Source organism: Juglans regia, chromosome 13 (assembly GCF_001411555.2).
Source record: "Juglans regia cultivar Chandler chromosome 13, Walnut 2.0, whole genome shotgun sequence".
NCBI lineage: Eukaryota > Viridiplantae > Streptophyta > Magnoliopsida > Fagales > Juglandaceae > Juglans > Juglans regia.
Genome location: NC_049913.1, coordinates 12398099 through 12453582, shown reverse-complemented (window position 1 = coordinate 12453582; position 55484 = coordinate 12398099). Strand labels below are relative to the sequence as shown.

General features: G+C 36.0%; 3 protein-coding genes across 3 annotated transcripts; all 3 read right to left on the bottom strand.

Moving 5' to 3' along the window:
- Window positions 1–7113: 7113 nt before the first annotated feature.
- LOC108988791 (sucrose transport protein SUC3) lies at window positions 7114–16016 on the bottom strand. Its single transcript, XM_018962151.2, has 14 exons — window positions 15483–16016; window positions 14552–14617; window positions 13430–13528; window positions 13281–13345; window positions 13111–13195; window positions 12964–12997; window positions 12721–12820; window positions 12371–12446; window positions 10749–11108; window positions 9132–9275; window positions 8735–8968; window positions 8552–8615; window positions 8424–8467; window positions 7114–7577 (listed from the first exon to the last, which is right to left on the bottom strand). Exons 1-14 carry the CDS (start codon window positions 15744–15746, stop codon window positions 7407–7409), a joined length of 1806 nt encoding a protein of 601 aa, XP_018817696.1. The 5' UTR covers window positions 15747–16016; the 3' UTR covers window positions 7114–7406.
- A 297-nt stretch (window positions 16017–16313) lies between these two features.
- On the bottom strand, window positions 16314–20298 carry LOC108988801 (binding partner of ACD11 1). Its single transcript, XM_018962167.2, has 5 exons — window positions 20168–20298; window positions 19802–19936; window positions 18282–18357; window positions 17083–17196; window positions 16314–16982 (listed from the first exon to the last, which is right to left on the bottom strand). The coding sequence occupies exons 2-5, from the start codon at window positions 19915–19917 to the stop codon at window positions 16569–16571; spliced, it is 720 nt and encodes a 239-aa protein (XP_018817712.1). The 5' UTR covers window positions 19918–19936; window positions 20168–20298; the 3' UTR covers window positions 16314–16568.
- Window positions 20299–24652: 4354 nt separating this feature from the next.
- Window positions 24653–25920, bottom strand: LOC109015019 (transcription factor PRE6-like). The gene is made up of 2 exons (XM_018997512.2): window positions 25332–25920; window positions 24653–25066 (listed from the first exon to the last, which is right to left on the bottom strand). The coding sequence occupies exons 1-2, from the start codon at window positions 25461–25463 to the stop codon at window positions 24914–24916; spliced, it is 285 nt and encodes a 94-aa protein (XP_018853057.1). The 5' UTR covers window positions 25464–25920; the 3' UTR covers window positions 24653–24913.
- Between the last annotated feature and the right edge of the window lie 29564 nt (window positions 25921–55484).

Below are 55484 nucleotides of genomic sequence, written 5' to 3'. Positions count from 1 at the left end.
CCCTTTTTTACAATGAAATTAGTTGAAATGTTGCTTTACTTTTCTAACAAAATTTGAGACAGAAAATTGTACGTTCAAGTTTGTTCGACGATCGAAACCTGAAAATAGTTTAATTATACGTACATAATGTCAAGCACTCAGAGAGAGAGAGAGAGAGAGAGAGAGAGAGAGAGAGAGAGAGAGAGAGAGAGAGAGAGAGAGAGAGAGATTCTCACTTTCTACTATGAGAACGTCATTTGTTGTCTAGAGTTCTTCAGTATCCTCTGATCAAAATTATCAGTACATCTTGTTTCGATTTCTTTGACCAACAAAAACTACAGCAACTTTCATAAAATTTAAAAAACAAATTACAAAAACTTTCTTTGAAACATATTTTTAATTCATAAATTAATGTAAGAGGATCCGAATCAGATAATATTAAGTTGTCAGATTACACGTTGATGGTACTGAAATACCTTGAGGTGACAGATGAGCGCAAAGATGGCAGGAAACCGAGATCTTTCTCTGACTGAGATAGTTTTGGGCACGTTTCGGTATTTTGGCCATAATTTCTGCTACAAGTATCAAAATTACGCATATGACTCTAATTCGAAAAATTCTTTTGGGCGCACACGTCTAGGTCACCCAGTCACGCTCGGTGTGCATCTTTTCCGTGGCCAAAATCCATTGTTTTTCCCTCCGAATTCTCATTTTTAGTTATTTTTTACCTTTTATAGTAATATTTCATTTATCGTTTAGAAAATGATTTTGAATTTTATTTGGGTTAGATTTTTGGTAGATTACATTTTTAATTATGTATTTATTTTTGATGTGATTATTGAGATTTTGCTATTTTTTATAAAATTGTAATATTGTCGATTTACAACTATTACAACCCGGCTTGTTAGTTGATTTCAACATTTTCTTGGATTTTGATAATTTTGAATTGAACATTAGATTCATTTTGTCTATGTTTTGTGCGATTCTCTTGTCTTCCTTCCTTATAAATTATCTGTTGAAACTAACCTATAAAATAATCTGTATTCCATCCGGTGTCATAAATTTTATATATACAAGAAAACAATTTTAGTTTTAAATATATTTTTAATAATTCCCTTCGTTTTCACGTATAAAAGTTCATCTTTAGAAATTTTCAAACAAAATAAATTAAATGACATCCCTATATATATATATACACATATACTAGTAAAGATTCCACGAGCATACATAAAGATTTCATGTACAAGTCACGTATGCCCGGTTGAAGATGGTGTAACCTAGCAATATGTCGGTCAAATCGATCTTACTCGATGATCTTTAGCAAGAATTATTTTCTTGTGATGCTCGAAATTTCTTAGCAGTGTGTTCGTCAAACTATATTTGCTCGATGAACCAAGGGTTAAATTCTTGCACTGTTCGGTATTATTGACCAGTGTGTCTCTCGGACTGGACTTGTTTGGTGATCCCAGAAATTGTTATTTTTAGGGGTGTAACCGGTCCAGTTCGGTCCGGTTTTGGATAAAATCTAGGACCGAACCGGTATGTACCGGTTTTGTATTTTTCAAAACCAATTACGCACTGGTTACCCTCCTAAACCGGTACTTCCGGTTTCCGGTCCGATCCGGTCCGATTTTCCGGTTTTTTTAAAATTTAAGTTTCACAATTTGTCATTAAAAATTTTTTTATAAAAAAAAAATTTTGATTTAAAAAAAACTGTTTTATACTTTTATTAATATATTAGACTATATAATAGTATTAATATTAGACTATTGGTATAGTTATAAGTTATATATTAGTATTAGTTATAAACTTTTAGTGATTTAGTATTAACATTTTATGTAATAATTTATAAATTATAATAAGATATTATTTCATATATGAATATATATATATTATATATTAAATTTCACATAAAAATTTATAATTATACATTATATATAAAACTTATATATATTAATATTTATAAAATATTTTGTATAAAACTTATATATGAAAATATTATTATTTTTTTTTTAATCAACCGGTCCGGTCCAGGCCAAAAAATTCCGGAACCGGAACCAACCGGTTTTTACATTTTAAAAACCGATTCCGGACCGGACCGATTCAAAACCGGTAAAACCGGTCCGGTTCGGTCCTGTCCGGACCGGTTTTCCGGTTTGAGTTTACACCCCTAATTGTTTTCTTGTGATACTCGAAAATGCCGTGAAATGTGTTGGTCAAAATAGCCAAGCAAGGTTTACTTTCTTGCAATATTCGAAATTACCAAACAATGTGTCTGTCTGACTGAACTTACTTGGTGAGGCCAAGCAAGGTTTATATTCTTGCAATGCTGCTCGAAATTTTCGATCAATGTGTCAGTATGGCTAGCCTTACTTGGTGATCACGAGCAATGGTTAAAGTTTTGCACAATGTGTTGGTCAGACTGTGCAAGCCACGTATGTCTAGGTGAAAGTGTTGCTGCGTTTTTTATATGAAAAAATATAATCTTTAAAACACATAAATTAGAACTAATCATTCAAACTGAGAATTATCGAGGAAAACTATAATTGTTAATATCATAATGAACAAAACAATGTGAAAGTATTTTAGAATTTTGTCAATTAAAAAAATAATTATTAAATTGCTAGTAGCAAACGTAGAAGGCCCAAGATAGATATGTGAATCAAAATATGGTTTTTTCGCAAGTTAAGTCAAGAGGCATATATACAACAATTGTAAAGTTAAGTGTTTGTTATCCGTAGGCATGTATTCATTTTGAGAACTAATATTTGCAGTCATAGAATATACAAGTGTCACGCACTCTTTTTGAAAAATGTGAGTAAATATAAGATCTACATAAAAAAAATTAAAATTTTTAATAGTCTACTCCATTATTTTTCAAAAAGAATACGCGACGCTTGCACAACTCATGACTATATCTAACATTACTCATTTGTTTTACACATGATCAGACTATCAAGAAGGTAGTTAACTTGTTTTACAGAGATGTAATTTGTTTTGTTTATAAAATTGATATTCTCAACTCATATATAGTTTTTTTACTGCAAGGCTCATGTATAGATTTACATTGTTTGTATATATGAAGATGAACTTAAAAGTTGAATGTTTTGAATTAAATTAATGAAAATGTAAAATAAAATGGAAAACAAATAGAATGTTGTTTGAAATTCTTTAGTACGCTATCCCTTATGATTAGATCACATTTTTGTAGATGCCAATGGACAGCAAAATTATTAGATGATCTTATTTCTAAATAACTCATACAATATAGTGTTATTCCTAAAAACAATCGCACATTAACCTAGTCGTAAGCGTGCCATAGCACAAGGGGATGACCAAATTAACCTCATATCTTTTCGAAAGAAATATCAGGGGTAAAAATGTAATTTTATTTTAGAGACAATAAAATTTAATTAAGGCAATAAGAAAAAAATGAAAAAAAAAAAAAAGCAAAAGTCACTAATAATCTAAATGAAAATCTTGATAATTTTGTGTGCCAAACAAAAAATATTTTAGAATCTTGTGAACAAAAAGGTAGCCCATCAGGTGTGGGTGTGGGGGTGATAGTGACTAGGGGTGGGCAGCGACCGCTACCCCACCCCCATCCGCCCCGCCCCGCCTGCCCTGCATGAAGGACCCATAGCGAGGGCGGGGGGGCAGGCTAACCCTAGTGGGGCCCCGCCCCGCACCCCGCTCCATACCCTCCCAAATATAATAAAAAAATTATTTTTTATATTTATATAAATAATTTATATAAGTATATATTATATATAAATATATACAATTTGTTAAAAACTTGAATTCAAGTTAATAGATTGCCTGTAAGTCTCACATTGTTTAAGAATGACTATTGTATTGTCTTGGTCTCCTATATAAAGATTGGCCTAGGAGGCAAAGGTAATTAAAAATATAATGCTAATGAGTTTATATTTTTTTAAATAAAAGTTATAATTATATTATATTATAATTTGAATCTAAAAAAAATTTAAACACAAAAAAAATTAGAAATCTAATTAATCACTGGGTTGAGCAGGGAGTGGGGCGGGGTGGGGTTGAAACCCAACCCCACCCCCCGCTACTAGGGCAGGGGACCCCGCCCCCGCCTCCCGAAGGTAGGGTGCAGGTTGAAACCACACCTCCCGCATGGTGCGGGGCTGGGGGTAGAGAGGGGATGCTCCCGCCCCGCATCATGCAGGTAGCACTCCTAATAATAACTGATGTATAGCAACAAATTAATAGAAAATGATAATATAGGAGTAGGAATTGTGGAAAAGTAAAAGGAGAGAAATAATTTGTACAAATTTTAAATAGGCAAGTTTAATATTAATTCTTTATAAAAGAATAAACCTTAATAATAAATAATATTTTTTTATATATATTTTTTAATATGATTCACTTTTTTATAGAATTTATCAATTTAAAATTTGTAGAAAATAAATTGGCGTTGGATGGGACAGCCTAGTGTCCCAAAAAAAGGCCACTTTAATATTGGCGAATGAAAAGGTCGTATCAGCTCTGCATCACATGACCTTACTAGTTGGAGGCTGAGGGGTGGCAAGTGGAATGGGATGGACATGTTCCCTCGACAATGCTTCCAATTTTTTCAACTAATAAAAATGATGTGGAGAAATAATAATAAAAAAATAAAAGAAAAACCAATAAAGAAAGAGATGAACCTTCTCCTCCACATGCTGTCATGTTTCCGGGGTGTTCAGTTAGTTCACTTCTGATTCCATGTGCATTCTTTGCTTGACGTCAGAGGCTCGATCTCTTTCTGTACTGATTTCTTTTCTTTTTATAAGAAAATAGTTTGGATCTCCTTTTGCCCATGGGATTTGTATTTTGATTCTCATGATTCCTCAACCAATGGTCGAGCTGGGAATATACAAAATTGATAAATACACCCTACTTTTCAGATATATATATATTTTTAAAAAAAATAATGATAATTTGTAAATATATTATTATTTTTACAAATAATAATTTTAGCATTGGGTAATATTATATTCATCACCAGTATTTTACAGACTTTCACGAATTAGTCCAATATCTTTGCATTGTTGTAAAACATCCAAACACAGAGCATTTCTATATAGTTTTACGTCTATATATTTTATATCGCATCACTAATAAAGCCATGCATGTTGTATTATTCCAAGCATTTTTTTTTTTTTTTGTATTAATCATTTAAATAAAAAGTTATTTAAAATATATTAGAGGAGCAATAGAGTAGTGGTATTTGCTCATTTTGTCTTTTATCTGATCTTGAAAACTACCAAAAAATTGCTTATAATTTTCAGAAATGAACATTTTGGTTCAACGATATTCCTTTGAGTAAGCTTTGGCAGGACCACACTCGAGTTATTAACCATCTAATTTAAGCCTAAATTCTCAAAGTTTTAATGCTCGCACAACAATATTTATTCAATGAAAAAAGAATTATTTCCATTTATTGCCTCAATACATCCAAGAGGAGGTCGGGGAGGCGAACGAAGGTTTGGGATGAAAGAATATTTATGGAGAGGCAAACGAATGGATATGGTGGTTGGCTCATCGGAAATACGACGAAGAGGCGAATGGTTAGTGGTGGGTGTACGTTGGAGGGCTGTTGTATATCGATGTATTGTTCTCTACAAAATCAAGATAATTGCTTTCCAATTGATAGCGATATTCATACCATCCTTTTACTTTCTAACTCCAACGCCTAATCAAATAACACCACCTATGCATGTCTATAAAAAGAGAAGGGACCCGTTTCCTTGGACTGATTGTACCGTATTGCTTAAATCTCCCAAAAAAGCTCAGAAGCTTTGACAATGAAAGATGGATGTCTTTACAGGTGAGGATGAACACAAACAAGTCATGGGTAATTGCGGAATAGCACAGTTCAACTAACATTCATTAGAGACTACGTATCCATCCATTCACTCCGTAGGAGTTTCTTTCTTTCTCTTTTGCCATTCTTTCTTTGTTCTCCAGCATTATACAGAATTAACGCCAGTCATTGTCATTCTGTAGTCTCTTTTATGAAGGAGGACAAGCAAAAGCAAAAGCAAAAGCAAAAGATGACTTGTTTATACTCTTTACGTTACATGAAATAACTTGGAACAAGGCAATTCCATGTGTTTCAACTTAATTTGTTGCATAAACCAGTGATTAATTTCTCCATCTTTTATGATCCTTCAGAATTGATCGGAGCAGGCTCTGTTACAGCTTCTAAACATTGCTGGCAATGGCTAGCTAGCTAGGTTGCGTTTGCTTCAGAAAATGTACAACCGTTCATGCAGACAAGCAGATAAAGGGAAGATTACGTAGGTTGACTTAGGATGTGCCATACGACTCACTGATTGGACCAAGATCTCTTGCAATTATCTGCAATAATGCAAAGAGATTAGAGACTTGAGTTTCTACGTTAAATATTATGAAGTCTACGTGTTATATCTATTTCTCTTCTAATTGTAAAATAAATAAATGTTTGGGACAATTAATTCTAGGCAATATGCATTCACTCTTAGGGCAGGTTTGGGACATAAAATAAAACACAAAATTCTCATCTCATCTCATCATTACACATTTTTCAAATCTTCATACAAAATATAATAAACAATTTAACTTTTTCAAATCCCAAAACAATAATAATATTAAAACTTAATATTTTAAACTTCAAAACAAAATACAAAATTCTCATCTCACCCCCCAAACCTACCCTTACTGTTTGAGGGAAAGGCTTACAGTTAATTGTAGGCTATACATCTACTCTTTGGGATTTTGATAGAATGAGAAAAATAAAAGTATATTATAAATTTTACAACATTTACTAAGCATTTAATGCGGACTGAGAAATTCATTGTGACAGATATAAATACTATAGGCCTTAAGTTCGGGTAGAGAATCTTAAAAGAGATTCAAATACATACAAGTAGCAGTTCGACACAGCATAGTTAACTAGAAGGAAAAGCAAGGTCTGCAGTGTTTAAGACTTAAGTAATCCCATAGTTTGGGCGGTCATGTTAAAAAGGCCCACTCAGGCCCATCCCAGACAAATAGACAGGCCATAAAATGGCCTAACCCAGACTAACAGCTAAAGAATAAGGGCATGCAGGAGAATGATAAATAGGGTTCTTAGAAAATAGATGAATCAAGCGACGATCTCCTACTACTGAGAACGGCATTATACTTTTCATTATATGTATGTATATCCTTTCTATATAAATGACGTATTACAGAAGGGTACAATTCCCACGGTGGGGAAAAAAATGAATGAATTCGATATGGAGCTTGTTCAACTTGTTCCCATAAGAATATGATATGTACGCAAATCGGTAGAGCCATCATCTCTCTGAAAGTTAACCCCTGAGGGCGTGTCCGCGCAGACGTCGATAATAATGTACAAAATGGTTGTCCCCATGACGAGGCTGCATCAGTCATTACCCGAAATGGAAACCAGTCGAACTGAAGGATCTGCTGGAAAGATCTGGCAGCCTGCGGATCGCAAAAACACCAGCTGCAAAGGCACTGACAGAAGCCAAGGCAAAGGCAGGAATGTTTCCTCCGCCAAATAAAGCATCCCATGGCCCAGCACCAAGCGACACGATCATCTAAACATAATAATAACACGGTTGATATAAACATGGACTGGATTAACAAACAAAATATGGGACAAAGCATAGAACTGTCTGTCACAAAGCAAACTAGAGAAAATATATATATATATATATATATCTAGATCATCAATAGGGCTACCATTATAAATAATATATTACAAGCTAGATTGGCTACATCTGAAGGAACAGGAGAAAAATATGAATAGAGGTGACTACAGCACATTGTCACTATAGACTTTTATGCATTGTCCTTTCAAAAAAAAAAAAAAACTTTTATGCATTGGAAATGAAGGTGGAACTTTCATTGGCATAGTAAGTGGAATCTGAAAATATACTGCAAGTAAACATGAAAAGGGACAAAAAGGTAAGGAGAAGATTAGGGGTTGTTTGGATTGAGAGAGCCTCTCAACTCATCTCACTTCATCTAATCATTACAACTTTCCCAAACTCCCACAAAATACAATAAACAATTCAACTTTTTCAAATCTTAAAACAAAAATAATATTAAAAAATAATATTCTAATAAAATTTTATTCAATTTTTAACTTTCATCTCATCTCAACTCATTATCCAAACCTCCCCTAATTGTGACAAAGAAATTAAAAAAAGAAACATGCATCTGAAAGTTTGAAAACAGAAGATCACAGAACGAATCCCCAACAGAGGCATATAGAATCATCAGGACAACATTATCATACTTAACTAGTTAACTGCAAACAAAATTAAAATTTAGATTGTTGTTCTAGGACTGCTCCAAGGAAACATGTAAACAAGCAACCGCTAACATACTAAAAAAATGTGGAAAATTGAAACAGAAAGTATTGAAGAATGTGTAATTACCTGTGGAACAACAATTGCAAGATTCAGAACTCCTATAGCCAGCCCTGCATGGTCATACACGAACTGGTCAGGCTCACAACCAGCTAAAGAACGTGACACAATGAAATGAACATGAAATTGCTACAAACCTTGGCCGCCACCAGAATCAGCAGTCAAATCAGCTGTGACCGAAAATGGAACACTGTATGTAATCTGTAACATGCGAACAGTCAATGCCAGAAAACATAAACATCTGAGGCAGAAATGGAAGCAAATCACGTATTACTTTTTGATAAGTAAATCACGTATTACTTAAAGGAAACTAAGCTTACAGCAAGAGGAAAGCCAAGAAGAGCAAATACAACCAAGGAAGCTATCCTGATTGCCGGACTCCCACCAATTACAATTTGAATCCCTTCAGAATATTCTTTGATGGATACCAAACTAATGATAGCAGTGCCTGCCATGCAGGCAAACACAATAAAATTGCTCATGGCCCATACTAGTCTTGCACCCATCCTCCGACACATTGGTTCAATAAGAAAAGAACTAATGCCAAGAACAACCTACATTAGAAAATAATAAAAAGTCTTCAATAATAAAAAGTCTTCAATAATTAGAAGATTCCATTACTGTCAGGTTGTGAAAACATTCTTACAATAATTTGAATAAGAAAAGATACGATTCAAGTAAAATTTAAAGTACTGATGCTCAATCTTGATTTCTTACTGAATTCAATAGCAAACCGAATGCACCTTCTCTGACACCTTGGTCATATTTCCGTACTTCAGAAAGATCTCCTTTTGGATCTCCATGATAAACTTCCCTCCCCATCCAATCAGTATCAAAAAGAAAGAAAGGAAACCAGGACAACTGCATGCAAAATTATGATTGCAAACAGCGTAAGGTTAATATGGAAGCTCAAAGAAGTCAACATCACATAAGCATACTAACTGAACAATACATGTTTATGTGGCAAAGCGGAAGCTTAAGCCATAATCATTTTGTCGAGAAAATCGAGCAAAATACAAAATTGGAACGTTATGCCATAATAACATTTTACTATACTTCGCCTTTTTCTTAAATCCCAATTGCTAGTTTTTGTTTAAAAGAGTCATTTTTTAAGCACATTAAGGCCTGATTTGTTTTCACAAACCTTTGAAACCATCTCATCTCATCTCAATATCCAAACACCATTCAAACACAAATATTTTTCAATTTCAAATTTTCAACTTTTTCATCTAATCATTATCTAATAATTACAACTTTCCTAAACTTTCAAATAAAACACAAAAAAACAATTCAACTTCTTCAAATCTCAAAATAAAAATTATATTAAAAAAATTCTAACTCTATTTTAACTTTATAATTTTTTTATTTAACTTTTTCTCTCTCCTTTCTCAAAACCCCATAAAAATCTTAACTAAAACCATTTCACTACTATTCACAAATTATCTCACTATTATTCATAGATTTCTCATCTCATCTGTGTAATCAAATGAGGACTAAATCTTCTTGTCTCATTTCTCTTCAAAACTTTGTATGTCAAACCTTCATTTTGCTCTTCTTTTTGTAACAACCCCCCCCCCCCCCCAAGAGGGCCCCCATTTGTGGATTCAGTTATAACAATATCTACAATTGATCATTGTGTGCCTTATTAACTATGATTGAACGTCATACACAACTATTCTGCAATCATACATTTCTAGAGGTTTTAAGGTTGATGTTGTATCTTTATTTGGTTTTTGTGCTGGAGTCATCATTCCCTTCCCCAACCTCTTGTAATTCTCAATATCCACCAGTATCATCCCCTTTCATATTTATACTCCAGTCTTTTAAACTTCAATCAATGTGTTCAACAACAAACAATTACATCATTCCTCATTAATTTTTAGTATATTGACTAGTCGTGTTGCATTTCATCCGAAGTAAACCTGTGTAGAATTGCATTTGTATAAACCATTTTTCAGTCCAGTCACTTGACGTTAAAAAACTCAGTCCAAAACTAAATTACTAATCCAAGGAATGTGAAGTTCCATTTCCTCTTGTATATGACCCGTGTACTTGGGCTTTTGCCTATTCCTACAATCAATAAAATCTTATTTACCGATCAAAAAAAAGGAAGGTGAAGTTCCATTTCCTGTAAACTAATTTCTTCAATTTTTGTGGATCTTTAAAAAAATGCAAATAATAACCAATCAGTGCATCGCTCCAGTTCAGAAGATAGTGACTTTACTCAAGTTCCAAAGATTGTGACGACCGGCTTAAGTGAACAGGAATTTGGGAATTTGACCAACAGAAAAATACATTAAAAGGAAACATTGATATTTTAACTGGACCACTTACCCAAGTAAGAGCCATAACAATAAGCACTGAATCCATTCCGGGTGGTAAATGCCTTAAACTGGTCAATAAATTGACGAACACAGCTCCAGGGCCATCACTAAAGCTTTCATTTTGCTGATCCTCAACTTTAGTGTTGACCTGTGATAGATTTATATCCCTTTCATAAGCACCTGCAGTGTTGTTACCTCTGCCATTATCAACAATTTCTATATCAGGCTTTGACTTTGAAAGTTGAAGGCCATTTTGTAGAGAATCATCCAATAAAGGCGCAGAATCAGATAGATGGTGGGGCTGATTCACACTAAGTGGAACCTCCTTTGCAAAATAAAGAGTCACAAGCAAGCAAAATGTCAGGAAAACCTGCACAAAGACCAAACAACATTCTTGGACTCAGCATCACAAAATAAGAAGACAGCAAAATACTTCAAGCAACAAATTCCTCTTTTAAAAATAAATAAATAAATAAAATCATTTGAAATTAAATGAAGTGAACTACGGAAAGGTAGATGTCTAAAAGAAAAAGGAAAGGCAGAAGTTATGTGGATATAGATGTTTTCTCCTACATCAACCAGCACGAATGATAGACCTTGATCAGGAACCATGAAGTTGGCAGAAATAATTCGAGTCTTTATAGAAAACTATCACATATTAAGTTATTAAAGTACAATGATAGATACCATGTTAAAGCCATGTGATTGACAGAAATGTGTGTATGTGTGTATTTTCTAATAAAAGTCAGAGACGTAAACAGTTACTTAACATAAAAAAAGACTCATGCGAGTAGGGCTGCAAATGAACAGAGCAACTCGGTAACAGCTCGAGCTCGGCTCGTGTATCAGTTCATTTAATAAACGAGATGTCCGTAAACACTAATATAGGTTTGAATATTAAATGAGCAACACTCGTATAAACTTGACTCGTAAACAAAACTCAAATAAGCTCAACTTGACTCGTTTGAACTCGTTTTGAAGTTGTAATGTGTTATATTTATTACGTTTTAGTTATATTTTATATACTTAATTATATATTATTAATTTATTTATAGTTTACGTTATTTTATCTATTTGTATGTTCCCAAAGTGTGTATAGGATAATTGGTATAATAATATATCATGCACCTAGAACTTTTGATTTATTATATTATTAATATATCTTAAATAGTGTAGTTTGTTACAATTATCTTATGTATTATTATTTTTTAATTATAACTATTAAGTTAATTTATTTTTATAAAAAGTTATATCATACAAATTTTTTAATCAAAACTATTTGGTTGAATAGTTAAACGAGAGTTTTTTGTTAAATTTAAAGTTTTTTTTATTAATCAAAAGATAAAAAGATTCAGAATTTTCAGAAAACAAAAAAATCAAGTTCGACTTCAAGTTCAAGCTACCCAAGCTCGAGTCGTTTGTTTATTTTTAGTCGAGCTTGAGCCGAATTTGAACAACATTAATGGTTAACAAGCCGAGTTCGAACAAGGATATTCGAGTTTTATTCGAGTTTGAGCTGAGTTCGAACGAGTAAACATGCTAATCGAGCTCGAGTACCCTTGTTCGAATTCGACTTGACTCGATTCGTTTGCAGCCCTACATGCAAGTAAACTAGTCTCCAAATTAACTCACCACTGCAATAATAAATGCTGCTTTGAGATTTCCGCAGGCTTCACAGCAGGCTCTACTAGTCAGAAATGGAAACCATCTGCTCAAATGAATTCCCAAAATGGAATAATCACCACAAAAATTAAGTGCTGAATTAGAAAATGGAGACAAGAAGTAAAATATCAACTGTAACAAGGGAGGATCTGGACCATGCAAGATTCAAAGCTTATTTTACATATACATGTTTGGCATTAAAAATGAAACACTTGGAATGAAACATGATATATAAGCAAATATGATGCAATGAATAGAATGAATAGGCACATAAAGACAAACTCAAGCTGAATCTGCTGAAGAAGTCAAGAGGGGGTCACCTGTGCCAATTTCCACTAGCACCAGAAGAGAATCCTAGGATGTTTCCGACAGCCATCCATGAGCAAAATACAGCATTTGCTGAATTGCGTTGCTCAGGGCCTAAAAAAGTTGTAACACATCTTATAATGTTTTTCATTGATATATATTTCAAAACATGCAAATAAAGCATGAATAACCAGATATGACTAAATAGATTAGAACCCAGATTAGAAAAATATAGGAGGGAAAGAAATATAAGCCACCTGATAGATCAGCCAAAAGAGCGCGAGCTGGTCCCTACAAGCAATAAAAGGTTCACTGTTTACTCTTATACTTGGTGGTTAACAACATAAGTTTTAATGCATTGTTAATTAGAAGCTAGAAATAAAAATTATTTCAATTAGCTTTACCTGCACTGTATTGTTGGCAAGATCCAGCATCCAGAAGCCAATAATAAAGACAATAGCTGCCCTTGTCCGGGTTCCTTTGTATGTGCTGCATTTAGAAAGATGATTTTTCAAACTCAGAAATCTATATTTTTTAAACAAAAGACAAAATATCAAGAGAAGGCAAGAGAAACCTGCAATGCTCCTTTGTATCACCTAATAAATATCCAACGTCCGCAGAAAACCCGATTAATATCACCTATATTGCAAGACATAGTTTAGCAAAAACAGAAATCTGTAGATACCAACCAATTTAAAAAATACAGAAGTTCCTAACACTCACTGCGGCTGAGATCATGAGAGATCCTACAAGAATAAATGGACGTCTTCTTCCATATTTAGAAGTGCATTTATCACTCCAAATACCAACACAAGGTTGAACCTGAAAAACGATAAGCAACAGACTCAAGAACATTTATTTTGTAAGTAACTGACTCAAGAACATTACTCTTGAATCAAACAGATATAGTATGCAACAGATATATGTATCCCCTTTTATCCTAGATTTGGTGACATCAAGCCACTTACTATTCAACCTTGCAGTCCAACATGTTATCGCCATAAAATACCATTATTTGTTAATTATGTTGGTCGGGAGCTATTTGTATATGTTCGTGCATATTTAGCTGTCAGCCACGCAAGCATGAGTTGTCATCTATATTGCATAACCTGTTACTAACCATATTGAACTAACACATCTATAGCAAACTAATCATTCACGATAGAGACAAGAATCAAAGGGCAGTTAGGTAAGTTCAAGACTGCAAAACTGCAGAGGTCTGGAGTACCAGACGAATGAAACATATGAAACCATAATGTCTATAATTTTCTTCAGATAAAAACTGAGGGACATAATTAATATCAGATCCTACCCATTCTAATGGCAAATCATACCCAATCTCACTAAATAGTGATGATGTTCTACTGCTATTACGCTTGGTATACTTGAGTCCCTTGTAGCAAACTTATTGAATCATCTTCATTAAGCACATGCATTTGCAGAAATAGAAGTATATGATTCCAAAATATTTGGAGATGTCATTCCTACCACCACCCCCCCAAAAAAAAAAGTGTAGCGGCATGACCATCTTGAGATTTCCATTGCCAAAAAATGAGGAAAAACTTTTCAGGCATGCACCAATCACCATAAGATAAGAGTTCATTTAATTAAACCAACACATGACTGGATCCTATATGCATCCCATATGGATTCCAACATATATGATGAAGTCCAAGATATCATAACAATCTGTTTTAGAAATAAAGGCAATCTTCAAAAATGAAAAAACAAAAATCAATAATAAAAAAATTGTATACCGTTGATATAAATGCCATAATTCTGAACAATCAGTCAAATGGTTGAGCAAAAACAAAGGAAATAAAGTAAGTAGTTGCTATCACCTACCACAAGACCGGTAATAGGGCCACATAGCCAAATGAAAGAAGAAAACGCATGTTCTATTCCAAGTGTCTGCAACGATCAGTTAAGAGCATTAGTTAATCAAAGTAAAGCACAATTATAAAATTAAAAAGAATTAGATACAGTTTGCCTCGTCAAGACAAAGATATCAGAAACTATCAAATGAATCATGAAAACAATGAAAAGATAACTCTTTGCATCAATGTATACTGAGAACATTATCAGAAGCGCGGCTGAGATAATATTAATGTAAACATCCTTTTACATAATAACACTAAAGAAGGCTTTGCTTCATGCTTAATAATAACTTGACCTTTTAACATACACCCTAATGCGATAATTTAAGTATTTGATACACTTCATGACACCAAAAATGACCATGTTTACTGTTTTTTTTTTTTTTTGGTTATTTTATAATCTTGAATTCTTAATCATTACATAGCAGTCAAATGGAAAGGCGGGAAGGGGGTAGTTAAACAGAATGGTTTTTTAAGTCTACAAACTCTTCTTCTAACTTATAATATAATTTATTTAAGAGCCGTAATTACATAAGTAATACCAGCGTAACATTGTACGGCGCATTGTTTTTGCTCCAAAGAAGCGCATTAATTTAGGCATTGAAGATCGAGAGACCTAACTAAATGACAGTAGTACAACGTATGGTACATGCCATTAAAATGCCTCTATAGCTCCAAAAAAAATACAATGGTCTCAAAATCAGCACGACGCAAATCACAAGCTTCCACTACTCCCTTTATACGATTATTATAAATTCTACACAAATTATCAACCTTAAAGAAGCATATTAATTATGAAGATCAGAGCCTAAAAAATCTGATACTCGTGCAGATCCGAACCGGTCACAAACCATGCCAAGCAGAAAAATAAAAATATATTTTGAAGAGAGGGTACGGACCTGAATATAGGGAGTTAAAAGCGAGAGCTGTAAGGCCCAGCCGAACTGGACACCGGCGGCGACCGTACAACTGAGAACAAGAGTCATCAAGCTACTGTGCTTCTGTATGGGAGGAAAGGAAGGAGAAGGAGAAGGAGAAGAATTGAATTCGATCCGGTGGTTGGGGGAGTGAAACTCATCGGATCCCATCATTTCCACTTCCGCCTCCTTCTTGAGGTTCTTGTAAGGAACCTGGAAGGAGACTGAGTCCGTGTTGGCTGCCATGATGTAACTGAGATAGCGTTCTTGACTCGGCGATGATGATTAAGAGCGATGGATGGAGGCCCTCATATTAAACTCAATTTATGAAGATCTAAGGGTTTTTGTACAGAGATATGATTCTAGGTTAGTGCGATTGAAGAACCAGAGAAGAAAGAAGAAATTGCAGAAAATGAAAGCTGGTCAAATTTGGGCGGGTGTGGGGGATGACTAATGACTCCGATGCGAACGCGCTATCAGACGAGAGACTCCAGTCGATCACGACCTCTTAAAAAAAAGGCCTATGCCCACGCCGTCCAACTTGAGATCTTTTGAGTATCATCAACGTAATCAAGGGACAAGGATTAATAAAAAGAAACCCCATTTGGGAAAATTTATTTGGTAAAATATGGGCTCCTACGTATTAATTTTTTATTTTTTGTAAAATACAAGAAAATGTTCATAAATATTACTCGAAGCAACCTCACCTGTCGTTAATTTAAGAATGTTGAATCGCATAAAACATTTTCGGGCAACAGATTTTCTGATACTTCATTATTTGCATCAACACATTATAAAATCACAACCTGAAAATGATATAACCACAGGCGTACATGATGTGGTATTACTTTATAATAGAAATGAGGTCAACACAAAATAAATGGTGGCAATTCTAAATTAGTATGGTAAGTAGAAATAACACACGAGCCACCGACACACAAGTTTCTGATGACGTATGCTTCTCTTTTGGACACCCATATATACATAGACATAGAACTGCAAAACACGTATATGTTTTAAGCTACTGGTATACACGAACAAGAACCATAATTGAGTCAACCCAAGGCTTCATTGCTGAACGCCACGACTACCCACGTCAGCTGCAGCTTTAGCCGCACGAGTTAAAGCGTCTGAAACCCAAAGAGCTCCCTTTGAAAAGTAGCTACTGTTTACCACATTGTTTGCAGCTGTTGCAGCTGTTCTTCCTGTTGCAAATAAAGCAGACTTGGTCATCTCTGAGACATGGTACTTTTCCTCCACAGATTTCACCGCATCAACACCTGCACATATCTTATCGGCGAGGCCAAATCTCTGGCTGAGCTCAGCAACCTTGGCTGCCGCACTCGCTGAAACCTGATTGGACTGGTCGAAGGCTTTGGCCCTGCTTAATGCATCTTTACCCAGATCATATCCCTTGGCTAGCATGGTTATAACTACTTCCACTGCCTCTCCAGTGCTGGGAAATTGGCTTCTCTGTGTAGACTGCCAATGTAGAAAATACTTAGCTAAGAGAAATTTAGAAAAACAGGTCATTATGCAACAAGCTACAATCATTGGAGCGACTAGAAGACAAGACACACACAGCTGAACCAGGTTCCTCGTCATGCCTATGTGAATGCCTGCCCCAAAAATCAAATTCATCTTCATATTGCCCCCAGCTTGTTATACATACACGTTGATCCAAAATTGTGGCACCCTGATGGAAAATTTTCAAGGAGATTATATAAACAAAGTGTCACAAGTTCTTCATGCCAAAGGATAGGAAAAAAACCATGAAATTAAGAAAAATCATTACACAAGGCCTTTTTTTTTTATAAGTACAGATATAAATGACAGTGCAACGTGACCGTATGACACAAGGTTATATAAAATGGTGGGAAAGAGTATATATTGATCGCCAGCTACTATAATGAATGCTAAGACATTTCCATTAAATAAAGGATAATTTTATCTGGAGCACAAAAATTTTAATAATCCAATACGTCGTGTTAGTGAAAAATTTATGTATACATATGTCGACGTCTGTGCCTGCAGTGTATGAGAGAGAGAGAGAGAGAGAGATATTACATTAAAACATCATCAAAATCATTGCTGTAGCTAATAACACCATTACTGTTTGAATTATACAATAGATGTAATTACCAAGGGCATGCACTATAATTATAATCTAAATACTCCAGTTCATTCTCTATCTCTCACTGTTTGTTTCCTTCTTTTGTGGTGGGGGATTTGGGGGAGGGGGTGGACGGGTTAAAATTGTCCCACATGCTGGCAATCATCAGCCTAAGGCATCTGTCAGCTTCAGTATGGATTTGGGATGTAATTCTTATTGCTGGCCAGAGAAGAAGTTTCTCCCTAAGTACAAATTTTCTCTTGCTAATCTCATTATTTTCAGTATTGACAGACAACAGCATTTTGCAAGTTAAATCTCATATAGAATGATTCATCGCATATAGTGTCGGCGAATTAGGTAGAATTTTGCAAGTTTACTTCTGCATAATCAGATGACACAAGTCAGGCAGTGAAATATTCCTATTGGTCTGTAGAACAGCTAAGCAGATCCAACACGACAATTTTAGCTTTATAACACATGAGAGATTTGATGTGATCACAATTCCCGGTCAGTCAATTTGACAAAATTTGGTCACCAATTATAGGGTATCATGAAATACAGGTACCTGACTACATGCAGACCACTAAAGATTCTAACTTTTGTGCCTTACACTAGAGAGATTTGGTCACAATATCGCTTTTCTAGCAATGAGTTTTGTCAATACTCACACTAAGCAAGCAAGCAGTCTCTTTAGAATAGGCATCTTTGAATGCCACATAGGCAGTGCAGGCATGTTCGCCTGATCTGTAACCAAAAAAGAGTCCATGTTAGGGAAAAATAGATACACTCCACATGCTAGAGCTATGTACAGTAAAGTGCCAGAAATTAGCAGTATGCTTCCATTACCACTTCAGTGTTAGTTAAATTTAAAAACATTATGGTAAACAAATAAATAATGGGAATAGAACACAAAATACCAATTGTAACTCAGCCTAAATGCTTACATCCATGGCATAAAAACCCAAAGGGTGTTATCTTTTTAATTCACTCCAATTAGTATCATATGGCAATGAATCGATTTTATTATGGGATATGCACAATTTGATAACAATTATGATCCTTTGATTTAGTCTGTCCTTTCTGATAATATCAATACGTGAGTTTACAATCTATACTTCATCACAGCCTCTTAAATTGTGCCCAAAATCCTAGATGAACCACGATCCAAAAAGCTTGAAATTGTCTTTCAATGTATGACAACTGACCAACAAAACAGAAAAAAGCTGTTTTACTCACCAAATAGGGTCTGCTTTAAATGCACATAACATTAAAAATATCATTAAAATGACAACCCCTCAATTATCAATCCAAAGGAGATGCTCCCCTAAAGATGCCACTGTCATATTTTCGTGGTAAAATCATTTGCTATGATGCAAGGTTCCCTGAGCCAAAATTACATGAGTAGAAGTTAAAACTATTAGTATGCATAAAGAAGTGGAAGTTTCCCTATCACATATGGGAAATCACAAGAAGGTAGACAACATCAGCTGATTAACAAGGTGGTGAAGAAAGTCACCGTAAAAGGAAAATGAAGCGAGAGAAGAAATTCAAGAGAATCTGATTGACCAGCTCTGATGTCAAGATAAATTTTGAAGTAAATGTTCTTTTAACAATGGAGAATAAAATGACATAAAAGATCAAACTGACCCAACCCTAATGGTGTACATCCACGATGCAAGACTCCAAAGTGCTATATCTCTCCAATTCACTTGAATTAGTAACACTATACGGGATTAACACAATTTGGCAATGGCAAACCCTTAGTTTACTCTTTATATAACAATCAATCCCTTGATCTACCCTTCGTCATCACAACCAATGATACCTCAACAGTTTACAAGAAAAAAAGTATTTTCAAGCCATTTAGAGCTGACTATGATCCAGTTAACAACAAGAATTAATGATCTCTCTCATGATGAAATTGTTAACAAAATGATAAAATTTATATATTCAGTTCCAGGTACGATAAAACTATGAAATATGCAACTTTTGAAATGCCGCCAAGATTGAAAGACTATCACTTTCAACCAGACATTAATATGCCAAACTCTACGATGTAATCGATAGAACACTCCAAGCATCAAGAACAGATTCTGACAAGAAAATACGGGCACGTTGAATTCCAATACTGAATAATTGTTTTATAAGTAATTCCAATACTAAATAATTAGGAATATACTGATGCTACCTGACGATTTCAACGTGCTCAATCGCACCAGAGAAAGAGAAAAAGTCGTAAACGTCCTCTTCCGTCGCATTCGGAGACAGACCCGTAACTTCTATGGTATATTCACCAGGATTCATGTTTCTAAAAGTCTCTAACCTGGATGAAATGAATAGAGAAATTGGGAAAAAAATTTATACCTTGAAACATAAAATTATTCAACACAACAAAGAGAAACAAGATCAATTGATTTATATCTCTGATCAGTGGGAAATAAATCTAAGTAATTATAATACACGAAAAGGAGCAATCGCGTGAGCAACAAAAGCAAAAACATGATAACAATTCCAAGTTCTGTATTTGGAGTAATTGTAATTTTTTTTTGCTTACTGGTGGTTGATGAAGAGTAAGATCGGAACTTGTAGAGGAAGGAAGCGACTCCAGTGGAGATCGATATAGCGAGACGAAGAAGACGTAACCTAAGGGATCTGTTGGGTTGAAAGGTAAGATTTTTTTTTTAATTCGGGTAAGATTTTTTATTCGGGTAGTTTGTCGTTTTTCCAGTTGAATTTGGGAATTGGGAACAAATATCCGAGACTTTCCGGTGAATCCGAATTGTTGGCCCAGTTTTTATTTTCGGGTTAGTTGCACGTTTTGTGTTCGGGTGGTGAGGTTTCTGGTGCAATGCAGTGCAGCTAATGTTGGGCTTTTAACTACAAAAGAGCTATTAAATTTCAAGCCCACACATACAAAGCCCAATATGGAGGAGATGGGCTTAGTGATAGATAAGAAAAGCAAGACATAACATATAGTATAAAATAATGTTAAATATAATTTTAGAGTATGCAAGTTTCGCGCACTTACTTAAAAAAAAAATTATAATTTATTATTAAAAAAGTAATTTTTTTAAGTAAATCTCATATTTATTCACTCTTTTAAAAGGAAATGTGCGAGATTTAGATACCTTAAAATGACAAATATCGTTTCACAGTTAGAAATGGGGAGAGGGATCATAGGCAAGAAAATAAAAAAAAATTAATTCTCTAATAACTGCAAAACAAATAATTATACTAAATCTTGATCGATCAATATTCTACCACGTACATAACATAGAGGACCAATTATAAGTGTTGTATCCTACTTAGTACCTGAAAAGGTAACACTTCAAGCGTAACTGCTGTGAGGATATCTTCATATTTATAGAAATATTTACAGCTATATATGTTAACATTGCTATATGTTAACGTTACAACAGAATAACTATTTTGAAATTTAAAAAGCTACTATATAAGTAGAGAATCCTCTTGATTGTCTCCGAATTCTCCTCTTCCGTATTTGTCTTTGGGTTCTTCTCTAATGGATTCTCCTCTAATGCCCCCCCCCCCTCAAAGTTGGCATGGTGGAATGTGGAGACACGCACAACTTGGCACGATGCAAGAGATATTGTAGTTTAGCAACCCTTTTTGTGAAGACATCTACTAGTTGTAGTTGAGAGAGGGAACAAATGCCAAACTAAGAACCCATTGAGCAACAAGATCTCTAACAAAATGGTAGCCAACGTCGATAGGCTTAAAGCGAGATTTGGTGACAGGATTTGATGCTATAAATATGGCACTATTATTGCCACATAGGAAATTTGGAGGAGAGGAGAGTGGGATATGTAGTTCGCATAATAGCTGAAGTGTCAAAGAGAGTTCGGCAGCTACAAATGCAAGAGCCCTGTATTCTGCCTCAGTGTTGGAACGTGCAATGGTGATTTGCTTCTTAGAACACCACAAAATTAAATTTCGACCAAAATAAACAGCAAAACATGTAGTAGACCGTCAAGTATCAGGATAACCCGCCCAATCAGCATCAAAGTAACCAACCAGAGTTGAACAAGGATCCCGTGATAGTTGAAGACCATAGTAATAGGTGCTTTTAACATATAGCAAAATACACTTCAAGGCACGAAAGTGATCAATAGTAGAAGCATGCATTTATTGACAGATGGTTTTAACACTGTAAGACAATTTTGGATGTGTGAGAGTCAACTATTGCAAGGCTCCAGCCAATGAGCAAAATTGTGTTGCATCTGAATATGTTGTACCAGTTTCGAAAATATGAGAACCGACCACAAGGGGTGTGGAAATTGGTTTGCAATCCACCATTTCAGCGTGTGTCAAAAGATCTAGAGAATATTTAGCTTGACTCAGAAAAAAGCCTTTGTCATTAAGAATAACCTCAACACCAAGAAAATAATGGAGATCACCCAAATCTTTCATAGAAAATTCGGTGGCAAGACGGTCAATAAGAGTACGAAGCATGGTTGGACTATTGCCAGTAATAACCATATCGTCAACATACAAAAGGAGATAAATAACACCATGTTGACCGTGATAGACAAAGAGAGATGAATCTGCACGGCTCGCAAGAAACCCAAGACCAAGAAAGCTAGAGAGACGAATTTGCACGGCTTGCAAGAAACCCAAGACCAAGCAAAAAATTGCTAAAATGCTAAAACCAAGCCCTTGAAGCCTGTTTTAGGCATAAAGGGCACGCTGCAAACGACAAACATGATTTGGTAATTGTGGGTCAATATAATCTAGGAGTTGTTCCATATAGACTTCCTCTAAAAGAAAGCCATGAAGAAACCGCATTTTTTACATCAAGCTGATGAAGATGCCAACCATGCATGGCGGCAAGAGATAAGATAATCCGAATAGTAGTAGGGTGAATAACTGGACTAAAAGTCTCTTCAAATTGATGCCATGCTTCTGAGAAAATCCTTGTGTAACAAGGCGAGCTTTGTGACGCTCGATAGTTCCATTTGCTCGAAGTTTTGTTTTTTGAATATCCATCGAAAACTGACAATATTTTGGTCAGAAGGACGAGATACCAAGTGCCAAGTATTATTTTGCTTAAGTGCGATAATTTCATCATCCATGACAGAGAGCCATTCTTGGCAAGATGTACCTAAAACCATAGAAGAGTTGACAAAGCAATTAACGAATGAATAGTGCAAGGCTTAAGAATACTGCCCTTTGCACGAGTAATCATTGGGTGTGTAGAGAAAGTCGGTTGGGAGGTTGAAGGAGGTAGTGAAGGTATGACTTCCGATGCCATCGCAGGCGAGGATGGTTGAGAAGAGGCAACAGACATGGAAGACGTTGTTGCAGTTGAAGGCAGCACAAGTGGCAGCAAATTGCTGTTGTTGTTGTCTCAGGATTCTTCTCTAACGGATTATCCTCTAATAGTACTCAATATAGGTCCTTAGGTGTCTTAATGCAAACAAGAGATTCGAGTCTCCGTCAACAAGCGTGAGAAACATACTGGTCACTTATTAGTAGAGATAACCTCGTTAGATTTAATTTGAAACATGGTAAACTACTCAACTTAGAGTTTCCATTCCTTTTTTATTATAGAAACATGACCTTTTATTTCTTCTCTACTAATTGTGATTTGAGGATAAGATGGCCATCCACATGCAATTTGGCACCAAAATATCTTTCAGCATGCGCCTCCTGATAATCACAGCTATTTGAATTATCGATACGAGCAGATCAATTTGTCCAATATTATCTCCAAATTCCAAAATGCACCGATTTGCGAGGTTTGACGAAAATAAAGGAAGTTGATCCCAGCCCAACTTGCATATGATCATAATATGCCTTGCCTTGAGAAACACGGCAAAAGAGTATTCATTAACCAAAGTGTATGTAGTTAATTGATTGGGGAACGAGTTGGTTACCTGGTTCGTACGTAGTTATAATTACTTGCATCCAAGAACAAAGGAATCAAACAGGTGAGAGACATAAATTCCAATTTCCAAATACATGTGTTCCACTTCATTACTCAAGGAGTTACACTGGTCTAAAACTCGACAATATATAGCAACGACTGGGTCGCAATAATTAATACGGACCTAACAAAATCTTTTGAGAGTACATGAATTGAAAGTAACTTAGCAGTGAATTCTCTGCGTTGCCTTTCTCCCCAGCTTCCGGCTCCTAATTCATATAGAAAAATTTTAAACATAAACATCACACTCTTACACACCACTTAAAAATATATAATTTTACTCTTCCATCCTCATATTTCATAAAACTTCTGTATACCACCACTTATTCATATAAGGTACTAAAAACTGCCTCACAGGCCAGGGCAAAAGCAAATTATAATTAGGCGACTGAGACTCTATAAGTCCCACTCCCTGCCCTCCGGGCCCCCTGGCATTCTCTTTCGAACATATTTGAAGATCTCGACGTGCATGAGGAGTGGGGGCAAATCCGTTTAATTACTTCATCTCGTTCACTCAAATATATATGTATTATAAGAAATGATAAACTAACAACTAATTTACTACTCTTAAACTACTATTGAATCAAATAATATTTTTTTAAAATTTGATTTTGCTTTTTGGTTTTGATTTGATGTATTTAAAATTTGAAAATTTTTTATTTTATAAATAGTAGATAAATTGTAGATGGGTTGTTAGTGTATCCCTACTCATGATGTATTATACATGAAAGATGAGATGAAGTCGACGTACGGTCATCGATCGTGGTGGACATGATGTTTAATGAGTTATAGTAGTGACGGAAACATATGCAACGTAAAATCAGGACGTCTATCAACATGTTAGCTAGCTAGACACTGTCATCGTCTAGGTTCATGAGGGTCTAGCTCTAGGTTTTTCGCGTAAGAGATCGCTAGCTGGAGTTGTACAAGCTTGATGCTACTGCACAATAATATAGTAGCCTTGAGAACAAAAACTAATACAGCCACTTATAAGTTGGAAGTAATTAGCCACGTTTACTGGCAAAAGATAATGAAAATCTCTACCCGCTTATGGTAGCAAAAGAAGACATGCACGCACAGCTGCTTGATTCTAGATACAAAAAGAGCTTCAGAGCAACTCAAAAAATGAGTAGTACTCTAGAAGTCTTTTTATTATATGATTAGTTAATAATTACTACATTACGTTTGAAAATTAAGGGATACCACGGAGCCCGTCATGTTGACCCTTTGTGCTGCGGCCCAGTGCCCGATGATCCCTAGCTAGCTATATATATGGCAGAAGATATTTAGATAGCTTAAGAACGTACGTACAAAGCACATGCAGAGAGTGATAACGATCTCTAGATAGCTAATATATTACATAAGTAAACTCCTGATAATGGCCGCTTGAGCGCTATCAGTGTCTGTTGTTGCCAAAAGGTCGGACAAGCGGTCGCTAAGGCCGTCCACCTCTTTGTGTAAGCTTCGAATATAGTTGCAAGTCTCCTGCAAGACCTTGGAAGCCGAGACCTGCCCGCCGAATATTTAAGCTTTCTGGTTAGCAAACAGGGATCGATTTTCACAGACAATTAATATTATTATATGTACATATATTTCTTCTATGTAAGCAAGAGATCATGAGTTCTGGCCTCTAGGCAACAATTGTTGTGCCGGTCCACACCTCAAGTTGTGGACACAGAATAAGTGGAGGCTGTGAGGTGACTTATCTACCAAAGCAAATGAAGTCCACACGTGAAAGAGAGAGAGATTAGGGAGAGAGAGAAACGATATATACCTTGTCGGAGCGCCTATTGCGGATCTCAGGGATGAGTTGTTGTAACTTAGAAACAAGATCGGTGATCTGGTCATCAGTGATATTCCTGGAAACACCTGACTGCTGCCTGGAACTGGATCTTCTGCTAGACATTGTTAGGGTTGGCGTGTCAGAAATAGATTAAAGATAAGGAGAGGGAATTGGCTTAGAAAGACAAACGTTGAGGGGGTTTGTCAGAGAAAGCTAGAAAACTACGTTATCTTGAAGGAAGAGATGGGTATAATGAGGGGATCAGTAGGGAGAGATCATACACGAGGGAGGGAACTTAAAAGAAGAGGAGGGAATAGAGCAAGTATTTGATCAGGTTAAGCTATAGACAGAGAGATATGGGAGCCATGAACAAAAAAAGAACTAGAGAAGTGGTGTTGGGGGTGAAGAAGACAAGTGCATGGGAAAAAGCGGTGGGCTATGGTGCTTCTTAAATAGGGTCGTGTGTGTAGTGTGTGCGCGCGCGCCGGGGAGAGAGAAGGATCTGTGTCCGAGGGAGTAGAGAGAGAGAGACTCGGATACCCACCCCCCATACCCTCGATTCTGAGCGTGTCCCCAAACTGGGGTTAGAGTTCAAGTGGGTTAAGGAAGATGTGCTTGTTTATCGGCCAACGACGCGGGTCCTCTTTGTGTCAGCATCAGCACACAAGCCCATGTTATCTTACCATTTCCTGTCATTTGAATTATTTAATTTTTTACATTGTTAACTCAGTAATAATAGATGAATATTTACTGTTATTTATTATTTTATTATTATTATTATTATTTTTTATTTTTTTTTTTATAAAATATTGAAGAGTACTTCATTGTCCAAATATAGGTAAGTCTCGTATTTTTTCTTTAAAAAAATAAGATTTATTAATAAAAAATATAATATTTTTCTTATGAATTATAAATATTTTTACTTTAAAAAAACATGCAGGACTTACCCACTTTAAGACAATAAATATCATTTATCTGACTAAAATAAGCTTACAATTATTTTATAAATTATCTTATTAACTTTATTTCAAATAAAGAGTACTTATATGAAATCAATTTTATTAAAAGAATAATTTTTAATAAAGTCTTTTATTAACTAACTTTAAAAAGAATTATGTCTTATTACCTAAAATAGGTAATGTGTAGAGATCATCACTTGCCTAAAATATTAAAGTTAATTTAGTTTTATTCTAATACTCCCGAACTCATACGTGGAATGATTAATTAAATAAAGTAAATGTGGAGTTAAGGTTGGAAGGCGTGACTCTTACTATTTACCATCATAAATTACTCTTATATTAAAAAATTAAACTAATAAATAAAATTAATTATTTAACTTATGTTCCAATAATACTACACTACTGGACAAACATAAATTTCATTTTAATATTTAAAACAAATATTTATCTCTTTCTAGTTCACTGGATACATATTATTAGATTAGTAATATTACATATAATCGTAAAATATATAAGTATTCTACAGTTTATTATTTAAAAAAATAATTTTTTTTATATAAATTTTGTATTTATTTATATTTTAAAATAATTATATAATATTTGTAAATATTATTTTTTATTGGAGAAGTAGTGTGGGGTTGTTTGGAAGTTGCAAAAACAGAAGAAAAGGATGAGATTGTTGACCAGTCAGATAAGGTATAGCCGGGCGGGCCAATGCTCAAATCGTAGCAGTACCACTCCAGTCTCTCAGAAACGACATTGCATGTGTCATGATCTCGTAAACTCTGCCGTGTTAACATTCAACCAACCCCCAATTCTCTGGCGCAGCGCATGTCTTATTCGGTTCCTACTTTTCTCATCATCAACGTTTCTTTAGGAGTGAAATATGGTACGACATCATACTCTATACACACAACCACCTTCGATGTAAAATTTCCTAAGTTTATTGACACGTCAGATTTTAAAAAAATATTTATATTTTCGGACGAAAGTATTATATTTATATAATTTTTTTCAGTTAAACTGCAATTAATATATATGCTATCTAAAATTAATTTGTAACGTTACAAGTCCACACGTGACAATTAGGATATGTTTCAATCTTTCCCGGCGAGATTCCTGGTATATCAAGTGCTCACTTTGTCGAAGCATGGAGTGGCATCATGCATGCATCCGCATTAATCTTGGATTTATGTATATATTAGGAATTTACCGCAGCATTAATTTCACTGGAAGGGTTAATCAACTAATTATATACAATGGCATTATTAATTCGAGAGGATCGGAGGATAAGGGGATAAGCCAAAACTGTAAGGAAACTAGGTAAAATCATGTGAACGTACAATTGCATGTGCCTAATTTTTATTTTTATTTTTTTTAATTTCTGAGCCATGTGCCTAATTTTTAGGTATCGATTAGTTACCATTGATGTGTAACAAATGTTCAATTAAAAATTATATATATAGCAGTCAGGATTTAAACATAAAAAATAAAAGGCCCAAAGAATTAATTAAAAAGTAAGAATTTTTTTAATATTATGACATAATTATATATATAAACGTACTACTTCAGAAACAATTCAGGATATATATATCAGTTAATTTATTATTTTAAAACCTGCTAGCATATATGTACGTACAGTAGTACTAAAAAAATAATAGTTATATTGAAGTATTATTTTATTTCTAAAACTTAGTACAAACAATAAAACTATTGCTGAAAAGCTTCGTGCATGTGCAGAAGCACGTGTTAAGTACTAGTAATAATTATATTATAAAGGAGCCGAATTAGTATTTCCTAGGTTTTTCCATACAAGCGATCATCATTAATTATTTTGATTATATGTAAATTAAGTAATCCAAATCAACAGCTTCCTCCAAAATGTATAAAATAATAAATTAATTAATTAATGACAAAAAAGTAAATTATAAACATGTATATATATAATAATTAGAATAATTCTTCTCATCACTTAATATTCACTATTTCATACTTTATGTTCTATAAAAAAAAATAAAAAATAAAAAAAGCAAAAAAAAACAAAAAATCCAAATTAAGACAGACCGAGTAAATGCCGACCAACTGCTCACGTTTTGCTGAAAGCGGGGAGTAATCAATTCAGTCTGATGAGAGTAGTAGTACTCTTACTTGAAAACTGCAGTCAATGAACTTTTTGAGGCCGGCCGTCTGCATGTGCACACCAACACCATATATATGTCTCACACGCCATCTCCCAATATTGCAAGCTCTGGTACTGAAGATCGAAGCTTGCTTTTTCTGCAACGTACTGAAACTGCAAAGGCTTTAAACAATTAAAAAGTAAGAGAGATATCAAATTGAATTAAGGGGTTATAAATTTCACATTCATGCGCGATATATACATGCTAAAATATTTTGAATCATAAGGTTGATCTTCAAATCAAACCCCCAATTCCCAATTCCTTGTATTAAAAACCGATAGTCATAGTCCGTACAGTCAAAAGTACGGACTCGTGCTGCACAATGCTGCAGCTTAATTGTAGCTTGCACAGTGCTGCACTTTAATTAGGGAAGGGATGAGTGGAGCGGATTAGTGGAGCTAGGATAGGGAAAGGCACCGACAAATCAGAGATATTGATTGGGCGGTGCTCAATAAATCGGAATTTGCGTAAATAAAGGAATTAGATAATCAGATCAGATCATACTTACGTACCAAAGCCATATATGTAGTTGTAGAAGTGATTTGATAGAAAAAATGCAGATGCATGCAGGGAGCTCCACACTCGTGATCTGCATGCAGCATGCCAATTACGTCCCGTTTCAATAAAAAAAAATATTTTATCTCATCTTAATTTTTTTCATATAATCATTATAATATTTTTAAAATTTTATATAAAAAATAATATATAATTCAATTTTTTTAAATTTTAAAATAATAATAATATTAAAAAATAATATTCTAATAATATTTTTTTTAACTTTTAATTTTTATTTCAACTCATATCATCTCAATTTACTTTCTAAACCATACTTTAATGCAATCACATGTGAAAAATATATATATATATATATACACTTACTTTTCTTTCTTTCTTTTTTCAATGATCTTATTTTTATCTCAATTTGCAGTAGTAAGTAGGTACCTACCCTTCTTAAATTTTGGAGGAACCGGCCTAACATTACCAAGTGAATTATTACTCAATTCATGTCCTTAATTTAGTATAAAAATAATAGAAACATAAAGAATAATGAATAATATTTAACAAGGAACAAGCAAAATCCAAACACAATGGATGCGCCTACCACGAGGTGGCCCGGCCGGCATCGCGCGGGTTCACCCCTTGGAGTGGCTCAAACAGGAGGCCAGGTGGCCAAATCTTTTCATTATTTAATATTTTTTTCAAAATTCTTATTTTTTATTAAACTTTCTCTGTGAATATATAAAAAAATCACTTAAACAAATTGAAAGAAATTGATAATTTGGGATATAAATTATTTGTTTTAAACGAGGCTCAAAAAAAGGACTTTAACACTCCATTCTTCAGGTTTAAGAATAAAATTACTTTTACAAATTAGCGGAAAAGTTGGAGTGCTACTAATAAACTTGACTTAAAAATATTTTCATTTATTCTAAAGGAAGCGCTAGGTACAAATATTCATTATAAATTCATCTTTATTAAATACTTAAAATCTATAAAAGAGTTTACAGAAACACTTATTTAAATTCAATAAAGTCTCGTGTACTTATTAAAATAACTTATTAAACAAAATGAGCATGACATAAACTATATAGGCTTCTACCTCGCCTCCTAGGCCAAGTCCTGTCCTGCAGTCTCATTCTCATAAATATCATCACCTGGGGTGGTTAAAATATAAAAACATACAAAAAATGAGTCGAATACTCAATAAACAACACATCATAAGTGAACATAATAAACATAAGGTTTCTTAAAAAATATGCATATTCATAAATACGTATGTAAATAACATGAACGTGAACTTATCTTTCATTTTTCATAGGCTAATACCCATTGTTGCCCTCGTAAGTTAGGATTAGCAAATCTAAGTAGATTTTAATTCTGTCTGTGGTCGCGACTTGTAGAGTCCATACATAAGATATATTGTATGCACTACCAACATTTACAACCTAGCAATGCAATATGCCCATAGCATATGGTACCATCTTCATATCATAATATAGACCGTTACGTATCATATTATTCATACTTCATCATAAACATACTTGCATACTTGTTAGATCATTAATTTAAAATAAAATTGCATTCTTTCATAAAATGTCGTGATACATATTTCCTCACATAAAATCATGTTTTTTCATATACATATTTTGATGCACAACTCCTTTCATAAAAGTATGAATTTTTATAAATAATTTAATGCATAAATCTTCACATAAATCATGGATTTTCATAAAATATTTAATGCATGTCTTGCAACTAACACGAAATGTATGCATAGAATCATGATTTTATGACTCGAGTACATAAAAAGGGTTTTCAATGGAGAGCGTACATGCATAAAATTTTTATAAAAGACATGTTGCTTACCATATATATGTGTAAGGGTATGATCATGTTACTTAACTCGTAGCGCTAATCCAATATTTTTTGGACAAATTTGATTACCGAGAGAGTTGAGGGCTACACATGGGCGTGCTCGGGCGATGGAGACTCACTCTTCAGCAGAGACCAAACAGTGGCAGCTTCCACCATCGACTGAGATGTGGAGGCTTGGAATTTTTGTGGGTCTCGGTGCGGGAGCAAGTGCTCGATTTTGAGGAGAAAAAACAGAGCTTGCCACATGGGGTTGGATGTGTGGAGGTTGTTGACGTGGAAGAAAAGGATGTGTGACGGTGGTTGGCTTGGCTTTGGGGTGCTTGTGCAAAGTTAGTGGTGTCAAATGGGGTTGTTCGTGCAATAAGTTTCGTAGTGGCTAAGCATTATGGTGGTGGTGTCTTACGATTTGGTTGCTACAGGTGGATGGGCATACAGTGACTTAGTGGAGGCCATGAGGGTGTTGCGTTTGTCGTGTGGGGTTATTGTGTGGAAGGGCTTAGGTGGCTTTCTTGTAGTTTGGTGGTGATGGGCGTAGCTATCGTGGCTGTGGCATTGGTGGGAAGGTGGTTTTGTGAGAGGGAAGGACTGTTGTGCATGGGTTTGATTGTGGTGGTCTTATCATGAGGTAGGTAGCTAAGGCGGGGTTGTAGGGTTTCTGGTGGATTGGAGGTGATCTGCGTGGTTTCAGGTAAACAGAAACTACATTGGAGCTTGAATAAGAATGGGATACACGTAAAGTGCATGGGAGCTAAGCATATACACGTAAAGTGAAAATGATTTGTAGAATTGTAAGAGACTTTTATTGGGGGCATGAATTCTAGTGGAAGGTAGAGACGTGCATGGCTTAGAGTTTGAGAATGCAGTTGGTTAAAGAGTTTTAACGTGAAAATGACTTGTAGAATTGTATTCCTATTGGGAGAGAATTCCATTAGCATGTATCCTAGTGGAAAGTGGAAACGTTCATGAATTAGAGTTTGAGAAGGTAGTTGGTTAAAAAGTTTTAACAGAAAGATAACTTGTAGAGTATCCCTGTTGGGAGAGAATTCCATTGGAATGTGAATCCTAGTGGAAGGTGGAGACTTATATGACTTAAAATTATAGAGAACCAACATTGGGCCTAATGGGTTTGGGTTCATTTTATGTGCCAAAAATTCAAAAATTTTAATTGAGTTTATCAGAAATCAACTCATTAATTTTCTCTAAAATTTTCAACTAACCTTAACAACATTAAAATACAATTTTGGATCTTTGGGCTTAACTAAATCCTAATAAATAATAACTCACAGCTTATCTAATATGGCCCATAAAATCCAATAATTTTAAGAATCTTAATAGATCGTGGGCTATTCCAATACGGCTCATTAAACTCATTTTAGGCTTATTAGATTTTTTTTCCTTATTTCATCCATAATAATATTGATTCAGGTTATTACAAGGGTCCTATTCAAGTCAATTTGGCCAATTCAAATTGAATCTCGATAAGAAATCAAACTGATTTTAGTGAATGTTTTGAATAATTCACCGAACTGCTTCAATTGGCTGATTCTAGCCGACTTTAGACCGATTTGAGCTTATTCCAATCGATTCAAACTGTATTTATTTTTTAAGTTGTATGATAACTAAGGTTTTTTAAAAATACATATTTTTGTACAAAAACATGATAGAACTAAACATATAATAACTTTTTATCCTTGTATTAAGTAAAAATCGTAGAAAAATACAAAGATAAACATGTATAAAGTTTTTTATTTTCTTTAGTTTTTTTATTTTTTTTGTTGAACAAAAAAATTAGGAGGTGAATGAGTCTTTTGTATTAAATTTGTGGTTGTACATAAAATATTGACTTTGTTGCCATGTGTTTATAACTTAATGGTCTTTTTTCTTACCATACAAGGCACAAAAATGCAGACAATTGAGATTAAATATGAATTGCATTTTTATTGAAAATATTCAATAAGATTGTATTTTATAATCTTTTATATATGATATTAAATGCTTTTTTTTCTCAACTGAGTGTAGCTTTCCTTTTGGGCGTGACCATAAGGACCCACACTCGCTGCAATATGTTTGGTTTGAGTCACAACTACTGCCCCAGGTGAAGCAGCTTGTCATCGCAACCCCACCAAGGTGTCAGCATGCAATGGCCTCCAAGACTTTAGTTCACCAATTTTATTAAAGCGAACTGTTTCGGACCTTGTGACCTTGAGCAAGGGAGGGAAAAACGATCCCCTAGCTTTTGCCAACTAGGCTACCACCTTGGTGCTTGATGGTGATATATAATGCTTAAATTTTATTATATATGATTTTTAATACTTTTAGCAATATTAAAATAACCGATTCAAAATTATCATGAATCACTATTTACCCAATTTCAATTTTTCGAGCTTTAATTTTAATAGTTTGATGGTGCATTTTTTTTTTTTTTAAATATAGTTTGGAGCGAGTGAAAATGAAAACCTCCTTAGTTATCTTATTTTGTACATAAGTATCTAGGGCTAGATCTAATTGGAAGACTAGACCACATTAATTTGATGAGTAATACTATATACAGTCGTGGAGTGTGCAAGTGTCGTGTAGTCACTTTGAAAAAGAGTGGGGGTCAACTATTAAAAAATTAATTTTCTTTTCATATAAATCCCGTTTTTATTCACTTTTTTCAAAGTGATTATGCGACACTTGTATATTCACAATTGTAACTATAATTTCTCTAATTTAATTGATGATCTAGTATGCCACCCTGTTTTTTAAAGTGTACGAGATTTGAGAATTTAAAAAAAGGAGTCCATCCAGCAAACTTATTACATAAAGTTGTTTCATTTTGTCATAATTAATTAAATGGTTATAATTTACGACAAGTTGTGTTCATTTATGTCCATTGGGGTACTAATAACATGGTTTGTCGGCGTAATTCAGGTGCATCAATACGCTAGCAAGCTATAATTAATCGTCTAATTCCTAGTCAATATTAGACCTTCAGCGTATGGAAATTTGGACAGTTGATCAGCATTTTGAGCACTAGTAGTGGATTTAATAAAGTTATATTTTGATCAAAGTATAATAAAATTGCATAAAAAATCACTATAGTGGACTCAACAAAATTACAGTATTTTTAACTTTGATAATTTTGATTAGCTAAATTTGTTGAGTCCAAGTTGCTGGCTAAATATTATTTTGGCATAAAAAATTTCCTCTCTAGTGTGCTATTCGTTTCACGCGAGCAGCTCACAACTCCAAAAAATTCTTCTTCATCTCAAAAGCACGAAACGTTCAAATCTCAAACTCAACCATAGAAAGCGGTCAGTCTCTATCAGTCATCATTTCAATGATGTGGCATCATCTTGCTGGAGTACTTTTAACTTCTAGTTTTGCAATATTATTATTAGTTGATGCCAATTTTTTCTTTTAAAATCTAATATCCACGTTAGAAAATTAATATGTATTTCTTTAATAACAAAAAAATATTCAAATTACAATTAGAATTAAAATAAATAAAAATTTCAAAATCAATATTTTAATAGAATGGTGATAAATTTGGAGAGTCTGTTATTTGGTTTTGTTGAAAAGTTGCTAGCTAAATTTATAAAAGTACTAGCCATTGTCAATGCCAAGTCCAAATTTTACCTTTTTTTGAATTAAAATCCCTACATTGAACTAGCTAAAGCCATATTTTTTAATTTTGAGCTACAGTAAATTTCTCCTCCTAGCCATGTTTGGCGACATATTGTTGAAGGATCAAAGGAATATTTTATTATTTCCTCCTTTCCCTCCCTCTTTCTCTCGTATTTTTCTCTTTTGTTTTAGAAGGTCATCGCTCCTCTCCCTTTTCTCTCCATTTTATCTCTTCCTCAATCTTCTTTGATCGATTGTCTCTCCATTCCTGGGTCCAAAAATTCTTGAGTCCCTTTCCTTGCTGGTTTCCGTCGTTTATGCCATTTCCTCTCTCTCTACTTGGCTCAAGAACATTCAGAATACCCCCCATGATATGAACTTTGTGCGATTGATTTAGGGAATTTGACTCTACGGACCTTGAGAATCTTTTGTTTCTTTCGTTTCACATTTGGTGTTCTTTTCTTTTCTTTTTCTTCTCCATGCTCCATGCCTAGACTTGGCTTTCGTATCTAAGTTTTTTTTTTTTTGTCTTATTATGGTTCTTATTGATTCTTATACAAGTCATACAAGCAGGCCCTATAGGTATGCCCCACCCTTCCCTTGTTCACCCTTTTATCTATTCTATTTTCCTTTTTTTTTTATATGTTTGTTAGGTATAAAAACTCTTATGGTCTATAAATTGGGTAGATGCCTATTCGTTTCATCTTCATAATTGTTTCATATTACTAATTCCATCCATGATGCATGAAAAAGAAAAAAAAGCTTTGGTTTATTTTGCTTGTTACTTGAATCTGCAAATTTTTTTATAAAGGTAGAAATCCTTGTAGTCCCTGATTTTCGAAATGATCTGCTACAAGATTACATTCCCTGTATGTATGTTGAATAGAAAATGGCAACACTTGTTGAAATGAAAAAATATCATCCCATAAGCTATAATACTGCCATGGAGGGGAAGCTGAATGCAGGAACCAATGGACTATAACACATCAAATATAACATCAGGAAATCCTATTTGTACTCAATATAACAACCATTTTCAAAGTCATCAACTCTGTGAAGGTGTTAGTGCCAACCCCAAAATGGAGTGAAAATCCAAAAATAAAAGCACCATTGTTAGAATGAAGAATACCCCCACAAACTAAAATAGGTCTTTACTTCTAACTTGAATGGGATTTGAGCCCAAAGTCCCCAAGGAAAATTTTGAGCTAAATCTCCTACGTTGTGATGGCTTAACAGATGCATTAATTTAGAAAAGTCAGCTTGTAATTTTATGAATAACTGCAAAAAATATTGGCTTATTTTCATTAAAGCAGTGTTCATTCCTTGATAACAATATTTCCCGTATAATGAGTAAGGGACTTCTGGAAGCAAGTGGAGAAATTTTATCTTTCCTGTGATTAGTCGTCCACCAACTTGGTAACCTTTCCTTCCAATGAAATTTCAGTGAACATGGAAATAACAAAAAGGGCAGCATAGTGTCTCTCCATACAGCTGAGGTTAATTCCCCCTCATTTGATGAAGGGGGATTTAGTCTCAATACTTGCATTACTCTTGCAGCAGTAACACTTTGAAGCTAAAGGAATACCACAAATCTTAACATCTAAATTAACTGGTACAACATCAACACATCCAATCAAAACATAGATTTTTTTAGGAACTAATGGATTCCATAGAACATTTGCCAAATGAAAATCTGGGTGTGCCAATTGTATAAGCTGCCATGCAAATTTCACATAAAAAGTCTCATCTGTAGTGTTTCCAAATTCTCTGATCAATGCCAGGCCTTGAAGATGACTGAAAATTTGGAAATTTCTCGCGCTAAAGCTCGAATGAATTTAATAACCCCATTTTATCTTTGCATACCAGATCAAGAATAAAATGTCTTTGCTTTTCTTCTTTGCAAAACAGAACACATGCATACCAAATCAACAAAACAGAACAACAAGTTTATTTCTTTGCTGTTTTTCTACATATTTCTTTGCATACCATATCAGCAAATGACTTTTATTTCTGACTCTGTTTTTTTGCATATTTGTGGACTGTTTGCATGTCAGTTTGAGGCAGACAGATATAACATCTAATTGGAAATATTTTTTTAATTTGTGGTAACATGATTTGCTACTTTGTGGGACTTGAAAATTTTTAAACTTTTCTGACTCCTTGAAAATGTAATATTTTTCAATGATGGACACACAAATTAATGATGAGCCCTTTTTCACCACTCTATTACAAAGTGGAGAAGAATGTTGTAATAACACCCCAACGCAACATTCTAATATTGTGCTCCAAGCCCACCCCATTGATGGTGAAAAGAGGCATCCTCTAGTTCAAAGGGGTGCATCTTTCTCTATAGAGGAGGATAACCTCCTCGTCTTAGCTTGGCTCAATATTAGTATCGATGCAATAAAGGGTACTGATCAAAAGTCCTCTCAAATGTGAGACATAATTTTAGAATTTTATCATGAATATAAAAAATTGAACACTGTGAACCGTTCTGTAGTTTCTTTGATGAATTGGTGTTCCTCAATTCAAAAATGCACAAATAAGTTTTGTGCATTTTTAGCACAAGTAGAGTCATTGCATCCGAGTGGTGCAACAGAGTAAAATAAGGTATGTAACATTTTCCTTTAATTATCGCAATTATGTATGACTTATTTATAAATTAACAATATTCCTATGGATTTGTAGATTGAGAAGGCAAAAATTTTGTATAAAGACATGGAGATGAGTAACTTAACAATGGAGTATTGTTGGTGTCTTCTGATACACCAATCAAAATGGGAACAATACATCTCCACCCTTGGGACGAGGAGAAGGCCACAAGAAAAACCGCATAGTGAAGTTGCTATTGACACGGTGGAGGAGAATATGAAGGTTTTTGCTGAGAGACCTCTAGACAAAAAAGCTGAGAAAGAAATGAAGCGAAAGTCGATGGAAGGCAAAGAGTCTGAGATCAGCATTTCCTTAGCTAAAATGACCAATGATAGAGCCACGAGCATGGAAGAGCAGAAAAATGCTGCGTTGAAGGCAGACAAAAAAAGCAAGAAAGTATTTGAACTAAAGAATAAGAAGTTTGAACTAAAGAAGAAGAAGTTTAAACTAAATATGATGATGCTAGATCTACGTGGCATGAATACCATGCAATAAGAATATTTTCGTAATATTCAACTAGCAATTTTTGAGGAATTGAAATCCCATTCCGGAGGTACATTTACCTCTCCTTTGACACTTTATTATGTAGATGTCTAACTTCTAATATTGGTAGAACTAATTTTTTTGAAAATTTAGTGGCTACCCAGCTACATGTGGGCTGGATAAATATGTGGCTGTGTAGCAACTAAATGTGTAGACTGTGGATATTATCTTTGTAATAGAAACTGAATTGTGTTGGTAATTTGTGGACTGTTTTGGTAGTTTGTGTTGGTAAATGCGTGGAATGTTTTTGTAGTTTGTGTTGGTCAATGCGTGGACTGTTTTGGTAGTTTATGTTGGTAATTTGTGGACTGTTTTGGTAACTTTTCTAACTCTTTTGGTATATAAAGAGGTATTTATATGGACTGTTGGTGTCGTGTGTTGCTGGGCTTGAATTTGGAATCTTGAATTTGGAGGTGTTGTCATGTGCTTATTAAGTTGGTGGATCTTGTGTTATTTTTGTGTTCCATTGTGATTTGGGAAGTGACGAGAAAATATTGAATGTGCATTTTTGGTTTGTAATCAAAACTAATTGGCAAACAATATATTTCAAATTGAATAGTGAACTAATTTGGTTTTGATAGTATGGATTTTCTGAAGTGCAATAGCCTGTGTCTGTGGTTTTAGAGGTTGTGAGTATATTCATTATTATCAGCAGTCTTATGGTTGATTATTGTTGGAAAAGTGAGAAGTTCGTTGCTATTAGTATATCATCCTCTTTAGGCCATAGTCTTAGGGTCTGTATGGAAGCAAAGTCATGGAATGTTATGATTGTATCACAATGATTGGTTTGTTTTTTGTTTTCTTAGATTTTCTTTTTTTTGGCTAATATTGAGTAGTTGGTTTGTGAATCTCCACTTGACAAAGCTATGAATATTTGTAGCAAGGCAGCCTGCGTAAAGTTGATGTGCTAATTAAGTTGATACTAATTAAGTGACTTTGATTTCATACAATAATATAAGTATTACACTTTACCATTTAAATAATATAAGTACTACAAATTACCACATTGAAATAATAGAAGTACTACAAATAGAAGTACTGCAAATTACTACATTGAAATAATAGAAATACCACAAATTATCACATTGAAATAAATCATAGTACTACATATTGAGAACAACTCTTTCCACATACTCACTTTGAAATTATGTGCGGCCATGAGTACTCCAAAAATGCTCTATAAGGTTAGCCTGGAGTTGGCTATGAGTGTCTCTATCTCTAATTCGATGATGTTGCGCAATGAACTCCACGAATTTAGATATATTATCGCGTGAAATTGGCTCATTTGAAGTATCTTCTGTTTGTTCGTAAATGAACTGCTCAGCCTCGAGATATAGATGTCGCTCATCTTCAACGATCATATTATGTAGAATAATGCATGTGTACATAATATCTTTTAGAATTTCAGAAAATATCTAGTAGGTCCATGCACAATTGCAAATCTACCTTGGAGTATTCCTAATGCACACCCCACATCTTTTCTTGTAGACTCTTGGCAAACAGCATAGTGTTTTTTCTTATTTCCATGTGGAGCATGAATTGTTTTCATTAATGTTGCCCACGAAAGATATATACCATCTGCAAGATAATATCACATTGTATATTCGTGACCATTGATTGTGTAATTGCATAGAGGAGCACGACCTTTAGCCAATGCGGCTAAAAATAAGATTAGGGGTGTAACCGGTCCGGTCCGGTCCTATTTTAGATAAAATCTAGGACCGAACCAGTATGTATTGGTTTTTTATTTTTCAAAACCGATTACACACCGGTTACCCTTCTAAACCGGTACTTCCGGTTTTCGGTTCAGTCTAGTTCGGTTTTCTGATTTTTTTAAAATGTAAGTTTCACAATTTGTCATTAAAAATTTGTTTATAAAAATAATAAAAAAAAAACTGATTTAAAAAAAACTGTTTTATACTTTTATTAATATATTAGACTATATAATAGCATTAATATTAAACTATTGGTATAGTTATAAGTTATATATTAGTATTAGTTATAAACTTTTAGTGATTTAGTATTAACATTTTATGTAATAATTTATAAATTATAATAAGAAATTATTTCATATATGAATATATATAATTATATATATTATATATAAAAACTTCACATAAAAATTTATAATTATACATTATATATAAAACTTATATATATTAATATTTAATATATATAATATTTTGTATAAAACTTATATATAAAAATATTATTTTTTATTTTTTTTAATCAACCGGTCCGGTCCGGTCCAAAAACTCCCAAAACCGGACCGGAACCAGCCGGTTTTTACATTTTAAAAATTAGTCTGCTTCGGTCCGGTCTGAACCGGTTTTCCGGTTTGAGTTTACACCCCTAAATAAGATCGATCAAGTACGTTGATGTCGTTATGCGACTGAAGAAAACCAAAAAAAAGCTTGTCATATCCAAAGATCATAAGATGCAATAGCCTCCAAAATAATAGTTAGTTGATTTACATGACCAGAGTACATACATTTCCATGCACTAGGACAATTCTTCCATTTCCAGTGCATACAATCAATGCTACTCAACATTTCTGGGAATCCACGTCTTTATCCGGCATCTAGTAACCTCGTTATATCACTGTTGTTTGGAGATCTCAAGTACTGACCCCTAAAAATTAAGACAATTGCTTTAACAAATTTCTTCATGACGTGCGGTGCTTTCTCCGATTCTAATGTACTCATCCATCAAATTTGTAGTGACCCCATATGCTAGCATCCTAATTGCTGCAGTCATCTTCTAAAGGGAAGACAGTCCAAGCCTCTCACTAGCATCTCTCTTTTGGAAAAAATAATTATCATAGGAGACAACATTAGAATGTATGCGTAAAAAAAGATCACGACTCATTCAAAATCTTGTCCTAAAAAGATGGGGCCGATATATTAGTGGTTTAGCAAAGTAATCATTCCAAAGGCGTTGATGACCTTCCAATGAATCACATCTGATGAACATACGACGTTTAGGATTATGACGAGGTGAAGAAGATGCTCCCATGGATATCATTACAATTACTTGCATCATATCCAACTCATGATCAGAATAATCATCATATTCAATATTTGAAGAGAGGTCCATAGCAAAATAAGGAAGAAAAATAGAAGAACTAGAAGAAGAAAGGTTGGTTTTTTATGAATGTAGTTAAAGGATGAGTCTATTTATAGGATTTGATCATCAACTATTAGTTACAATTAAAAAAGTTGGCAAGAGAAGAAAGGTTGGCAAAAATTAGTTTATTGGTTTCAAGAATTGTAGATGGTGATTGATTGGTACAAGAAGTTGGCATCATGTGTTTGTTTTTGGCTTTACAAAATTCTAATTTGATCCTTAACTATTAGTTACAATTAAAAGAGTTGGCAAAAGAAGAAGGATTGACAAAAATTAGTTTGTTAGTTTCAAGAATTGTAGATGGTGATTGGTTGCTATAAGAAGTTGGCATCATGTGTTTATTGTTAGCTTCACAAAAGTCTAATTTGATCATTAACTATTAGCTAAAAAAGTTGGCAAAAGAATAAGGGTTGACAAAAATTAGTTTGTTGGTTTCAAGAATTGTTGTATAAATTTTTTTTAATCAAATATTATTAAAATATATGAAGTGTATTTGCAAAATATATATAAAAAAAATTTCAAATATTGTTAAAATATATAATATATTATTATTTTGATTTTAAGGTAGGTAGTCCAATGTGGACTCAGATAGTCAAAATTTAATACTATAGCCAAAAGTTAAGATTTTAGCCAAATTTTAGACTTGGCAATGTCCTCCAAAGTGAGCTAGCTATAGGTAAAATTTAGCCAAACTTTAACTAGCCAACTCAAAACACACCTCACAACAAACTTAATAAAATTACAATAAATTTAGCTTGAGTGAATTCAGCTGGCCAAATCTAGCTAGTGAAACTGGTTGGCCATTTATTTATTTTTTCATTATTTCACTTTTGGGCTCTCTCTAAACTGGCTGGAAGAATATGACCGTTGAAAAAATATGACCATTGTAAAAAAAAAAGGCAATTAAAAAATTATATTTGTTAGAATAATATGAACATTATAAAATTAATATGCCTTTTTTAATAACGAATAAATATTTCAATTACCATTAGAACTAAAATAAATGGAAAAATTAAAATCAATATTTTAATAAAATAATGATAGATTTAGAGAGTTTATTATTTAGTGTTGTTGAAAAGTGACTAGCTAAATTAAAAAAAGTAAATTTTCTAGTCAAATTTTGGCTAAAGAAAGGTTAAGCCATTACTAATGCTCTTTCTATTAGACGTAAGAATATTGCTATGTTTATTTTATTTTTTTTATAAATGTGTTAGCAATGCTAGATAGAAGTTCGAAATAGATAAATTTTGTGCAATCTTTTTATAAGAAAATGAATACCGCTAGAAAAGAATAGATTTTTTATAATTTTTCAAATGGGTCAACTTTTTTTTATATAAAATTTATGTATTTAGAATTTGTACAAATTATTTTTCTGCAAGTACATATACTCCTGAAGAGGCTGGTTGATCACCATGAGTACTATATATCAATGTTTTTAATTTCGTACCGTACCGGCCGGTACGGCCGAAATTTTTCGTTTCGGCCGTCCGGCCGGTACAGGTACTATATATGTTCCGTACCGGCTAAAATACCAGCCGTTTCGGCCTAAATTTCGGCCTGTACCGGCCTATATTTCGGCCGGTACCGGCCGATATTTCGGCCTGTGTTTTTTTTTTTTTTCGTTTTTTCAAACTACAAGTTCATTTTTTGACCCCCAATTTAGCCTAGACTATTTATAATTTATATGTATGTATGTATTTATATATAATTTATTCATATATCGACTATCCCGAAACGGTACACGAAACGGTACCAGTACCGAAATATTTCGTTCCAGTGTCTTGACCGGTACGCCATCCGGTACGGTATTCAAAACATTGCTATATATAGCTACATTGAAAATATATTAATTAAGAGGGGTTAATTACAAGGTCTCCATCCATGTTTTTCTAACATATATTGATTGTTTTTTAAATTATTATCCTTTGATTATTTTTTACGTAGCATTAAATAATTCATAAACAAAAATAAAAGATAATAAGTAATTTTTAATTATTTGATATTATATTTCAATTTCGGCATGAAGAAACTCCATTAAAAAAAATTAATATATAGGTCTGGCCCCATAGAGTATAAATTTATTTCCTTCATAATTTGTGCGTGAACTTAAAGGAATTAGAGAAAGTTTTTCGTACCTAGGAGTCAGCTTTCATACTAAGTTTCTAGGTGGGGACAGCTCGAACATGACTTCGGGGAGCCCATGTCCTTTCAATTGTTCGCTTAGTCAAAATCCTTTAATGCGGCGTGGTTTCTGTGGCAACGTAGAGTTAGGATAATGGCGCCATTAATGCGGTGTGGCTCCCTGACTCACATTACCATGCAGATGTTCCTGGTTAAGCCTCTCCATGCTTGCTATCAGGAGATCAAGAGTTCCCTCCATATTTCCCACCCACCTGCCTGCGTAGGTTCTTGAAGGTTGGGTGTCATTGGGGAGGTGTTAGGGCGGCGAGTCTCATATGCCCCTACCATCCACTTTTCTCATGCGTGGGTTGCTTCGTGGGTGGGCTTTGCTCATAGGTCGAATACTCTACAAAGGCCCACTAACTCCTTTTAGATGAGGGTTGTTGGGCTTGGTTAGGCTTTCTGATTTACTTCCCCAGTGGTCCCTCATGGGCTTGCTATACGGGCCGATAGGAGGGTAAACCCCAAACAGTTACCCGCCAATTCTTATCGGACCAGTTCGATGAGAATTCCTTGTTGCCTTCATCTTCATGCTATATATTTTCCCATAGTCGCTGCCGTTGAGATCCTCTTCCCTAGAAATGGGCAATTATTACTCTCTCGGCTCTTCGACTTGTCAAGTTTTGAGCTCTAGATTATGCCCGTGTGTTTTTTTCGACATTGTAACGATGTCAGGCGACGGTTCCCTTCCCGACTTTGTTGGCACGTTTTCTAATGGTTGGATTTTTCACTTGATTGCGTCCTTTCAATTCCCTCAACATTGATGGTGTCAGACGGCTCCTTCTCTCCACGGCGCATCGTACAATATATGCCTCGGGATTTGTGCTCTTCTTGCCAGCTTCTTCATGGGGCGTGTGCATTCCCATGACTTTAGGATGCTAACTGTCGCTGAGGTCTATTTAAATCCCCCCATCGGTCATTGGAGCCTACTTTTGCCTTCTCTTCCTTTCTCGGAGCTCTTCATGCTTCCTCATTTTTCTCTTCAAACATCTCTATGTTGTATTCCATCTTCCCTTCTCTTGTCTTTACATTCACATGGCTCCAAAGAACTCTTCACTTCCTGCTCCTAAAAACCCTAAGTCTGCCAAGCCTTCTGGTCCTTCACATGCTCCTGAGGGCCTAGATCCTCCTAAGGTCCACATAGAGTCACAAAGATTCGGTGGTGACTCCTGATGAGTTGGAGTCGTTGAGGACAACCTACAAGGTGCTTGGCATCATAGAGTTTGAGGTGTCGTGCCCCAACAAAGGTGTCATGGACTCCGAAGGGTATGCACGGAAGGTGGCTGTGTACCCAAGCATGTTCTCCAGCGGCTTTAGGTTGACTATCTGTCGTCCAGTTCGTGATGTGCTGGACTACCTACACTTGGCATCTGCCTAACTCCACCCAAATGCGTGGAGAATCCTGGTATCATGTTGTATCATTTGGCAACGAGCGCTGGAGGAGGCAGGTTCCGAGTACCATGATCTCACCTTGCCTGAGTTCCTCCTTACTTACAATCTTCTGAAATAGAGTGGCAACACATGCAGTTTCAGGTCCATTCAAGCGTTGGCTAGATTGGAGCTGCAATATAACAGGGTGAAGGGATGGAGTCGGTGCTTTTTCTTCTTGTCTAGTAGGGGATGGGAGTTCCTTGTCGGGCAAGCCAACCGGCGTGACTACCCCGTTCGCGCCATCTAGGGGTTGTGGGCGATAACAAGAGCTTCAGACCCTCGATGACTCCCAAGGAAGTGAGCTGGAACGAGGTCGTTCACGCTTGGGAAAAAGCCCATCCGAACGCTGCTGGATGGGGGCAGCCTTAGACGATATTTGCCTCCTCTAGCCAAAATGCGTTTTGTTGACAGAACCGTACTGATGCAGGCGACTGTGCCTCAGGTTCGTAGACGTTCCCCTAGCCCGCCGGTGGAGGGGAAAGGGAAGAAACCTAGAAAGGAGTCCTCTACCAAAGTCGATTTTGACGAAATACACATTCCCCCTCTGGGGCAATTTTCGTTTGTGGTGCTCATTCAACGACCAAAGCCGAGGTCACTGAAGAAGTTGGTGGTGATCATACCACCTCCTCACGGTGTGCCTTCTTCTTCTTCCCCACAAGGGGCGGGTGGCTCTGATTCTCTTCTGCAAGCTCGGGCTGTGTGAGATTCTCACACAGCCTGGGGGGAGGGGGATTCTCCCAACTATTTTGGACGCTTCTTCTTCGACCCTGTCAAGAAATGTGAGGGTTGTGGAACTTTCGTCTGGAAAGGAGTTGCTCTCCATGCGATTTTATGGGGCCCTTTTGGACTGTCCTATTCGGGAGTCCCAGATAGTGTCTCCATCCCCCGACATTGATCTCGAGAGGGTTCCTTTGCCCTTATCCGAAGAGCACCCTACCGGGGGTGAGGATCTCCTTGACTAGGTTTCCATCTTAGATTCTCCCATCGCTTATACCCTTGAAGTCTAGGTTGTCTCGACCAAGCCTAACTTGGAGGGTGAGGGAGGTGACGATGTAGTGTCCGAGAAGGAGATAGCAAGGGTCATGTCATGGGCCGAGGGGTTCTGGTGAATGCACCCGAGACTGAGGTCGCGGTGGTGTCAATGGAGGTTAGGGAAGTTTCGGTTGTTGTGGCCAACGTCGGGGCTCCACTACCCTCCACTTACACCTACCCGGCCTTGGCTTCGGCAGAAGTTGGAGTTGGAGTCGAAATTAACGAGGGTGGTGAGGCCCCGACCACATTGGCAGGTGCTGGTGCTTCTTTGGCCTTCCCTAACACCATCCCGACCTTGGTGTCGACTAGGCTGGTGCCGAGGCAGGGGCGATAGCAGCGGAAGACACCAAGGGAGCCCCTGCTCTGGCTTGGTACAGATGTGTTCTCCGCTGGCGAGGCTCCAACAGTTTCTACGAGTTAAGGGTCAAAGAGATTCTCGAACGTGCCCTAGGAGGCGAAGGTCGTGGAGGTCCATCCCCGATGGAGTTCATAGTGGGTGCTGAAACATTAAGGGGTGATGGCATTGTGCTCGAGAACCTTTCTGAGGAGAGGGGGGATGCTGCCCCATGGCCGACAGTAGGTGGGGGCCATCCTGACCGTGTCTAGGAAATTGATAGGAGGCTCAGGGAGTTCTTCTCCGAGGTCAACTATCGACTGATCATATTTTCTTTTAAGCTTTCTTGGTGCATTTTCCTTTGTCACTAGCTTGGAATTTTCGTGTCAGGGTGTATAACAATTGGCGACGTTCATTGTGGACGATTGGGAGAGACTAGAAGGCGAGAATTGGGCACTCCAATCTTTGCCATGGTTGAACTTGCGCTATGCCAAAGAAGAGAGGGAGAGAAAATAGGAGTTGAAGGAAAACCTTGTCAACGTGAAGTTCAGTTGGCGGTGGAGGCTGAAGAGGATACTCCAGCTTTATCAACGCAAGGCCTAACTTAAGTTCGACTTGGCAAGGTCCCGGGAAAAGGCCGGTTCACACCGTCTTGAAGCGGTGCTTACCGAGGAGGCGAGACACAACCTTCAGGAGTCGCTCGATCACCAGCAGGAGGAGCTGGAGCAGCTGCAAGAGGACAACTCGAAGTTGCTTAAACAGCATGACTCCGACTCCTGGTCATACAAGTGGTCGGAAGGGAGGTTCAAGGAGGCCTCCAAGTCTTTCCAGGAAAATAGGGACTCTCTCAAGGCCAAAAATAAGAGAGTGAAGAACTTAGAGTTCTAGAGAAAGTTGAGGCCTATCGTGCGATAGCCACCCATGAGATTACCATCCTGGACTTGCGCTCTCGCCTTGACAGCGCTGAAACCTTCCTTTCCCGATTGTGCGAGGAGTTGTCACACGTCCATTTGGTCCACGACAATGCTTGAAATTACTGCTACTTGGAGGGTTTGGAGAGAATGAGGGATCATGTGCTCCTGAATCCCAGGAGATATTTAAGGGTGCTGAAAGTGCAAGACCTCCCTCTGGACTTGACGGCATTGAAGCGAGGTGCCTCAATAGGGAAATAGTTGATCCCAAGCGCACTCTTAGACAACCCCGCCAATGCCAACCTGCCAACTGAATATTTTCACCATGTATTGATGTATTTTTGTTTTCCTTGCTTGTATTTTGTAATAATGTTAATGGAATTCCTCGTACATATTTCTCTTCTATTCTTGGATTCTTTTTCCTCTTCGCTTTGTAATGTAGTTCGCAGTAATATTAATGGAGTTCCTTGTTCATGCTTTTCTTTCTTCTTGGGTTCTTTTTCTTTTTTGCTCTTAGCTTTTCATTCGCACACTTTGGGGAGTTCACTGGGCAAGGAGTGTAGGGGTGATGCCACTAGCGTGATGAACAACTGCAAGTAAAATTTATCTATTATTACAATCATAAACTAGGGTTGTCTCAATATGTTGTTGTGGTTTGGGGGGGGCTCCTTTGGAGCCTACGCTGTGTACTGGAGAGAACAAGCTCATATTTCACAGGGAGAGAGGTTGGAATGCCTTACACTAAGCCCTCATCTTTGTCTCGACAGGGGGTGCGGGTCACCATGTAGTTAAGGAGTTGCCTTGCTTTTTGCAATAAGGCAGGTAGGAGATGTTTAATAGTGCTAAAAAACCAAACAAGTTAATATAACTTATATGAAACTATGAGTGAGAAGTTTCTAGACCTGGCTTGTCATTTGGTGGAGGAGGAGTTCGGCAAGGATTCTGAGGCGTTACTTGTTTTTCGTTCTGTTGTTAGAGATGGCGTAATGTCGGGCAATCGAATGACTAACCCCTCTCTCCACTAGGGGAGGGGTCATGATACCTTAGGCTAAGCCCGCCCCTTTGGTCCTCCCGATGAGGTAGTTTGCTAGATGACTGAGAAGCTGGTCCACTCTTCTCCATGACGAGGGTGGGGTAAGTTGTCAGGCAACCGAGAGGTTGGACCCGCTCTCCCATGTGAGGAAGGTTGACCATCTGCCCACCTAGTAGCCTTCACGGGGAGATAAGTTCCCGGACAGTTTGGGATTGGACCCGCTTTCGTCCGTTGACATCACAGAAAAGGTAAGTGTTGCCAGGCAACTAAGGGGTTGGACTCGCTCTCCATCGCAGGAGGAATGAGATGGCCTTAAGGCGCATCTCGCCCTTTAGGGCCCCACGGGGAGGTAAGTTACCTGGCAGTTTGGGACTAGACTCGCTCATGTCTACTGACGATCATGAGGAATGTAAATGTCAGGTAGCCAAGGGCTGGCCCACTCTCCACCGCAAGAGGAATAAAGCAGTCTTATACATAACTCAATTCTTTGGTACCTTGTGGGGAGGTAAGTGTGGAACAGTTAAGCAGTCGGTCCGCTTTTCACCGCGATGGGGATCGGGGTAAGTTGTCACGCAGTCGAGAGGTTGGAACCAATTTTCCATGTGAGGGAGATTGAGTGGCCTGCCCACCTATTAGCCTTAACGGGGAGGTAAGTTACCGGACAGCTTGAGACTGGACCCGCTTTCGCCCGTTGACACCATAAGGAAGGTAAGTGTTGGGTTAGACTAGTTCTAATCCCACACTTCGTCATGGTGGAGGTCGGGATAAGTTGTCTGGCAGCCAAGGGGCTAGACCCACTCTTCGTCGAGGTAAGTTGCTAGGCAGTTTGAGACTGGACTCGCTCCCGCTGTTGACGCTCACGAGAAAGGTAAATGTCAGGCAGCCGAGGGCTGGCTTGCTCTCCACTGCGAGAGGGATAAAGCAGCCTTAGGCGTAACTCATCCCTTTGATGGAGATTATGTTGTTAGAGTAAAGATTCGAGGTAGGCGAGACGTATTTTATTCCTGAAAAGCCACACCTTTGTTAATAGAATATACATTTTGACATGGAAATGTAAATTACAGATCACAAATTTTTCTAGCAATGAAACTTTCACAGGTGCTTGGTGTTCTTGGGGTGTGGACCATATGCACCCCGCCATCCTTTGGCTTTAATTCCTACACATAGCAGTCCCGCGTCAAGATCTGTTCTCCTCTAATTTCTCTCACTCCCTAAAAGGTTGGGAACTTCATTTTCAAGTGGTAGGTCGACGTCACCGCCCTTAAATTGTTGAAGGTGGGCAACTAGCATAATCACTACTAGGGCGCCATTGTGTGGATAAAGGACCCATCCTCTACGTCTTCTCCAAAAGAGACGACGGGGGCCGGTTCATTTCTCCTGCACTTGGTGGGATGGCACTCTACCAAATACACTTATTAGTAAATCTCTTGTCTGGCATGTGCCTTCCGACTGGATGAGGTTGCCCCCCCGCCAACGAATTCTCCCGCCATGGTTCAAATTTTCCCCAGCGGCGGCCCTTCCTAATGTGGTGTGAGGGCCATTGTGCTAGGGTCGCTACGCATCTAACCTTTGCCTCAGGCTCACTTCCCTCATTGGCTTTCTGACTCTCTTCGCACTTCTTTTCGGTGATCTCCTCCACTACTGCTCTAGCCTCCGGGCGGGAAGGTACCGCTGCCTCGATTGCCTAACCTACTCTCTTTCCTCTTTCAAGGAAAGTCAATTTTCAGTATTATAAGTGTTGGACTAATGGTAGGTGCAATCGCGACGACTAGTGCTCTTCTAACCATCTTCTTGGGCGGGTTGATGGTCATCTTTTTGGATTGTGAGCGCCGATCGGTCAAATCGAAGCCCTAGGCCTCTCGTAGGGGCTTCTTCTTTGCTGTTGTTGCACAGTCCTTTCTTTGTCTTCTCACAAGCCTTGCCTTTGGTCAGTACCTTCACCTTTTTTTCTGTATGTTCTAGTTCTTTCCTCCTTGGCTTAATCAAGGCCCAAAGTATGTCCTCGATGTTAATAAAGTTGTCGGCTTAATCCATGAACTCTCAGAGCATGGCGGGAGTTCTTCTTACCAATTCTGCCATGAACTGGGATTAGGGTCACACTTCTCCTAAAAGTGTTACCAAAGTTATCTTCTCGTCTTGGTCGTCTGTAGTCATGCGTTCTTTATTGAACTTGGATAGGTATGTCTTCAAACTTTTGTATTCTCCCTACTTGATTGTGAGGAGGTACGTTGCGGGGAGTCTTCTTCTCCTGCTCGCCATAAACTATGTGAGGAACAGGCGGGCCAACTCCCCAAAGGTGTCTATGGACCTAGGTACCAAAGACCCAAACCATACTCTCGCCGACCCCTTCAAGGTCAACAAGAAAGCTCTGCAAGCCACTTCTCCTAGAAAGCCATGCATGGTCATTTCTTTGCATTTCCCTTTGAGGTTACGCAACTCGTCCTGCATGTTTTTTCTTTCTTCCTCCGCGTCACCTCCCTTTTTGCTTTTCTGGACTCTACGTGCTCATTGTTGCTTGGTTATGCCTCATTCTCTGGTCCATTGGTGGCTATACTCTGAGTGTCTCGTTCTATTTTAAGAGGGTCTCCACTTCAATAGTTAGCTTCCCTAGCAGTTGTTCCATCATGGTGAGCCTTGCTTCCATGTTCGTTGATGTTGCTTCTTCTTATCCCCGAGTTGTCTAAGAACAAGTTGTTGCAGGCAAACAAAGGACATGTGAATTCTATAGAGATCTCACAGACGGCGCCACTGTTTATACTAGGTTTCTGGGTGGGGATAGCTCATACCTGACTTCGAGGAGCCCATGTCCCTTCAGATGTTCGCTTAGTCAAAATCTTTTAATACGGCATGACTTCTGGAGTAGTGTCATTAATGCGGCGTAGAGTCCAGAAAGTGGCGCCATTAATGCGACATGGATCCCTAACTCATTTTACCTTGTGGACGTTCCCTGTTAGGCCCCTCCATACCTGCTGTAAGGAGATCAAAGGTTCCCCGTATGTCCTGCCCACCTGTCTGAGCAGGTTTCCGAGGGTAGGGTGTCATTGAGGAGGTGTCAGGGCGGCGAGTCTCATCTACTCCTATTATCCGCTTTCCCCACGCGTGGATTGCTTCGTGGATGTGTTTTGTTCATGAGCCGAATATTCTGTAAAGGCCCACTGACTCTTTTTAGATGGAGTTGTTGGGTTTGACTAGACTTAACCAGGTCCTTTGACTTACTTCTCCAATGGTCTCTCGTTATACGAGCTGAAAGGAGGGAAAATCTCCTTATACGTGCAACTAGCTTGATGATCATCAGGATTAAAATCCTAACCTCCCTTTGTAAACCTCTTCGATCAAATTATATATGTCGTCAAACAGCTGAACAGTCTACAAGATTAGCATTGGGGTCGTGCGCCCAATTGCTGACCAATTTTGTGTCTTTCACTTCACACCACATGACAAGCCGCATCTATATATAATTTTTGGAGCATTGACATGATTGGATTAGTTAAGGAGGATATTTATTTTTATTTTATTTTTGCCGAGTCATTTGAAATGCACTTTATTTAATGGACTAATTGTTCTTCTCTCTATTCTATTTAAATGTTTATTTTATATAATTTTTTATAATAAATTTAATTACTTGCGTTTTTAGAAAATATATTATAATGAAACAAAAAATTGATTTAGCTATTCAACGTACTCTATAGTTTATTCATGTTTAGAAAAGGTCTTTGTATAAAAATGTCGGTAGTTAAGTTAGTCGACCCTTTTGTCCAAGAACTTCATATAAAAATAAAAATGCTCTTTAAATATCATCAAGAAAATGCAACAAGTTCAAACAAAAGTTCAAATAATAGATTAATTATTTCGTAACAAAACTAAAAACGGCCAGTACAATTATGTAATGACTAAAATTCTTAACAATTCAAAGAGACTACAACTCAAATAATGTATTTTAGCTAATGAATAGCTAATATATATGACCATGTGGCTCAATTTATATATATATATATATATATTTATATATTTATATATATTGATCAGCCTGATCTCATACAAAAAGAATTTGAAGCGCTGGAAAAGATCGAATTCCTTATAGTGCATGCACCATGAACCATGATGCACGTATACAGTACTACTACATAAGCAAATTAAGTTTTTCTTTTTTTTAATCCCTTGTGGGGGTTGAGAATATATATATAGCGACGACTTGGGCCAACTTCTAGAGGTTTTTTAATTCCTCCAATGTTACAAATGAATTAAATATTGTTTTACAAATATTCGTACAAAAACAATATTTAATACATTTGTAGTATTGGAGCAATAAAATAAAAAATAAAAATAAAAATAAAAACACTTCAACAATTACAAAAATTAAACAATTACAAAAATTACTTCCTTCCGATCCGATCCGATCCCTTCTAATTCTATATCTAGGAGGTGGAGGAAGGTCATTAAATTTCGTTAGTATTGATGTTTCTTCCTTCCTCTATTTCTTAATTTTCAAAAAGAAATTTGGAATCTAAAAAGTATTTCGAATAATTATTTTTTTTTATTTAGTGATTAAGAAAGTATTTTTTAATAATATTGTAAATTTTTTTATTTTTTAAAAATATTTATAATGATTAGAAAATATATAAAAAATAAAATAAAATATACTATTCAATAACCTAACTCGGTCCACTTTTTCAAAAAACCTCTCACCGTCTCTTTTTTGCCCTCTCCCTCTTCCTCTAGTATCGTTTCTTATTTTCTCCCTAACTAGGCATATATAGGACGATAGATCTAGTGATTTAATTATAGGTCCTTGTTCTTGCCTTGCACGCGACCACCAATTAATGCACGGGCGTCACGCCACAAGCCATGCACTGTTATTCACCACCGGAGATAGATCGTCCCTAGATAGCTATTTCATGGAAGCATCAAACTATCCCTACCTACCTTAACGCGGGGACTGAGATAAGAGAAATTCTATATGTACTCTTCACTTTAAGGTTGTATATGTAAATTCTTTTATTAAATGAAAAAAAAATATCATTTTAAAAAAATATTTTTTATAATTTTAAAAAATTTTAAAGTTAAAATTATTTAAACTTACATTACAGTCTTCAAAATAATGACTGTATGTAACATTACTCCCGAGATAATTCAACATCAACAATCTTATAATTACCAATTAAGGATCGATAATCTTTTCTGAACATCAATATAATAATATCCAAGAATTACATGAGACAAGCTAGCTTGATCATGATTATTTTTCCAAATTATGTACTTTCATTTTTTGCTCTATATTAATTAATTGCATCAAAACTTATATACGCACAAATAGTTTACCGCGTACAACTAATTCCACACAAGTACTCTTCAATAAAATATTATTATTTTTTAAAATTTATTTGGAATTTTTTTATTTTGGGTTGCATAAGTAAATAGGATGACAAAGTTGGGGCCACAGTAGATCTCTTTCATGTGATTACCAGATTGTTGTCTTGCACATTGCCTCCAAACAGAGGCAACAACCCATGTAGAAGAAAAACAAACACCACTTTGTGGTTGGGAAGACCCATTCCCACTGCAGGCTGCTGCAGCGCGCGGTGTTAGCTTTTTAGACATGTGGGTATGCTCCCTTCGGCTTGGTTGAAGACAATTAAAATGCAGCCATATATGGTGTCTCAATCACCCCCCCAAAAGTTAGCCTAAACTGCAGCCAACTGATGGGACTCACCACTGATCAATATTGCATGGGGGCGGGCGGGAAATATTAGAGATGCGAGCAAAAATTGCTGATCGATCATGTTCATTGTTCATTGTTCATGATGATGGATGTGGCTATTGCTTGATTGTGAAACGACATTTTAGTACTACATATGGATGACTTTTTCTTTTTTATGCACAGGAGGAGGAGGAGGAGCAGTACTTGAGGAATTGATCTTATATGAAACTTGGTTTGGTTTCATTGAAGGCAGGGGAGCACGTGGTTATGTTTTTCTGAATCGAAAATTTGAAACACTTTGTCAGACCGCATTCATTGACATTGTTTGTTTCAAACTATAATGCATGTGTTGGAACGGTTAAGGAGGTGGTGGTCACAGTACTACTCTCCCTCTCAATGCCAAAATCATGCATTTCTGACTCCCAAATTGGAGTTGAACATACATGTGACTGATTTCCACCTTGTTGCTCCAGCTAGGCCATCTACTTTAGTTATATATCTATTCAAGGTTTTCATTTTACCATCATTCATCTTCTGTGGCTCTCATCACCTACTACTCTACAATTTTCACCAAAAGTTCTGGTACCAGTCATTTTTATGATGACATCAAGTTCATTGGGTTTAGGTCAAATTCTCACATATTACTTTTTTCCTTCTTTATTTTTTTTTTATTTATTATTGTTCTCTTTTTTTTTGGTTAGTTGATATTTTTTTTATTTTTTTTTTAAGAAAGAGTTAAGACCACATGTCCAAGAGTGGCCTCTCCTCAATTTTATTAAGAAAAACCCTCACTTATAACGGAGGAATATTGTGGAAACAACAATAAACTCATGCAATAATCCAATAAATCCAAAAACCTATTACAAATACTAACAAAAAAACCAGCAATTATCTTCGTCTTATATACGGCAAATTATTTTTATCAAGTCTTAAAAGACCTCTAGTCTCCCTTGGAAGGTCAAGCACAAAATAATACATGGTATTGCACGCCTTTGCACCAAGCTTCGCAGGCTATCATCAACAACATTACATTCTCTGTAAATATGACTACATGTGAAAGTAAGATCATCAAGATAATGCATAATCTCCTCCCATAAATCCTCAAGGTACCACAACTCGCACCGCCTAGATAATATCCACTCTATAATTAATTTAGAATCTATTTCAATCTTAATTTATAAATTTATTTTTATAAGATCTCTTTATAGATAAAAAAAAAATCCACTACAAGAGATTTGATCTTTAGAGACGAAATCTTTTAGGGACAAATTAAATTTCATCTCTAAAAGTATTTATCTGGGACGAAATTAAAATTTCATCTCAAAATATGGATGTGATTTTTTATGCATTCGAACAGATAAGTATATGTTCGAACTAGACCTTCTATGACGAAATATATCGTCTCAAAAAAAAAATTGTTCAAACATAAAAGAAAAATTTTACACTCCTAATTGTGAACAAAGCAAATAGAGCAAATTTAACGATACACCATTATGTGGGTTCTTAATCTTTTCATCAACTATCTAAAAAATTGGTAATGTTACATTAGTCACCGTTAAATGTTAATATATAGGTATTTCTGATTAAAGTTATAATATAGATGTTTCTTTTGCAGGAACAAGAAAGTCCTACTGACTATAATCTGACTCAATTGTATGTTAAATCACATACAAATCGTGACGGTGTTTGGATCAATGCCGAAGCAGAAACAAATTATGTAAATTAAAATTTTTTATTTGTATTTTCTAATAATATTTTTGTTATTTATACTATCTCTAATCTTTTTTTTATAGGACAAGATGGTGTCATTTAAGGAAACTGTTGCGGCTCCATCTAATAAATCATCTGTCGACAATGTTCAGATCTTTTCTCAAGTTTTTGGACCATGTTTTAGATATTTGAGGGGCTTAGGATGTTGCGTGAAGCTTTCTTCAACATCATCATCTTCATCTCAAATCATATCAAATATTATTTCTCAGGATTTAGAGGAAGTAATGCTCGAGATAAAACATTTGAGGTCAACGCAAAGAGAGTTGCAGACTCAATTAGATCAGACAGCAGATTTAGAGGCGAGATTAG

What these genes read in the sequence shown, in the direction of transcription:
- LOC109015019 (XM_018997512.2), bottom strand. Translation starts at nt 25,463, where the DNA reads ATGTCTAGCAGAAGATCCAGTTCCAGGCAGCAGTCAGGTGTTTCCAGG. An exon ending in GCAATAGGCGCTCCGACAAG is followed by an intron (nt 25,067 to 25,331) that starts GTATATATCGTT and finishes TTCGGCGGGCAG; the next exon opens with GTCTCGGCTTCCAAGGTCTT.
- LOC108988791 (XM_018962151.2), bottom strand. Translation starts at nt 15,746, where the DNA reads ATGGCAGCCAACACGGACTCAGTCTCCTTCCAGGTTCCTTACAAGAAC. An exon ending in GCTAGTGGAAATTGGCACAG is followed by an intron (nt 12,447 to 12,720) that starts GTGACCCCCTCT and finishes TCATTTGAGCAG; the next exon opens with ATGGTTTCCATTTCTGACTA. An exon ending in TCGGTTTGCTATTGAATTCA is followed by an intron (nt 8,969 to 9,131) that starts GTAAGAAATCAA and finishes TTTCTAATGTAG; the next exon opens with GTTGTTCTTGGCATTAGTTC.
- LOC108988801 (XM_018962167.2), bottom strand. Translation starts at nt 19,917, where the DNA reads ATGAATCCTGGTGAATATACCATAGAAGTTACGGGTCTGTCTCCGAAT. An exon ending in AGACTGCTTGCTTGCTTAGT is followed by an intron (nt 17,197 to 18,281) that starts GTGAGTATTGAC and finishes ATTTTCCATCAG; the next exon opens with GGTGCCACAATTTTGGATCA. An exon ending in ACGAGGAACCTGGTTCAGCT is followed by an intron (nt 16,983 to 17,082) that starts GTGTGTGTCTTG and finishes CTACATTGGCAG; the next exon opens with TCTACACAGAGAAGCCAATT.